Below are 61,850 nucleotides of genomic sequence, written 5' to 3'. Positions count from 1 at the left end.
ATTGTATCATATACTGGCACTCACAGCTTTCCAAGAACAAATCTGATATTTATACAGAAAATGTGTATAAAATTCATATAAACTGTATTTATTAGATGACAATATTTTAGGGTGACTACAATCCCATTACACAATTTATGACATCACATGCTTTTTATTTTCCTACATATGTAAAAGCAGGAAATGCATCACCTATGCCTTTACTGCCATTCATTCCAATTAGACTGGTTTTGGATTTCTCCCTGACCAAGATGGCTGCCATTTTGGTCCCATTATGGAACTTTGAGGATATATGACATACGCCCTCTAGTAATATAATAGGATCTCTATGGATAGAACCCACAAATAAGCAGATAAGATTGTTGGTTTAGATGTGTGCTTGAGTTCTTTATCTAGCTGGAAAATCACTTGCGACCAGGTTTTTTGGCTAAAATTATCTGTTGCTGGGTAGTTCAGAATGGCATTTAGTTTTAATCGACTAACTTACTTTCAGGGGATAAACTAGGTGGCAATATCCAAATATTGGTTGATTTGTTAGTCATCTATGGCTACCTGGTCTCAGACCATTTCTTATTGTTCTGTACGTAAATCTGAACAATCCGTGCAGATTGTCTACTAAAGTAAACTGGGTGAACTATATTTCTCTCTGTTTACTGTCAAAGTGAAACTCAATTTCTCATATCCTGTTGTCCGTCTTTGCTATTACTGTATCTTTTTACAGTGACGTTACATTGGAGGGAGGTATACGGGTCTTAAAGGAGAGAAACAAAGGATATGTGGATATCAAAAGACTACTATAATACCTAACAAGTTAGTTCACAAGATGTGCATATTAATTTGAAAAACAGAAGAGACAATCAGTGATTGGAAATAAATGGAGGAATACACATTCAACATGGAGCGATCGGGTTTTCGTTTTTGAAACAGGATTCATTCTCCCCCTTTGTTCCAGCTCTATAACTTTTGTCCATGTGGTCCCCCTTCCTTTTCCCCTAAATATACCAGAGAAGTCCATGCAGTCATTTAAATGTTATAAGCCTTGTGCAATCACAAATTGTCCCTTGAAGGGAGAACGCACAAATGGGGGGTGAAGAAAGACAAAAGACTTGGAGAGAGCGCCAAAAATAGAATAGATACTTTATTGTCCATTTTACAACAGAAGTTGATTGATTTTCTGTCACAATACCCAACCTTACACACGCACACCCACAAGGTCCGGGAAGCACAGCGTCAGCCACCGAGCAGTGCCGCCAGAGCAATTGTAGGGATTAAGTGCCTTGCTCAAGGACACAGCGGCAGAGAACAACCGTGAGGATAGAAGAGGGAGAGGCACTGCGCCGACGTCTACGCGTGCATGGTGGTTTTCAGATGGAAGGCATTGGTAAGAAGAGAGGGATGAAGGAGGGGTCAAGGGAAGGCAGGATTCACACGTGGATTTGGCGGCATTTCAGTATCTCGTCTTGCGCTTGCTGTCCGTCCCTGAAGAGGCCAGGTCAATAATAGAAATACACTGCAAGGGAGAAGATGAGAGACCATGTACAGAGCCTTCGGAATGTATTCAGACCCCTTCACCTCTTCCACATTTTGTTACGTTACAGCCTTATTCTAAAAGTGGATTCAATATTTTTTCTCAACAATCTACACACAATACAATCTATACACAACACAATACCCCATAATGTCAAATGTTTTGCAAGTGTATTAAAAATATTTTTAAAAATGCCTTATTTACATAAGTATTTAAAGACTTTATGAGAATTGAAATTGAGCTCGGGTGCATCCTGTTTCCTGTTTCTACATCTTGGAGTCCACCTGTGGTAAATTCAATTGAATGGACATGATATGGAAAGGCACACACCGGTCTATATAAGGTCCCACAGTTGACTGGATGTCAGAGCAAAAACCAAGCAATGAGATTGAAGGAATTGTCTGTAGAGCTGCAAGACAGGATTGTGTCGAGTTACAGATCTAGGGACAGATTTCGGCAGCATTGAAGGTCCACAAGGACACAGTGGCCTCCATCATTCTTAAATGGAAGAAGTTTGGAACCACCAAGACTCTTCCTAGAGCTGGCTACCTGGCCAAACTGAGCAATCGGGGGAGAAGGGCCTTGGACAGGGAGGTGACCAAGAACCCGATGGTCTCTCTGACAAGAGCTCCAAAGATCCTTTGTGGAGATGGGAGAACCTTCCAGAAGGACAACCATCTCTGCGACACTCTACCAATCAGGCCTTTATGGTAGAGTGGCCAGACGGAAGCCACTCCTCAGTAAAAGACACAGGACAGCCCGCTTGGAATTTGCCAAAAGGCACCTAAAGGACTCTCAGACCATGAGAAACAAGATTCTCTGGTCTGAGAAACCAAGATTGAACTCTTTGGCCTGAATGCCAAGGGTCCCAAAATGGAGGAAACCTAGCACCATCCCTACGGTGAAGCATGATGGTGGCATTATCTAACATCTCTGGAGAGACCTGAAAATAGCTGAGCAGCAACGCTCCCCATCCAACCTGACAGAGCTTGAGAGGATCTGCAGAGAAGAATGGAAGAAACTCCCCAAATACAGGTGTGCCAAGCTTGTAGCGTCATACCCAAGAAGACTTGAGGCTGTAATCGCTGCCAAAGTAAAGGTTCCGAATACTTATGTAAATGTGACAGTTTTTTAAATATGTTTGCAAAAATGTCTAAAAACCTGATTTTGCGTTTTCATTATGGGGTATTGTGTGTAGATTGATGAGGGGAAAAAAATATTTAATCCATTTTAGAATAAGGCTGTAACGTAACAAAATGTGGGGAAAGTAAAGGGGTCTGAATACTTTCCAAATGCACTATAAATATCACAGAATAAACAGTTGTTTTCAGACTACAGGCTATAGCGATACAAAAATAAATGTGCATGTGTTTCACAATTTCACAAACTCAAGTGAAGCAGACTTCGTCTGTAAGTGAAAATGTATACTGATCAAAAAATATAAACGCAACATAAAACAATGGCAATGATTTTAGTAAGTTACAATTGATATAAGGAAATCAGTCAATTGAAATAAATAAATTAGGCCCAAATCTATGGATTTCACGGGACTGGGCAGGGGCACAGCTGTGGGTGGGCCTGGGAGACAGGCCTAGCCAATCAGAATTAGTTTTTTCCCTACAAAAGGGCTTTATTACAGACATAAATACACCGTTTCATCAGCTGTCCGGGTGGCTGGTAAAGAAGCATGATGTGGAGGTCCTAGGCTGGTGTGGTTACATGTGGTCTGTGGTTGTGAGGTCGGTTGGATGAACTGACAAATTTGCTAAAACTACTAAAAACTTGAGACATCTGTGGCATTGTGTTGTTGCAAAACTGCAGATTTGAGTGGCATTTCATGCTGTTTAATCATCTTCTTGATATGCCACATGTCAAGTGGATGGATTATCTTGGCAAAGGAGAACTGCTCACTAACAGGGATGTAAACAAATTAGTACACAACATTTTATTTTTGTGTGTATGGGAAATTTCAGGGATCTTTTATCTCAGCTCATGAAACATGGGACCATCACTTTACATGTTGCGTTTATATTTTTATTCAGTATAGATATATATATGGTACTTACAGAAGACAACTCCAACACATATGACTCCTATGATTCCCATTATTATCATCATCTGAAAAAAAAAAGATATAAAACTTTCAAATATGAACACTTCTATATTATCTCTAACACATTTCTGTATCATGTTTAATCTGGAGAGGGCTGAATCTAAAATCCCTTCAATGTTACTTACTCTCTCATCATGACAGCTGTAACCTTGCTCTTTGCATATACACTACATGACCAAAAGTATGTGGACACTTGCTCATCGAACAACTCATTCCAAAATCATGGGCATTAATATAGAGTTGGTCCCCCCTTTGCTGCTATGACAGCCACCACTCTTCTGGGAAGGCTTTCCACTAGATGTTGGAACATTGCTGCGAGGACTTGCTTCCATTCAGCCACAAGAGCATTAGTGAGGTCGGGCACTGATGTTGTGCGATTAGGCCTGGCTCGCAGTTCCCGTTACAATTCATCCCAAAGGTGTTTGATGGGGTTGAGGTCAGGGCTCTGTGCAGGCCAGTCAAGTTCTTCCACACCGATCTCGACAAAACATTTCTGTATGGAGCAAACTGTTGGGTTTCCATGGCCAAAAGGTTGGAAGCACAGAATTGTCTAGAATGTAATTATATGCTTTAGCGTTAAGATTTCCCTTCACTTGAACTACGGGCCTAGTGAAAACTATGCTTGGCCATTGATACCCATTTGATGAAGCTCCTGCCGCTTCAGCACTCGCCGGTCCCGTTCTGTGAGCTTGTGTGGCCTACCACTCCGCAGCTGAGCCATTGTTGCTCCTAGACTTTTCCACTTCACAATAACAGCACTTACAGTTGAGCGGGGCAGCTCTAGCAGGGCAGAAATCTGACAAACTGACTTGTTGGAAAGGTGTCCTCCTACGATGGTGCCATGTTGAAAGTCACTGAGTTGTTCAGTAAGGCCAGTCTACTGTCAATGTTTGTCTATGGAGATTGCATGGCAGTGTGCTTGATTTTATACACCTGTCAGCAGCGGGTGTGGCTGAAATAGCCGAATCCACTAATTTGAAGTGGCATCCACATACTTTGTATATATAGTGTATATTGCTTGCTGTTGCTTATCTCCATCTCTCTCATGGTTATTTACAATGTACAGTAGATCAGCTACTGATCACAAACCGATCCAACTGTAGTGTGTCACATAGGCCGGGATTCAATCCAAGAGCAGCGGACTGGAAAGCCAACCTTTTTAAAGGCAGCTGATCATCTTCGCAGTGGCAGACCACGTGTAACAACACCTGCACAGGATCGGTACAGCCGAACATCACACCTGCAGGACAGGATGGCAACAACAACTGCCCGAGTTACACCAGGAACGCACAATCCCTCCATCAGTGCTCAGACTGTCCACAATAGGCTGAGAGAGGCTGAACTAAGGGCTTGTAGTCTGTTGTAAGGCAGGTCCTCACCAGACATCACCGGCAACAACATCACCTATGGGCACAAACCCACCATCGCTGGACCAGACAGGACTGGCAGAAAGTGCTCTTCACTGACGAGTTTCGGTTTTGTCTCACCAGGGGTGTTGCTGAGTTTAGAAACAAAAGCAGTATAATACTGCTGCAGCACGTCCCATGTGGATTATATGCCAAGAAAACGTAAGCATGACTATGACACTACTGCAAGCCAATCATCAAATCACATTCCCTTCTAAAGACCTTTTTACATCAGCAATGACCTAAACAGGTACACCGGTGTGATGTGGTTTATGCCTGTATGGCAAATAATAATTCAACTTCAGAGAGCGGTTAGCCGTGATGAATATTATATCAGAGCTGGCTCTGTAGAGCATAAGAGGAGAAAAATACAAATAAACTATTGGGGCGGAGACTGGATGACTGAGATTATACAAGGGGATAGTGAGCGAGAGGGCAAAAGAGAGAGAGAGAGAGGAAGCGAGGGTTAGTACATAACAGAGGAAGAGAGGAATAGAGGGAGCATTAGAGTGAGAGGGAGAAAGGGATGAGCTGTAGGGGTTACATCACGAGTCGAGCCACAGCTGAGTTTATAATCCTGCACCACACTGTAATCCAGATTGGGATTTCTAACCACTCCCCCTCCTCAATGGACACACGTGATTGGACAGGCGACGGGACAGCCATCTGTGCTCAAAAGCAGAAGGGGGTGGTTGGGGGTTGGTTGAGGGTTTATAAATTCATGCTGTGAGAAAGGTGGATTGAAGCATGGTTGATAGAAGGATCTACATTTTGTGTCTAGTAAGGGCTCTATTCAATCCGTATCGCCAAAGTTTAACGTTACAGTGTGATTGAAATTTCAAGGCAATGTTTCCATGTTAGTGGCTGCATTCACGATAAAAAAAACGTTGCATATGTCGCTCAACTGGAAATTCCCGTTACATTTCTATCGTGCAATCTGTAACACTTCAGCGATACAGAGTGAATAGAGCCCTAAGTGAGGTCACAGGAGGAAGGAGAAAACAAAGGCCTGAGATGGTAGTTGTAGGGGCAAAGGGTCACATAGACTGGCAGGATTTGCACTTTTGGGAATGTTCTGTTGGTTTCATATTCTGTTGGTTCCAGGTAAACTCAGTCAAGCGCAGCTAAAGTGAAGCATTTCAAATACTATGTGAACCTAGGTCTGATATGTTGGCGAGAGAGTGCTCTCTGTATAGGGAAATCATTTGTATAAAATGGCTGAGCACTGGAAATACCACAATACCTTATCATGATATACAGTTAGTGTGTGACTGCCATGCTATGGTAGCCTGCACTATGCTAGCCTAAGCATAAAACAGCAAACTCACTTTATAATTAAAGAGTGACCTATGTAAGAGTGACCTATGTGAAGGTTATTTCACAAATGACTCCTGCTTGTGTGAAGAGTTGCATGAGACCTGAAGACTTATGTTAGCCCCCTGAAATAATGCCTAGGCGTTAACTCAGAGGGCTAATACAGAAATGCGGCGCGCAGGAGAACCGGGTTTGACCCCAGTCGGTCACATACGCACACGCACAAACACGAACCTTGAGGTTTTTCCACCAGTACTTGTTCTTCAGCTTGGCAGCACTGCTCTCGAACTGTGAGGCCCCGGCTTGCAGCGCGTCGGCCCTATCGTCCAGCTCCGACAGTCTCTGATCCCTCTCCAACACCTTGTCCACGTTCACACGCATGATGTCCACAACCTATAGGAGACAGGAGTAGAAAGGAGTGGACAGTCGGCATCATGCTAGTTTGTCTATACCAGACCTCAACACTGTATTCTTGTTGATGAAGAAACCTACAGGTATGTGCCAAAATAAAGGAAACACCAACATAAAGTGTCTTAATAGGGCGTTGGGGCACCACGAGTCAGAACAGCTTCAATGCACCTTGGCATAGATTCTATATGTGTCTGGAACTCTATTGGAGGGATGTGACACCATTCTTCCACAAGAAACTCCACCATTTGGTGTTTTATTGATGGTGGTGGAAAACGCTGTCTCAGGCGCCGCTCCAGAATCTACCATAAGTGTTCAATTGGGTTGAGATCTGGTGACTGAGACGGCCGTGGCAGATGGTTTACACCATGTTCATGCTCATCAAACCATTAGTGACCAAGAGTTCCCTGTGGGGGGCATTGTCATCCTATGAGCGCATAGCCATGGCAGCCAAAATAATAGCCTGCCCAACATTTATTTATACATGAGCCTAAGCACGATGGGATGTTAATTGCTTAATTAACTCCTCAACCACACCGGTGGGGAAGAACCTTCTTTCAATATACTTTGTAGCCCTCATTTACTCAAGTGTTTCCATTATTTTGTCAGTTACCTGTAGAACGTCTGCAGTGGAGGATAGCATTGCCCCGAATGGTCAGGAAATCAATTCTGACAGAGCAGAAGTAATGTGAACTTTTAGCTGCTTAACGTCAGTGATGTACGGTAGACGGTAAGGACAGGACAGAGTCGACATTACCCAATGACCAGGTAATCAATCACGCCTGATCAGAACGGATGTTGTGAATCGTTGGTTGAACGCTACGGTATTTCAATAGCAACGTTTTTACCTCTGTGGGCCCTCTTCATCCTCATTATGGGGGATTACAAAGGATGTGTAAACCTAAACTTTAAAATGTTGATGTGACTCACACAGATGGCTAGAGACTGCGTCAGGTCGTCTCTGTGATCAATGTTTTCCGCCCCAATGTTTTCGGCCCCCTCTCACAGACTCGTCCCTCTTTTCTTAGATTATTCTTCCTTTTATGGACCACTCATCCTTTAATCCCTTCCTGCCTCCCATCACCTTGCCCATCTTCTCCACCTAGGACCCCCGCCCTCCCATCGTTCTTGACTGATTTTCTCAGGAAACAATTGTCATCTTAGTAAAGAGAGTACCCTTTATCATCTTTGTCATCTTAGTAAAGAGAGTACCCTTTATCATCTTTGTCATCTTAGTAAAGAGAGTACCCTTTATCCTTTCATTCTTTCATCTCTTCTTTCCCCTGGCTTCATCCTTTCCCCCTTCCCTCTATTCATACCCTTCATTATCGTCTCTTCCCACCTTCCACCTGGTCTTTATAATAGTTTGCTTCACATATACGCCTTCTGTACATCCCTGACAGATAAAGGTTGCTTACATGATCGTCTAAATAAATGAATCGCACTGACATATCGAAAGGGCAACACTTTTGAAAAACGGCCCTATTCTCCGAGTCTTACCTCGTCCACCTGTGCCTGTGTCTGCTGTAGCCGTCGGTTACTGGTGAGGTTGGGTGCTGCGGCCGAAGGCCCCCCCTCTCCCTCAGCGGCTCCCGAGGTTCCTGCATCTGGGGTCGACCTGCGTAGAGAGAGGCATTATGTTCCTAACAACAGCAACTGTGTACCTGTTTGACATTTTACTGCTAGTTAGGAACTAATATCATAACCTTTTTGCTGCAAGCACATAGATTTTGATTTTTATCTGATCTTGCTAAGCCATATAGTAAGTAGGCTATACTAGCATTAGCATCTAAGTGAAAAATAACTGAAGTGGGCCTCTTCAAACACTAACTATTAATAAGCAGTTTTTGTCAGTTGTTTTTATATATCTGCTATGGTATACAATTGTCCATATCGTGTTTAAACTATAAAAGCAAATCATCATCATCATGTCTGAGCAAACTCTGACCAAACAACCACTCTGGTTTTGATTTGGTACAGAGCCTGTATTAGACAGGCTTGATTTCCACTGGCAAAATGGAGAGGGATTAGTTGGGGGGGAAAGCCATGAAGGCTGCTCTTAACAAAGATGGATGCATCTTGTTTCAGATAAACAAGCCAGGCAGAGTGCGGTGGTAGGCAAGTGACCGAGTAGATACATTTTTTGTTTTAACTATCAAAATTATATTTAAAAAAAAACACAACACTTCAATAAAAGCCCATATGAAGTTGAGCACAGTGATTAATATTGACTGAGTCATTGATGGAGGCATTCTACCATTGATATGATGAGACTGACAATATATTGAGAGACATGTAAGTTTAACGTTTCATTGTAATAGGCCTGCTTTCTGTGATGTATTTGATTGTTTCGGGTAGACTATTGGAATACTAAAATAAATATACAACAGCAACTATTTTAATAGCGCTTTAGCTTAGCAGGACCTTAACCCATAATTCCATTTCGTTGACAACACCAAAACAAACACTTTCTCTAACGTCCTAAAATCATTGTTTAACACACCGTATCAGACACTATTTTAGAAATACACCGTATACATTTAGCTGGATTTAAAAACAGGATACAATTCAGTTTACTCACATGTCGATGGTAGCTGCTTTATAATAAATAATCCGCTTTCAAGGGAGAGAGGGAGGGCGGGCTCGCACAGTGAGAGAGAGCGAGAGAGAGCGAGAGAGAGAGAGAGAGAGAGAGAGAGAGAGAGAGAGAGAGAGAGAGAGAGAGGGCTATAGCTATGTTTGTGAAAGTAGTACTATCCACAGACAAGGGAACGATTGGTTCAGTACTCCGTAAGAATCCAGACGTCTTCTGTCACTTTGGTCCAATTTATTCCAAACTCTCTGCTGAAACAACTGCGATGCGCCGCCTGTGGATAATGTCGTTGAGCCTTTGACGCACGACTCGCAGTCGGCAGGCACACAGAGTGATGCAGCAGGTTCCCTTGTGTATGTGACCGTCCCAATCGATGGTTGTAAAAACACTTATATTTGAAGTCAAAACTCTAGAGCCAAAGTTTTGGAGCGATATAGTCGACTATTGAAAAATATAGCCAATGTGAATGATCACTTGCTTCTGAGAGAAGGTCTGAGAAAAGTGCGCTCTCTCAGAATGTATAATTCCATCAGAAAAACTACAGCTGCTCTGACTTGATTTTGTGAACCTCTAGGGAGAGCCTACTGCTTTGTTTCGGTTATCTCAGACCAATGATGCTTGAAAGTAACTCATGTCAGCTTCCAAGAGTAAATCCACTGCAAAGCAGAAATGGAACTAGCTCAACATAAAGTGAGTGTGCGTACATGGGAGTGAGTGCGCCTGTGTGCTGGTTGCTTCGAGCTTATGCATAAGCAAGAAATCCCGTTTAGGCAGCAGATCATTATGAAGTTGAGGTCATCTGTAGTGGTCACGTAGCAGAAAGCCTCTCCAGCAATGACTTCAATGTAGAATCATTCGTTTCTTGTTTGGCTTTTAGGAAAATCTAAATGGAAAGCGAATTATAAAATAATTAGGGAGTATGGGGGGGAAGGGGGTAATTCTGTCATGGAAATGAATAGAAACAAACAAACTCCAGGGACCACAGTCTCCTTCAAGACATTTTATTCTGTACACCACTTCCATTAATCCATTGACAGTTTGTTTCCAGAAACCTAGAGGTTGATCAGTAACACAGATACAGTGTACACACAGTCCCAGATCAAAATATATTGGTCTCACAGGAGTACATGTTATAGTTTGCCATCACTTAAATCATTCTAATTTTCCTTTACAATGCTGCTGTTTGACAAATTCATATTGGGGAAAAAAATCACCTGCGTTTCAAATAATGTTGAGACTGGACATGTCATGTTTAACTCTGACCACATACAATCGTGTTATTTCACGGCTGTTACTAATATTCACATTTCAACAGATGGATTTATTTACATTTCGATTTTTTTTTTTCAAAAGTTTACTTGCTGAGCTTCTGTACACAGTTGCATGAAGAGGTATGGTAGTCTATTGGTCGCTATAGTGATAGAATTCTTCAGACTGCTTTTGCTGTGTGGCTTGCTTCTTACTGTACATTCGTCTGTGTTTACGTTTTTTGCGGTAAAGATTAGAGAAATGACTAGGCAGACATTCATGTTTTTATCATATGAAAGTTATGTTTTGAATCCCCAGAGAGGTTGAACAAGTAAACTCTGAAACAATTCCTGCAATTGTTATAGACAGACATACACTACATGGCCAAAGGTGCAGTATGTGGATATCTCTGTTTATTATTATCATCACGTGTAGGCCTATAGATGTCTCCTTTTTTCACGCATTTCTGGAACTTTCGCTACCAGATTTGTGCCTTTTGTGCACTACTTGCAGATGCTACACTAAATGACCAAAAGTATGTGGACACCTGCTCGTCGAACATCTCATTCTGAAATCATGGCCAGTTACATGGAGTTGGCTCGCAGTCAGTGTTAAACTTCATCCCAGAGGTGTTCGATAGGGTTGAGGTCAGGGCCTTTTGCAGGCCAGTCAAGTTGTTCAACACCGATCTCGACAAACCATTTCTGTATGGACCTCGCTTTGTGCACAGTTGACCTGGGCAGCTCTAGCAGGGCAGAAATGTGACAAACTGACTTGTTGGAAAGGTGGCATCCTATGACGTAGCCACGTTGAAAGTCACTGAGCTCTTCAGTAAGGCCATTCTACTGCCAATGTTTGTTTATGGAGATTGAATTGCTGTGTGCTCGATTTTATACACCTGTCAGCAACATGTGTGGCCGAAATAGCCGAATCTACTCATTTGAAGGGGTGTCCACATACTTTTGTATATATATTGTATAGATGGTCTAGCCTACTGCTAAGGCATTCCCAAGAGTCAATGTGAATGTTTAAGATACACAGACAAATATTCATACCGCCAGAAGTAGTATATAACCCATCAATTATAACCCATGAATTAGATTCTGCACAAAGCAGTGTATCTCAGAAACTCACAATGTGTCATTTTAAACCCTGCACAAAATAATATCCACAGAGGTAACCTACATACATGCACACCAACAGGTATACTAGCTTTTTGTGTATCCATGAGAACACCCAAAGGCACTCTTAATACAATGGGACACCTTTTCAGCCATACTGTCTGAAATCTCTTTCTGAAATCTCTTACATGGCTTCGTCTTCAGTGTACACTTACATGTTATTTACATTCAGTAGGCTAACAGCTAGTGAAGATGTTATATTTGAGCATTTGTACACAGCGTCATAATTACTGTTCCACACAGATCATTTTGTGCAACTTTTAGATGTGGAGATTTACAAAACTCTACAAAGTAGGGGGGGGGGGGGGGTTACAAGACGCGTTCAGACATCAATAAACAAAGGAGCGGCCCGATTGAATCGTGTGGTTGAAATGTAAAGGTCATTTTCCATTGATCCGACATGAGTAGCGTTTACCGTGAAGGTGCGGTCTCCACGAACACAGAAACCTTTGAATGTCAATCGTGCGATAAGGGCCGATCTTCTGCGCTGATTGAATCGAGCCCTTAGATAGGATTGTTGTTTACGTTTTCCTCCTCCAACTGTAAACATTGAGCATGTTCAAGTGCAATGAAATGTTGCTACAACCACAGTACCACAGATCTCACAAAGCAAAAGCACACAAAACAAATGGTTTTAAAGCGCACCAAACGGCAGTCTGATTCACCGTTGGTTAATCAGAGAGCTTTTTTTCCCCCATTGCAGGTAAAGATGAATTCACTGCTGGCTGGGTATGTTTTCACTTGCATTGAGTGAGTGCTTTTATAGGACGCGTTTATGTGGGTTGTGATATCAACACTATCCACATGCAGTATGCTCCTATGTTTGGTTCTAGTTTGGGATTCCAGCAATGTGCATGACTGTACAAAGCTAATGGTCCCAATGGTTTTCTTTTAACTCTAAACTTTTGAGAATAATTATATCGATGGCTTTTGTGAATTGTCTTTGCAAAACGACACAATATTATGCTGGGCATTTCATCTAAAAAAAACACATATCAACTGTCATACTTTCATTGTTGCAATTGTAATAGAAAACAAATAGCAATAAAAATAAGTTATTTATTAATTTAAAAAAAAATACTGTAGCTATCTGAATTTCAATGAGGAATGAAAAAGGGCTGAAATAAATAAAGTGCATGAATATGTAACCAAGCAAAGTAAATAACAAAGTTGTGAACCACTGTTAATAACATGTTGTGTCCATACGAATGTTGTGAACCTCTCTGTTAACATGTTGTGTCCATACAAATGTTGTGAACCTCTGTTAATAACATGTTGTGTCCATACGAATGTTGTGAACCTCTCTGTTAATAACATGTGTCCATACGAATGTTGTGAACCTCTCTGTTAATAACATGTGTCCATACGAATGTTGTGAACCTCTCTGTTAATAACATGTGTCCATACGAATGTTGTGAACCTCTCGGATAATAACATGTGTACATATGAATGTTGTGAGATTGATTAAAAAGGCTTTACATCCTTGAATCTTTCTATATGCTTCTTGTATCCATTCTTTCAAAATGGGGAAAATGGAATGAGAAGGATATTAACTGCAAAGAAAATAGATTTTCATCGATGGCTATCAACAGCTAGGCCCTTTCCCTTTAGCAAACTGCAAATGTTCATTTTGTTCAGATGTGACAGACTGCTAGATAATGACTTATCCTGTGACAATTTTTCGCCAATAGTGCATTTTTTTGTTGTTGTTTGCCTTCAAAAATTCTGCTGATGTTTCAAATCTGTAACTGCAATGTAACATAAGGCCTTTATTCCACAAAAAACGTGTGCAAATTGTTTTCGGTTGAATCTTGATACATATAGCAAGATCAATGGGCAAACTTAACAAAAAGGTATATATTTTGATCGTTCATATCATAGAAATATCACAATGTTAAGAAATCCAATCGATTTCCTTTTCTAAATGCCATTTAGTCCTATCAGATTAGGTGTTGTAATAACCTGAACCACCAGAGGGCAGTGGTGATTTATGGCCCTGGAAAGAGTCTGCTGGCTTTACATCATTTATGGCAAAAAAAATGTAAACAACAGCACTATCCAGACTATGGTACATCTACAGGGCTTCATCAGTAAGGATTAGGACTTCCTCCATGGTAAGTGAGGGACCGTACCACTATTAACCTTGGTGTCACAGTAGGGTTCATCACTTTCAGAGTCTGCGGGTGGGGACACCTTACTCCTCTCCTTCTCTCCGTCATCAGAGTCCTCCATGGCCGCAGTAACGAGAGGGGGAGACTTCCTGAAAGGGAAACGGCGAGGCGGAGTCAATACAACTGCCAATGACCTTGAGACAAGACGACCCGAACAGTCCGTGCCCTTAGCCTGGTCCCAAAGCTGTTTGTGCCGTCTTGCCAGCCCCTATGGTCATTGGCGTTATAATGACCATAGGAGAAGGCAAGACGACACAAACAGATCTGGGACCAGGCTACCATACTCACAGACAGGTCAATGTAATGACATATGGATTCTATCACTATCAGTACAGTTGGGAGAATTAAAGAGTTAACCTGTACTGAAACATATGTGTAATAGACATATTTCACAAAATTAAGAATTGTATTTCGTAACATGGGTTATTGTTAGATGATTACGAATGAACCAGGTGCTTGGCATCACCCTGCGAGAGGATTCAGTTACAGCATAGATCTCATTCCTCTTGCTATCTTCCACCTCTTTCTGGTGTCTCCTCTTGCTATCTTCCACCTCTTTCTGGTGTCTCCTCTTGCTATCTTCCACCTCTTTCTGGTGTCTAATACCAGCCGTATCTCTAGGTATCTCTAGGGTAACTCTTTGACTGTTTGGATATCTCATACTGATATCTCATACTGATATCTCATACTGATATCTCATACAGGTATCTGATACAGGTATATCATACTGATATCTCATACTGATATCTCATACTGATATCTCATACAGGTATCTCATACAGGTATCTCATACAGGTATCTCATACTGATATCTCATACTGATATCTCATACTGATATGTCATACAGGTATCTCATACTGATATCTCATACTGATATCTCATACAGGTATCTCATACTGATATCTCATACCTAGGGTATCTTTTTGAGCGTTTAGAGTGTTCAGCACCATGCGGAGGTGTCCGATACCTGTCTCCACTCTGGGTGATGAGTCTCCTGCACGTCTCCATCTGCACGTCCAGGCCTCGCTTCATGGAACACATCTCCATGTACTCGTGCAGGTGTCGGTTCATGTCACTCTTAGCCGTGGTCAGCTCCAACTGCGGGAAACCAACGTAAGACATTCGCTCCGGTTTAAATTGTCACCAGAACATTTTTTTTTGAGTAATGAGGGCCAGGATCTTTGCAAGTGCAAAACCAAAGGCCGCAGTCTTTTGCATAAATCCTACTTTATTTTTCGGTGTTTGCTTTTTGGTTGATTGTATTTGTACTTAGCAATGAATTTAGCAATTTAGCGAATAAGAGGACGACTTCTGGAAAGGAGCTCTATTAAAAAAATAAAGAGACTATACTACCTTCAATTTGTTACTTCAATTTAACTTCTCATCTGCACAGGAACTCATCACAACAGTGACTCATGTAAGCGCTTCATCGCTCTCTGCAGGCTGTATAAATAGCCTTATCATGCCGCAAAGTCCTCATATTGTACAAATAGCAGCGGGAAAACTGGTACTTAGAGAAGGGCTTTGTTTGTGTGTGTGTGTGTGTGTGTGTGTGTGTGTGTGTGTGTGTGTGTGTGTGTGTGTGTGTGTGTGTGTGTGTGTGTGTGTGTGTGTGTGTGTGTGTGTGTGTGTCTCACCTCGATCTGGTCGATGGTCTCCTGATACTCCTTCTCTCTGGTCTGGAAGAGGGACTCTGTGTCCTGTATTACCTTCTCTATGGACTCCTCCTGCTGCTGTTGTTTTTGATTTTGTGTGTGTGTGTGTGTGTGTGTGTGTGTGTGTGTGTGTGTGTGTGTGTGTGTGTGTGTGTGTGTGTGTGTGTGTGTGTGTGTGTGTGTGTGTGTGTGTGTGTGTGTGTGTGTGTGTGTGTGTGTGTGTGTGTGTGTGTGAAAGAGAGAGCGAGAGAACATTGTTTTGTGCTAATTTTCCTAATATGAATAAGATGAAAAGAACTTCAATCAGTATATGGATATCTAAAACACTTCTCATCCACTGCCCTGCCTCTTTTTTCTGATATTGTCTACAGATTTTTTTTTCATTGTCACTATTATTTAAATTGTCCACTCATGACTAACCAGATTGTTATTGGGAATGAGAATGACTAACAGTACCGGGGTAAATCAAGATAATTGTGTGTGTGTGTGTGTGTGCTACCAGCTTATCTACATTACACTGTGATCCAGGGATCAGGACATGCCAATGTCACAGGCGTACATGCAATGTGTTAAGTAGGACACAGACACACAGATACGGCAGCCCAACCATAAGAATGATTAACAAGCAGGAAGTACAGTGGCTTTGGTTAAAGCATGCCCATTAACACAGTTCTGGGATCAGCGTAGCCTAGCCAGCTCCTAACATGAACCATTACATTGGTAAATACATAACTGATCTTAGATCAGCCAGTGTATAGTGGCTTACCTCCCCCTGTGTCTCCACTGCCCCCAGAGTGTATCCTGGGAAGTCCTCCCACAGCAGCAGAGTCTCCTCAGTCTCCTCCCAGGCCAGGCTGTCACAGTCGTCCTCAAACTCACACTCCCTCCTGCAAGACCAACAATAGTATGGCTTACCAGTTGTACATCTATTTATAGTTCACTGGCCGACTCTGGTCCACTCACATCTTACGAGCGACAGACTCTAGTCCTGGAGATCAGCAGTGTGTAGGATTTTTATCCAGCTCAAACTCTTAACAGTCCGGATTCAAATAGCCACGGTCTGAAATTTAGACCACAAGCTTTTGAAGTGTGCTTAGTGCAGAGTGGCTCTCCAGGTGTGACGTTGGAGACTTCAGCAAGACCTCGATTGCTGACCATAACCTACATAGTTAAAGAGCAGCCGGAGAACTCACAACTGGTTCAGCATCCTCTGCATTTCCTCGTTGATCTGATTGGCTGACGTGCTACACGACTCCTCATCCTTGCCCGCCTCGCTCTCAGAGATGCTGGTTGGTTCGTCCCCGTCGCCGCCTTTAACCGATTGGGCCGCCTGTTTCCGGGGCCGGCGGGTCAGAGTGGAAGGAGGTGTGGCCATCTGCTAGATAAAGGTGTAACAACTGTGTAATAGCAGTGCAATAAAGGTGTAATGAACATGGTTATTAAGGTGTAAAAACACAGGTGTGAGTTGACCTAGAAGATATGAGTGGACTTGCATCCAAAGATTCGGTCACGCGGTCATTATACTAATTACCTAGAATTAGCTTACCCTGGAAAAATCCTACACGTAACCATTACGGTGGTAAATGCTAAGTTGTACTTAAATCCGTCTAGGGGCTACTTAACAGATAGTATAGTTAGTAGTATAGCGGCTTATAAGCAGTCCTGACCTGGAAGATCTGGATCATCTCTTCACAGTTCCTCTGCTGGGCCACATCACACAGGCGAGCTGTGATGTCGATGCGTCTACAGATGTCCATGTCCACCTTCATGGCTTTCTCCTGGATCTTACTGTCCAGATCCGACAGGTTCTGATAAAGAGAGCGGAGAGCGAGTGACACTGGCAAAAGGAAATATGTGTTCCCAAAGACATTTCCGAAGCAAACTGTACCAATACCATAAAAGTATTTTTCTCGAGATTCTGTAACTCAAAAGCGAGTGGGACTACTTTTGAAGTATACAAATGTCAACAACTTTTGGGAGCTATTCCAACAGTGCTACGAGGGACTCACGTTGCTCATAAGGCCTTTGAAGAGGACCAGCTCAGCTTTCAGCTGTTTCACCCTGAGGGCCAGCTCATCCTGACACACCTCACTCTCCTGGAGGTCCTGTACACACACACACACACACACACACACACACACACACACACACACACACACACACACACACACACACACACACACACACACACACACACACACACACACACACACACACACACACACACACACACACACAGCCTAATTTGCATAGCACTTATGACATAACATATATGATTATGAGTATAAGTACACCAAATCAACAAAATGGGTGGTATATTGTATAGTTCATTTGTAGTTCTTTCTAGCTAAATTACAAAATACACTCTCTACTGCTGCTTTCCAATCAACCCAGCTGCTCTGAGGTGGAATCATAATGTTAGTGTGAAATATTAAAGGGATCGTGTGCAGTTCAAACAATAACAAAGCAGCCACCCGCCACATGTTTAGGTAAACAGCTTAGGGATGGGGCTGGAGAAATGTAACCAATATCAAATTCATAAACAGCGCTATGGACACAAGGACTGACCATCCATGAGCTCAAAATGATAGTTTGACCACGTTTTAAAGCTATACAGGGGTTGTTTACAATTACATTGTTTACAAACAATGGCGTTAAACACGCTTATGCACAGAACAAAAATATAAGACGCATCATGCAACAATTTCTAATATTTTGCTGAGTTACAGTTCACATAAGAAAATCTGTCAATTGAAATGAATTCATTAGGTCCTAATCTAATCTGGTTGGGCCTGGGAGGGCATAGGCCCACCCACTTGGGAGCCAGCCCAGCCAATCAGTATATGTTTTTCCCCAAAAAGGGCTTTATGACCGACAGAAATACTCCTCAACACCTCCATCGCTCTCCCCTCTCTGATGATCCCGCAGGTGAAGAAGCCCAGATGTGGAGGTCCTGGTCTGGTGGCTTATGGTAGAGAAATGGACATTAAATTCTCTGGCAACATATCTGCAGTCAGCATGCCAATTGCACGCTCCCTCAAAACTTGAGACATCGGTGGCATTGTGTTGTGTGACTAAACTGCACATAAGGTGCACCTGTGTAATGATCATGCTATTTAATCAACTTATTGATATGCCACACCTGTCAGGTGGATGGATTATCTTGATAAAGGATCAAATTCTTACTAACAAATTTGTGCCCAACATTTGAGAGAAATAAGCTTTTTGTGCATATGGAACATTTCTGGGATCTTTTATTTCAGCTCATGAAACCTGGGACCAACAGTTCACATGTTGCTTTCTATTTTTATTCAGTGTATTTTGGGTTCTGAGGGGGTTAAACAGTTGGACTAAGCTCACGGGGCATTTATAGGTTTTATTATTCGAGAATCAATGGCTTTATATCATGAATTTAAAAAAATGTACATAGCAGATTGCCCTTTGTCATTGACACAGCTAAGGGCTTACCTCCTCCAGCTCAGCCACTTTCTCCTGGAGGTCCACTCTGACTGTGTACTCTTCCTCCCATCTATTGAAACACACACACACCACACACACACACACACACACACCCTATTGTTGAGAATGGAGATTGATGAGGGAGTCATCACACACCATCATCACGGTCTCTTCTCTTTTAGGAACAGTATTGACGTCAGTATTCACTGTTATAACGACACTGCTTCCAGACAGCCAGTGTCAAAGACGCAAAGATACAGCTTCCACTTAGACACCCAATTTTAGCAGCTCAATCCCACAATTGCCATTATTGTCTACTAGGGTACTCCAGAACCTCAATTATTGCAACCATCTGTGACTGAGGGTAGATCACTTTGTCAAATGCCAAAAATAGTCAAATAATAACACTGGTTACAAATACCAGAGAGACAGGAATCAGACAGAGAGCCATGTACAACACTGTACTATAAGCTACAGTGTTGTGTTCATGCGGTTCAATAAAGTTTGACGGTGTTTGAATCCATGTTGTGTGCCTGATCTCTCTTACTCAGCTGTGTTACGCAACAGATGCAGAATGCATGTAGAGCACGCGGCTGCGACACTTACAGAAGGTGAGAAGTGGTCTAACCCAGGAGGGCGCATGTGCCATATTGCACATTGCCTATACGCACTGTTATCGGTCTGCTCAAGTGGGGATGCAGTGTATACAGTAGCCTGTTTTTAATGGTATACTTGGGCAGCCTATACTGCAAGTTGTACAAGCCATTAACAGTAAACACTTCATAAATTGAATGGAAAAATAGTTCTATTCCATCTTCCCACAGCCCCCTGGAAACTCATTAAAAACAAACACCAACTGTCTGATATTGCATTGTTATGAGAAAGTTGCTTTTAAATGAGATCCGAGGCAAATGATTGGAAATGTTTCCCTGTTAAGCCATTTGACCTTCTCCATAAAAGAGAATTAGAGGAGGGTGTTTCGACTGGCAAGTCACAGAGGCTTGTAAATCTGAGAGATGACGCTGCCTTGTCGCCATTAACATTCAGACAGTGGACTATAAGCTGTAGGGAAGGTTACTGGTGTCATTTAGTGATGTCCGCATCTTCTCACGGATGCTGCAGAGAGCGAGTGGCCGTACGGGATGGGTAGAGGGGGGGTGTGTGAGAGAGAGAGAGAGAGAGAGAGAGAGAGAGAGAGAGAGAGAGAGAGAGAGAGAGAGAGAGAGAGAGACAACGGAAAAGAGAGTTTGTGTGTGTGAGAGAGAGAAATAGTGGGAGCGGGAGGTGAGTGAAAAAGGGAAAGAGATGGAGTGTGAGAGAGAGAGAGAGAGAGAGAGACAACGGAAAAGAGAGTTTGTGTGTGAGAGAGAGAAATAGTGGGAGCGGGAGGTGAGTGAAAAAGAGAAAGAGATGGAGTGAGAGAGAGAGAGAGAGAGAGAGAGAGAGAGAGAGAGAGAGAGAGAGAGAGAGAGAGAGAGAGAGAGAGAGACAACGGAAAAGAGAGTTTGTGTGTGTGAGAGAGAAATAGTGGGAGCGGGAGGTGAGTGAAAAAGAGAAAGAGATGGAGTGTGTGAGAGAGAGAGAGAGAGAGAAATAGGGCACGTGAAAGAGAGAGAGAATAGTGTGGAGAGCCTCTGGTGACACCACTAGCGGTCACAGCTTTCAGCACAGTGCTGCAATGCAGGTGCTGAGACAAAACGCAGAGGGGCGGAGGAGGGGGAGAGAGCTGGGGGAAGGCCATGTAAGAGACAAAAACAAGTGTACTGCTGACTTCACTCCAGCCAATTCAGCCTTCTCTAGATAATCCTCCTATTGGATAAGAGATTGGCCAATGCTGTTCTTTTAAATGCTGTGCTCAACTATGTTTGAACTATGATCCCCTACAAGCCTATAGTGAAGCCTTGTGATGCCATATCATTTGGGGAGTACAGGGGCAATTTGAAGACAAAAGTAGAGCAGCTAAAACACTTCATCTTATGGAGGATGATGACGAGGATGATGATGGATGACGACGACAAAAACAACAGAACAGACGTCTCTTCGTTTCAACTCAGCTCGAAGCTACACAGTACTTTTGCAGCATGAGCATCAGCTGGACAACCCCAGAGCCTGTAATAAAGCTCTGCCTTTTATTACAAGATACGCATGCAGCACATCTAGACCTTGCATGGTGATGTAATGTTATTTTCTTGGGTTCTGGGGGTGTAATTTGGTATGAAGAAAGCAAAACCACTCAACGGTTGAATGGGCTCAAAATAGGCTACTGTTAGTTGAGATACATGTTAGTTGAGATACTCCACATTTGTAATAGGAGAACCAACTGTAAATATCTCTAACGCAACCATTTAGCTAGTTTTCTATTCCGACAAGATGTCTGCAGAACGACACTGAGGTGTTATGGACATGTAGCTATAAAAACAGGATCACTGATTAGTAGACCCGGATGTGTGACTAGAGCAGGGCTGGAACAAAAGCCTCCACACCCCTTCGCTCTCCAGGAGGAGGGTTGGCCAATCCTGGGCAAGGGGTATTGCCCTAATAATGATGGGCTAGAGACAATAAATGACATCACACATCAGTTCTACAAGTGACAATAACATCGTCTTAAAGACCCAGCTCTTTAACCATGATACTCCAGACCGCCTTCATCCATACCTGCATTTATACTCATCCCTCTCTCGTTTCACCTTGCCCAACACGTTGTACAGGGCCCGTATCTCAGGGGTGATGGTGTCGATTTGAACACCTACGCCGTCCGTTTGGGCACAAGGCACACCCATATCTGTTACGCGCGACTCCCTCCCAGTGCCAAACCTGCGGTCGTGGTTGTAGGACCAAACGGTGCCGGGAAGGAACCGGGGAGGCGGGTTAGTAGACATACCAGTCCCAGAACTGACATATTTCTCGTTAATGTTGGATATAGGGTTGGAAGTATCAGTAGGGGTTAATAAAGGACTGAGGCAAATATGTGGAGTGAGTTGGTTGGAATTGAGGTTGGAATTCGAGTCAGTCAGAGTCGAGTTCCTAAATACTGATTTGCTGTTGGACTCCAAGGAGGGAGTTGTAGGCCTGTTGAGTGATGGAGAGAGTAGACCACCAGGCAGGTATGCAGAGTTATTGACGTTCTGGAGTGGGATATGTCCGGGCCTAACTGCGATGGGCCCTACGAAACCAGTCTGGACTCCCATTTCCTTAGTCAATGGCTTTTTCCCGTGTCCTTCTGAATTGTCCTCATTGTTTTCCAAAGCCTGTTGAAGCTGCTTCTCCAAAGCTTTATTCCGACGCTCCAGTTCATGAACTTTAGCCAAAAAGCAACGGAAGCGCAAATTCAAGGTCTTGAGAACACTGATGTTGGAACCCAAGTCGTTACGCAGGGCCATCGCTGCGGGGGGCGGCGGTGCACGGTGCATGTTGTTCTGGTGCAAATAAGCGAGTCCTGAAGGTGGCAGCGAATTTATGTCCAGGCCAGATATGCCATCTTGTCCAAACCCGTTGTGCTCGCCCAAGATGAAGCCTGAGTCAGCTGCACCGTATGAGTCTAGGCCTGTCATGGAATAATCAGAATGACTCCCCATCTGGTTGTGCTGCTGTTGCTGAACCAGGAACGCGTTCTCTCCCAATAATGGATTCATGCTTGAGTATGAAAATCTGAAATGCTCAAAATCAGGCATCAAAACAGACTTCTTAATTTAGCTTGAAAGCTAACTGCTGATGCAAATAATAGCCAACTTGCTCTAAAACTATCCCTAAATAGCCTTAACCTATGACGACTTAGCTTATGCGTTCCACCAAAACATAATAAGAAAACAAATCAAATAATTTATAGGCTATAGGTAAATAGGTGCTATTAAACAAGTAGCCTATTCCAGGTCTTAAAATTAGACGCGCCAGTGATGGAAAGAGCCGCAGCAATCAAGCGGTGAAGGCTACGTAAGCTACCTGGCTGGCCGCAGTGCAACTACTAACTTTGGCGTAGGAGATAAGTCTCTTATGTGCTCCGACGTCCTCAAGTGACGCTGAGTGTGCCGTAAAACTCCTAAATTGTGAGCCATTTTCGATTGAAATAAAGAATTGAAACAAAATTATTGAAACAAATAATAATGCCATCGGTGTTAAACACACATTATGATATAAATAAAAATCTCGGGAAATTCACTCAAGCCAAGCAGTAGCCTATCCAAAGTGAGGATGTCTATTGCGCGTTTACTCCAGTCATGGCGGTAGTTAAAAACCGCAGTTCCCTGTTTATTTCTGCCTGACCCTCGTCTTGACTGCACGTTTACATCAGCAAAGATCGTGTGTAAAGTTCTCTGCTCACATTGTCTAAAAGCTATGGGCTACTACTGGTTTATTGGAATTTTTGGGCCGTGTTTTGTGCAAAAGTAAGCCTCTAGTTGAAATATATGCTACACATGTACATATACCCCCCAGTTATTCACTGTTAAAGTAATATAACAATTGCTCACTCACTGAACATCTAGATATACCCTTGAAACATGCTCAGATACCATTAGTTTGAAAAATAAAATAATCCCCTCATAGTTTTGATCCTTTAAAAACACATTCACAAAATGCATTTTTTTTTTGTCAAATCCCTTTCATTTTAAAATTACACAGAATACATGGAATTATTAATGAACATAAACATATGCAGTAGTAGTCAAAAGTTTGGACACACCCACTCATTCAAGGGTTTTCCCTTATTTTTTACATTGTAGAATAACAGTGAAGACATCAAAACGATGAAAAAACACATATGGAATCATGTAGTAAATAAAAAAAAGTGTTAAACAAATCAAAATATATGTTATATTTGAGATTCTTCAAAGTAGACACCTTTTACCATGATGGCAGCTTTGCGCACTCTTGGCATTCTCTCAACCAGCTTCATGAGGTAGTCACCTGGAATGCATTTCAATGAACAGGTGTGCCTTGTTAAAAGTTCATTTGTGGAATTTCTTTCCTTCTTAATGCATTTGAGCCAATCAGTTGTGTTTTGACAGGGTAGGGGTGCTACACAGAAGATTTGGTAAAAGACCAAGTCCATATTATGGCAAAAATAACTCAAATAATAAGAGAAATTACAGTCCATCATTACTTTAAGACATGAAGGTCAGTCAATCAAGAACCTTGATTGAAGTTTCTTCAAGTGCAGTTGCAAAAACCATCAAGCGCGATGATGAAACTGGCTCTCATGAGGACCGCCATGAGAATGGAAGACCCAGAGTTACCACTGCTGCAGAAGATAAATTCATTAGATTGCAGCCCAAATAAATGCTTCAGACTTCAAGTAACAGACACATCTCAAACATCAACTGTTCAGAGGAGACTGCGTGAGTCAGGCCTTTATGGTTGAATTCCTGCAAAGAAACCACTACTAAAGGACACCAATAAGAAGAAAAGACTTGATTGGGCCAAGAAACACGAGCAATGGACATTACACCAGTGGAAATCTGTCCTTCGGTCTGATGACTCCAAATTTGAGATTTTTGGTTCCAACAGCCTTGTCTTTGTGAGACACAGAGTAGGTGAACGGATGATCTCTGCATGTGTGTTTCCTACTGTGAACCATGGAGGAGGTGGTGTTGGGGTTCTTTATTGGTGACACTGTCAGTGATTTATTTAGAATTCAAGGCACACTTAACCAGCATGGCTACCACAGGATTCTGCAGCAATGTGCCATCCCATCTGGTTTGCGCTTAGTGGGACTATAATTTGTTTTTCAACAGGACAATATCCCAAAACACACCTCCAGGCTGTGGAAGGGCTATTTGACCAAGGAGGAGAGTGGTGGAGTGCTGCATCAGATGACCTGGCCTCTACAATCACCCAACCTCAACCCACTTGAGATGGTTTGGGATGAGTTGGACTGCAGAGTGAAGGAAAAGCAGCCAAGAAGTGCTCAGCATATGTGGGATCTCCTTCAAGACTGTTGGAAACGCATTCCTCATGAAGCTGGTTGAGAGAATGCCAAGAGTGTGCAAAGTTGTCATCAAGGCTAAGGAAGGCTACTTTGAATAATCTCAAATATAAAATATATTTAGATCTGTTCAAACACAAAGTTGTCATGTTCAAGGATATCATGTTCCATATGTGTGATATCATGTTCCATATGTGTGATTTTGAATAATCATGTTCAAATTTATAAAATATTTATTTATGTGTGATTTCTGTTCAAACACATATTTTATCATGTTACTATGTGTGATGTTCATATGATTCCATATGTGTGATATCATGTTCCATATGTGTGATATCATGTTCCATATGTGTGATTTCATGTTCCATATGTGTGATTTCATGTTCCATATGTGTGATATCATGTTCCATATGTGTGATATCATGTTCCATATGTGTGATATCATGTTCCATATGTGTGATATCATGTTTTTGATGTCTTCACTATTATTCTAGTGTATAAAACAGTAAAAATAAAGAAAAACCCTTGAAGGAGCAGCTGTGTCCAAACATTTGACTGGTACTGTGTGTATGTATGTACCGTATGCATTACAATGAAGCAAGCATGGCTTTGAATAGATGTTTTCTTTTGACTGGCTATACACCACCTTAAAACAACAGGCAGGTACATACAGCACAGAGGTCTATTTAGGTCATCCTTTTCAAAGGCTGATAGGAAGATGTAGAATGAATTTCGACTGAAATAAAACTGGAATGGAAATAACCAAAACGTCACTTTTCAGACGAGCCATTATCCCTAATAATGGTTGTAATTTCAATGCACAGTTCTCCAACAAGTGTAACGTTAGTGAATTACATGTATTGGTATTGGAAAGAGTTGAGAGGTTAGGGGAATTCCCCAAAAGACCCCAGAAAAATGAGAATTCCCTGGGGATAATCTAAGAGTTCTTGGAGTAGAAAGACATCCAATGCCAGGGACGTTGTTGCTGATCATCAAGCGCTGATGCTCCATTACGCGATTTCCTCTCGTTTGGTCGAGGACGGCTGAAAAATGGGAAAATAACATTTATTTTATTTGGCCATTTTGACAGATACATAAAAGTTGTGCATATATCCAAGGTTAAGTGTTGCATGTTGTACGTGCAGTCACTTGGATGAGTGGAGAGAAGAGCATGACTTGCTGACAGGGCACGCCTGCCGAATCTTGTGTAGATCTCACCCCAACATCTTTTCTAATGTCAATCTCTGGCCTGCCATCCACTGAAATGTCAGAAGGAAGGAAATATTCACTAAGATCATCTTCCAATAGTATTTTGAACGTGTACTGTGTGTGTACGGTATGTCCCCCACAGGAATCGACCTAGGCATTAAAATTAGACTTATGCATCCGAGTGTAACAGGAAGAGATATTCACAGTTGGAAATGGAGGATGTTGCACTATTCTCAATGGTGGTTGTCACTGTCCTGGTAGAATGGTGTATACTGACTTGTAAATTGAGGAAAATTGTGTTCTCTCAAAGGTGGTGGTGGTCTTTGTTCTCGTAAACCATACTTGAAGTTATGGATGTTGGTATCTTGTCAGTGGTTGTTTTGTTACATTGGTCCTGTCCTGAACAAGTGAAGGGGCAGAAACAATCAACATAAAGGGATAGTTTATGTATGCCTGCCTGCCATGCTTCTACATATTGTTTTTTCAAAATTGCTGAGAAATACTTAAATCCAAATTATATTGCCACAATATCACTACGTTTTTGGAAGATAACAACGTTTGTCTACCTGTTCGAACACAAAATCAATTAGGATTTCAGTAAAAACCTGGAAAACTACCCCTTTAAGTGGGTGCACTCATTTTCCACAGTGACAATGTCAATTTGACCGACCTGTGTTAGGGGAGTGGACTTAGGCAGTAAGACCTTGAATGGAGGAAAGTGCTTCTTCCTCCTCAACATGCAGGGCTGTGGGTACAGGAGCCATGACTTTTTCTTTGCTTTGACTTGTGGATGTGGCATTGGTAGGAGCAGCTGTGGTCGGGCTGGAAGAGGTTTTCCCAACATTATCTTCCTCCTCTATGAGACACAGAGAAAGAGCGCAAGATGGGGCATGTAAAACCCATTTAGTCTTCAAATTTAAAAGGCACAAACTTTTGCAATAAGACAAACCCATTCGTGTCATATTTACGATTTCCCCATCTGATAAATATGAGATTGCGAGGCCCATTCGAACACGCCATCGGACAGACAATTTATCTCGTGCTTATCCCCAAAACGCAACACCTTTGATTCAGATGAGAAAAACAAAGTGTTTATTTTTCAGGAAAACTTCTAATTGTTTACATTGGTGATGATTTAAACAAGAGTATTTTTCACAAGTTACATGTTTATTTTGAAAAATGAAAATGTGATATAGCATTTATTGCTTTGGAATTGCCACAAATGTGCATCTCTAGTGCCTCAGATGAATGGTAAATAAATACAGGTTTCAGCTCTTGCACGATGTCACCTTGATCACGGACCATATTTGTAAACTAGATCAGAGAAGCAAGGATGTAACGTAACATTTGGCAAAAGCTAAGATGTATGAATACTTTCCGAATGCACTGAAATACTTAAATCATCGTTAAGTCCCTGTCGTGGTAAAAAAAAGGTAGTGACAGTTATGAAAAACCCATAGAAAGTTCAATACATACATGAACAATAGTCTCTTCTTTGCCTGTTCTCGTTCCTTGTCTCGTGTTTAAAGAGCAATGATCTGTGTGTGATTTGAATGCACGGGAGCTATTGACTTGATCACTGACTATAGCTCCTGCCATCATGGAAGCCGTTTAAGGAACCAAAAACAATACGGAGTCAAGCATTTTTCTTTAGAATACAATGCACTACTGAACTGGTCTACTTTTTGCTTCCATCTGGAAAATGCTTTCAGTTAAAAAGATTCTTAAAGTTAAACCCACTTCTGAATAACTCTCAATCACTCCTCAGAAACGGTATACTTTCACTTTCCACTTAGGTGTTGACAGACAAGATAAATCCTTCTACACTTCTCTTGTCAACATCATTTTAAAACTCAGACTTGAGTAAATGGGAATATATTAGCATGCCATTCATGGTCCAAATGTTTTACAGCCTCTGTTGAGCTGTAATGAAACGTACCCTGAATAACAAGTTTGATTCACAGAAATAAAATGTAAACAGATCTAAATTCATGCGTAGATTTGAACAATTCATGCATTTACAAGATGTGCGCCTGAGGACTGAGACGACAAAAAAAAAATGTTTTTGTTCAGAAACAAATGACTTTTATTGTGAACGGTGGACAGGAATATTCTGCAGGCAAAAATCAGACTCAGTCTTCTGAACAGAACAGAGGTGTGACATATTATAAAACATTGCAATAGACTTTACTGGCTCCTTCTCTGGCGAGGACCGTTTGAATGTCAGTTCAGGAGAAGGAAGAGGCCATGGGGGGGGGGTTGGAAGTGTGTTGTGGAAACATTACTCTTTGAGTGCCATGTGCAGACACAAGTCAATGACGCGGTTGCTATAGCCATACTCATTGTCGTACCTATGGGAGAGGGAGCAAGAGGAAGGAGTCTTTATAATGTATATAAATACTCAAAATTATAATAATGATTGCGTGTGTGTGTGTGTGTGTGGGGGGGGTGTAGGTCTAGAAAGATAAATACCATGAGACCAGCTTGACAAAGTGGTCGTTGAGTGCAATGCCTGCCCCGGCGTCGAAGATTGAGGAACGTTTGTCGCCGTTGAAGTCTGTGGACACCACCTGAGGGGGGAGAGCAACAGGCTTTAGGCTCATTATGTGAAAAACTGAAGTGAAACACCAATTAACAATCACTCTACTGCTCCCTAGTGTTTGAACTCAGGTATTGTATCATATGACCTTGAGGCTCAGTGCATGAGTGTAAGGAAAGCTTGGGCCCTGTTGATCTACTCTTAAAATACATCCTTCCTTATTTCCTTCTTTATAGTCATCACTGACATGACAGCAACACAGAACCGTTACTCACAGCTACCAAATCATGCTAGATCAGATTTCTGAAAGTATGGAAGGAATGATGCATTTTATAGTATTCAAACAGGGTCATGGAATGGGAAAATATTTACTTGGTCCTCCGTGTATCCCAGAATTCCCTTCATGGGTCCTTTGGAGGCCTCCTTGATGACTCTCTTGATCTCTTCATAAGGGGCCTGAGGCAGACAGGAGAAAACATTAAAATGTAGAACAATGTAACCAAATGGAGACAAATGCCTGTTGCATGTTTTGTGGACAGTAAGGAAATGTGCAAAAACAAGGGTAGCTTGTCGGTGGGTTGGAAGCATGGGTAAGAGGAATTAGGTATTCAGAGTTGCTTTACTTGTGTATGACATTAATTTCAATAAAACACATCAAAAAGAGCAGAGATCGGTGAATGGGAGACTTACGGCCTTCTCAAGACGGACAGTCAGGTCAACCACGGACACATTGGGAGTGGGGACACGGAAGGCCATGCCGGTCAGCTTGCTGTGGGTCATGAAGTTCAGTTAAATCTACATTCTGGGATTGAATTTAAAAAGTAATGACAGCCCTGGTTTTGATATAGAGCCAAGGGATGGGGCTAGGGAAATGTAAAAAGCTTTGCAATATTCAGATGCGCCCTTAGTGAAGAGCACGATACAAATCCCATCCATTATCACCATGGTCGTAAAACCTCCATTACGAAGCCAGTGGCCCCGGATTGGTTCATACCCATTCAGCTCGGGGATAACCTTGCTCACGGCCTTGGCGGCGCCGGTGGAGGCGGGGATAATGTTCTGGCTGGCACCACGTCCATCTCTCCACAGCTTACCGGAGGGCCCGTCAACAGTCTTCTGTGTGGCTGTGACGGCGTGAACTGTGCTCTGTGGGAAGAAACAAGTGATATGGATGTTAGTCTATGTGATGTGTTGTTCATTAGGCACCAAACAGGAAGTTACTATCTGAACTAATAAGAAAACCTCATTTAAATGTTTTTTTCCAATGTGTACCCTAAGGAACACAACCCAGGGCTTGTGCAGAGCAGCAACGTGAATGTTGTAAACATTAGCGTGTACACTGACGTCTCCACCAGTGTTGACTCACTTTCTACCGCCACAGCCCAGTCCCTGTGGTAATTGTGCTGTTTGAATCCATTCTTACCATGAGACCCTCAATGATGCCGAAGTTGTCGTTGATAACCTTGGCGATGGGAGCCAGGCAGTTAGTTGTGCAGGAGGCGTTGCTGTGAGGACATGACATCATTATCAATAAGAAATCAACATGCGCCCACTCGGAAAAGACGCTACGCCACTTCAACGTCCACTGTTACGCCGACTACAAGATCAGCATATCTACATCAAGCCAACTCCTCCACCCGCCTTTGAACCACATTAAAATCGTGCCTCTCTGAAACAAACCTGGACGCAACACACCTTTCCCTTTCTGCTGGTGTATTCTTCCAGTCCAAACTCCAGAGTTTTGACGACAGGGTCTTTTCTACAGCTACACTCAGAGTCTAGAACTTCTCGCCACCGGTCCTCCTAGTCCTGTCTAAACCTTCCCATAACTCCCACTCCACCTCAGTTCTTTCAAATCGTCTTGTTTGTTTCGTCTTGCCGTTTCCTTTATTGCCTTTTAGAAAAGCGGCATATAAGAACCATTCTTAATAATATGACAGCGCCACAAACGTTTAGTAATTAAGCATTGTGCCATACAGCCATAAAGTAATAATTTAAAGAGCTGCAACCTGTATTAAAACCAATAGTTAACAACAAATCAGACTGGATTTCTTACCTCTAGAGGAGACATGCGGCTGCCATATAATGTCAATACAAGGTCTATGGAAATCCCGGGGACGTAAACTACGCGTGGAATGCGAGAACACACAATTTGACAAAATGGTGGAAAACAGTTCTGTTCCAAAAATCTGACAAACACCCTCTCTAGCAATATTGTCCCGATGTTTTCAGGCCACGTTTTGTACTCGCATTCTCAGTAAGACAGAGGGAGGGTTTATGACCTGCTGGAACAGAGTGAGTGTGTGTTTGAGTGATTGTTTGTACAAGTAACATGTCACTATGTGGCAGGACTGTTTGTACGTGTCACACGGCTCCTTTAAAAGAATGTTAGGGTGGAGGGGAGTGGCTTACCTGACAACCTTCAGGGAGTTATCATAATGATGGTGGTTGACTCCCATCACGAACATGGGGGCATCGGCGCTGGGGGCGGAGATGATGACCCTCTTGGCACCTCCCTGCAGGTGAGCCTATGGTGGGGTGAGAGGGCAAAGGGTACGTTTGTGTAACAACAAATACACAGCATCAAGGCTGCCTTGCTTGCTTCAGTCACATACAGCCGATGATATGCAAAAAAAAAATTGGTAGTCTGGAGGCGATTAAAACAATTTACAACATGAAAATATATACAGCACTGTGCTTACTCACTGCTCACCCACAATATTATAGCCATGAAGTATTAAAACATTTCTTTTCACAGAATTCAAGTATAGACCGTTGTCAATGTGACCTACTTCCTACTGCTAGTGAAGAGCGGTACTTACAGAGGCCTTGTCGATGGTGGTGAACACACCAGTAGACTCAACAACGTAGTCAGCACCAGCGTCACCCCACTTGATCTGGGAAGGGTCCCTCCTGAAGATGGCAAAAAGATGGAAGTCAGGATTATACCACAAAACCAGGGTTAGAATTACAGGGGTCCTATATACTCCCACAGCAATGCAGGGATGGGTTCACCTGTATAAGGAGTTGGTCCCCCTTTACTGCTATAACAGCCTCCGCTCTTCTGGGAAGGCTTTCCACTAGATGTTGAAACATTACTGCGGGGACTTGCTTCCATTCAGCCACAAAAGCATTAGCGAGGTCAGGCACTGATGTAGTGCGATTAGGCCTGGCTCGTAGTTGGCATTCCAATTCATCCCAAAGGTGTTCGATGGGGTCGAGGTCAGGGCTCTGTGCAGGCCAGTCAAGTTCTTCCACACCGATCTCGACAAGCATTTCTGTATGGGCCTCGCTTTGTGCACGGGGGCATTGTCATGCTGAAACAGGAACTTCCCCAAACTGTTGCCTCGAAGTTGGAAGCACAGAATTGTCTAGAATGTCATTGTATGCTGTAGCGTTAAGATTTCCCTTTACTGGAACTAAGGGGCCTAGCCCGAACCATGAAAAACAGCCCCAGACTATTATTCCTCCTCCAAACTCTACAGTTGGCACTATGCATTTGGACAAGTAGCATTCTCCTGGCAACAGCCAAACCCAGATTTGTCTGTCGGAATGCCAGATGTAGAAGTGTGATTCATTACTCCAGAGAACGCGTTTCCACTGCTCCAGATTTCAATGTCGGTGAGCTTTACACCACTCCAGCTGACGCTTGGCATTGCGCATGGTGATCTTAGGTGTGGGTGGCTGCTCGGCAATGGAAACCCATTTCATGAAGCTCCCAACAAACAGTTCTTGTGCTGATGTTGCCTCCAGAGGCAGTTTGGAACTCTGTAGTAAGTGTTGCAACCGAGGACAGATGATTTTTACGAGCTTCAGCACTCGGCGGTCCCGTTCTGTGAGCTTGTGTGGCCTACCACATCGCGGCTGAGCTGTTGTTGCTCCTAGAAGTTTCCACTTCGTAATAACAGCACTTACAGTTGACCGGGGCAGCTCTAGCACAGCAGAAACGTTATGAACTGACTTGTTGGAAAGGTGGCATCCTAGTACAGTGCCAGATCGAAAGTCACTGAGTTCTTCAGTAAGGCCATTCTACTGCCACTGTTTGTCTATAGAGATTTTTTTTAATGCACCTGTCAGCAATGGGCGTGGCTGAAATTGCCAAATCCACTAATTTGAAGGAGTATCCACATACCTTGTATACATGGTCTAGCCTACTGCTAAGGCATTCCCAAGAGTCAATGTGAATGTTTAAGATAGACAAATACTCATATTGCCAGAAGTAGTATATAACCCATCAATTTCATTCTGCACAAAACAGTGTCTCAGAAACGTTGTCATTTCAAACCATGCACAAAATAAGCCAATGAATGCAGCTGGAGCATTAGTAAATAAAAGGAAAAACACCTACTCATGGAAAACTGTGATGTGCAGGTTGCCAATGATCAGCTTGCCATTCTCTTGTCTCACTTCACTGTGCTTCCATACACCGTGAGTGGAGTCATACTTGAACATGTAGACCTATGGAACAACAACCTTTAGGGAAGTGTTGAATATGAGAACAGTAAACCTGTGCACCTGAGATTTTCTAGAGTTTAACCAAAAAATAAAAAATAAAAAACTGACCCACTCAAGGTCTGACTTTGGTAAAATATGTTTACATCTCTCCCTCAATTTCAGTAACCTATATTTTGGTATATTAAGCAGTAGGCTGTATAAAGTTCACCATGTAGTCCAGGTCAATGAAGGGGTCGTTGATTGCGACGACATTGACTTCACCGCTCTTGGCAGCGGCACGGGTCACCAGGCGCCCGATACGCCCAAATCTGAGAAGAGAAAATCAGTCTTAATTCATATATAAGCAAATCCATATCACACACTATACCAGCAGGTGGCAGTAGCCATGTGACACAGGTAGACACACCCACACCTACAAAATGAGTCCTGCACACAAGGGTCAACATATGGCTTAGCAAAGGAGTCAAAGTTCATCAGAAAGGAGTTAACAAGCATCAGAAAGAATTTCCTTTAACAAGTCATTTAATTCTGGTCAACAAATTTACATCATACTATACTTCACAAACCGTTTTGGAACTGCGAACAGTCAGCATGATCTTTTAGTCAGTCATTAGACATAATTTAGTTTCCATACTTAGGAGGAGTGAAATATCAATCTCCAGGTCGCAGCGTTTCGTCTTTCAAGTGGGCACAGTAAAACTGTTAGGTTGATTTTGGGAAAGGGTCTATCATAACAAACTCTAATCTTCCTGCAGTTTAGTGACAGCTGACTATTGGTCAAATAAAAGGTTAGAGGAATAGGATCGGTGTAAGAGTTCCTCCAAACGGTCTCGCTGTGACCTCTGAACTTCAGCTGAAAAGGTTAGCGGGATATTATTAGATGGGTAGAATAAAGGAATGTGACAGCTGAGGAGAGGAAAGATACAAGAGTGCTGCAAAGAGGAGTTGTGACAACCAAACCATAAATAAGAAGAGGATGGTAAGTGGCCAGACCAGGGAGGTGTTGAAACACACCATAGCAACAACAATTTAAAAAAAGTGCAACGAAAAATGAAAATAAGCATTCATTGGACAAGTTCAGGTAGTCCCTTCTCATTTCCGCCTGTATGCTTCTGTTTGGTTTCTAGTGGAAGCTGTACAACCCAGGCTTGTGAATTTAAGAGCAAGCACCTATGGCAGGGACCATCAACTAGACTCAGCCGCAGGCTTATTTTTTCTTGAGCGGGTGGTCAGGGGCCCGGAGGATAATTACTAATAACTGCAAGAAGCCCAAAAGAAAATATAATATTGAAGTAAAACTTGCTTACATTTGTATACGATCACATACTTTATATCTCTCTATTACGCGTGGTAATACTTTGGAACAGATTTCCTAAAGTAAAATCACTTGGAGCTGATTTTCTGGTGTTTTTACAGTCTTTTTATGTCCAACAACAAACATGCATACGTTCATATATATTTTTGAAAACTTGGAGCGACACACACAAAAAGTCACCCGCAGGCCGGCCGCCAGTTGGGGAACCCTGGACTATGGCATGTACAGTACAGAAGTACAATGCAGTCCAGGGTCTATCCTGTGACCCGATCCTGTCAACAGAGAGTTCCTATGTTCTCTTTAAGACAATACAATTTCAAATACTCTAAATTTGCCCAGTGACAGAAGCAGACACACCCCCAACTAAAACAAAAAAAAATAAAAAAGTCATATGTCAGGCTTATGAACTTGAGAGCAAGCACCTATGGAATGTACAGTACAGAAGTGCTTGTCACTTGATCCTGTCAGCAGCCGGTTAAGTTTTAAAATCGATAATTTAAAAGATAAAATATGCAACTTACCCATTGATTCCAATCTTCACCATTCTGCCTGATCTGGTCTAGTTCGCTGAAGGTAAAACAAAAATAATAGCTCATTAACTTGTGTTACAAAGCCCAGCACAGTATGAACATGAGGCAAAATTTGAATAAGCAACTAAAATCATCTATGCACAACAATACATTAAGCATCACTGATTAACCGTCACTATAGAAAGAGTCTAGCAGTGTTAGATACAAATCTATTTTGTGGCATCTATAGAATCCCAAGAATTGCACAATGCATAACTGACATTAGAATCATTTCAAAGAGCCCAAAATTGTTGCTCATCTAAAATACTCAACTATTCATGCCACGTAGGCTAATTTATTCTCTCTCATCTACACACATTGTAGCCTGCATCTATACACATTTTAGTCATACAAGACATCTATTCAAAACGCCAGGTTGGACTCATCCTGCCAAAGTGTAAATTGCCACAAAAAAACAAAACAACGCATAATTATACTATTAAATGTCAAGTTGGCTATGACGCCATAAAGAGGTTAATAACGTTGAAAAGTACCGTTTGTGAGTTGCTCTGTCCACAATGTCGGCAAGGTGCGCTCGCAATTTATGTTCCCATATGGTCCATGGACACGCCCCCACGTGAACACAAAGTCATGTGCACACGCCCCTTCAGAATGTCAAGCCACAGATGGATGGGGAGCCAAGGTCGTTGTCGCAATCGACACGAACATAAATTACAGAACAGGAAATTCATTTGAATAACACCCACCACTATTGATGTGATCATCTTGGCTACATTGCGTGTGGAATTAACTGGATGCATCTTGGCCCAAAAAAATGGAAGATTTGTATTTGGATTGATTTGATAGTTAGATAATAATTGTATTAACCAGCTGTTTAACATGATCTTTATTTAAAGGCTATAATCTTTGGGAAAACATTTGAATAATATTTTTTTTCCAGGTCATTGGGTCTGCTTGGCTGCAAGACAGTATGTTGCAATGAAAAACAGTCGAAAGAACATGAGATGAAACCCAATGTTTCTTCGAGTGATAACAGTGTACAGGTCCATCAATTGGCCTTTTCCCAAGGTAAGACCACAGCTGCCCTTGGACTTGTCTAAAGTCAAGCCGGCTCATATTCAGAGTATGACACTTTGAGCAGTGCTTGACTTGGACAGGAACTCACCGGAGCTGACTACCACCACCTCAAATGTTCTCCTGCTTGAGTTCCTGTTCCTCCTATAGAATATGATCTCAAAAGTATTGTGGAGCTCCTGCACCTAAATGCAAACAGTACCAGAACTCAAAATGAGTACCGGGAACCTATTTCAGTCCAAGTCAACACTGACTTTGAGACATGATGGGGCATGTGATGTTCTGGTACCCATGGCTATGTGATATCCTGCATGTGTTGTAGGATGCCTGATTCCGCAAGATACATTTAAACGTTATGCTATATTCCGAGAATTTGGATGTAAAGGCAACTAAAGTGTAGATACTGAATGTTATAGGTTCTTTATTACTTATCATGAACCGAAGCATCAATGTTCTCGGGACCAAAATAAACCCGGAGAGAGAGTGAGAGAGAGAGTGAGAGAGTGTGTGAGTGAGAGAGAGAGAGAGGACAGGGTGTGTGAGTCCATGTAAGAAAAAAAAACAAAAGTCACTGGAGGTTGACATTTACAAGATCCTCTATAACCCCCTTCCCCGCCCCCAAGACAGGTGTGGATAGTGAGAGGATTTGTTAGTGCAAAACTTGAGCCCAGAAGGCTACTACTACCACGACAGTAGGCTACTATGCATGCAGAATTTTAGTCTAATTTATTGCCTACGCACAAACAAAAATGATCTACGCAATTGCCATCACACCGCACACTGCACCGTCCCATCTGGACAAGAGGAATACCTATATAAGAATGTTGTTCAACATTCAACACCATAGTACCCTCCAAGCTCATCATTAAGCTTGAGGCCCTGGGTCTCAATCCCACCTTGGGCAATTGGGTCCTGGACTTCCTGACGGGCCGGCCCCTGGTGGTGAAGATAGGAAACAACATCTCCACTTCGCTGATCCTCAACACTGGGGTCCCACAAGGGTGCGTGCTCAGCCCCCTCATGTACTCCTTGTTCACCCATGACTGTGTGGCCATGCACGCCTCCAACTCAATCATCAAGTTTGCAGACGACACAACGGTAGTAGGCTTGATTAAGTTTTAATTTCCTCAGCGTACACATCACAGACAAACTGAAATGGACCACCCACACAGACAGTGTGGTGAAGAAGGCGCAACAATGCCTCTACAACCTCAGGAGGCTGAAGGAATTTGGCTTGTCACCTAAAACCCTCACAAACATTTACAGATGCACAATTGAGAGCATCCTGTCGGGCTGTATCACCGCCTGGTATGGAAACTACACCGCCCACAACCGCAAGGCTCTCCAGAGGGTGGTGCAATCTGTACAACGCATCACCAGGGCAAACTACCTGCCCTCCAGGACACCTACAGCACCCGATGTCACAGGAAGGCCAAAAAGATAATCAAGGACAACAACCACCCGAGCCACTGCCTGTTCACCCCTTTACCATCCAGAAGGCGAGGGTCAGTACAGGTGCATCAAAGCTGGGACCGAGAGACTGAAAAACAGCTTCTATCTCAAGGCCATCAGACTGTTAAACAGCCATCCCTAACACAGAGAGGTTGCTGCCTACATTCAGACTTGAAATCATTGGCCACTTTAATAAATGGATCACTAGTCACTTTAATAATGCCACTTCAATATTTACATATATTGCATTTCTCATCTCATATGTATATACTGTTTACTGCATCCTGCCTATGCTGCTCTGTCATTGCTCATCCATATATTTATATGTATGTATTCTTATTTCATTCCTTTACTTAGATTTGTGTGTATTAGGTAGTTGTTGTGGAATTGTTAGATTACATGTTAGATATTGCTGCACTGTCAGAACTAGAAGCACAAGCATTTTGCTACACTCGCAATAACATCTGCTAATCATGTGTACGTGACCAATATATATATATATTTTTTAAGGTGGTGAAAGCGAGAGGCAGGCTGTGGGATCGAGGATAGCAGGTGTCACTTGAATGGTGAGTCTCTTGAGACTGTGCCTCGTTCCCTTGTTCCTCCAACGCTTCCTCCTGTTCTACTGTCCGTTAGGAATACATGTTTAGAATTCCCCTGCTGGTGATCTCTGACACTCTCTTCATCTCTTTCTCAAGCTCCCCCAAACTTTAGCCTTGCCGCGGAAGATAGCAGAGCCATAAAACGGGGCAGGGTGAGCTCCTTACTGTGCCCAGGCTGCAAGGCTCCTAAATAGAACAATAATATTACTAATACATCTAACTGATACAGTGATTTTTATCACATAAAGTATCTAAAACCCACTTAAAAATCGACACAAAAAGGAAATGCAAATGTACTGTAGCATACAAAAACAGATATAAGAGATCAGGAAGGGAGTTGAGGCAGTTTGTCTTTGGGAGCATCTTAAGCCCGATGAGCAGAGGGAGGGAGCATCTCAGCCCCCTGTGACTGTCTGTAACTTTGAGTGGCCTGAGTGACCAGGCCTCCCATTGGTCAATCCCTTTACAGCCTGCCCAGAAAATCCACTCACCTCTCCCACTAGCCACGGTTTCCCAGCAGCAGGTCAGAGTCTCCTGGCATACTATCCCCTGAGCTGCTCTTATAAAGTTGAGTGCGCATTCAAATGTATGTTTGGCATTGTTGTTCCGATCCTTGGCATTGGGTTGTGTTTGCACTGCCGCCTGTATACAGTTCGTTGTCATCTTAAAGCGGTTGTTGTTCTGCTGGGCGATTGTTAGTGTTTTTTATCATTCCATTCCAGCTGTACTTCCATTTTATATTCATTATGTATGTTGTATTCGTTACATTCATGCATGTATTCCTACTTCTGAGTCAGGAGGATGTTTTTTTTTTATTACAGTCTTATCATCCAGCAGAGGAATCTACGGTGGATCCAGAGTTGCTGCTGGAGGTTGGCCCAGGGCCAGGTAAAGATCCTGGGGCCAGGGCCGGCTGTGCTCCTCTCCCTGAGGGCTTTGGCACCACTGCTGATGCAGGGAAAGACGCCACAGTAGGAATCTGCCTGGCCGCAGCGGTGGCCACCATGGGCCTGCCATGGTTTCGGTCCAAGTCGTAACATGTCTCAATTAAAGCCGGAGGCAAATGTTTACATAGTGATTTGGATAGAAGCAATCTGGCTGAAGTCCTTGTGACATGTACAGCAACGCCTTCCAACTCTATTCCCGTCGGGTGAGATGTTGGCTCTCGCTCCAGCACCACTCTTCATGCCGTAACTCAAGACACTTCCGTTCAATATACATTTACAACTGAGGTATTTAGCAGATGCTCTTATGCAGAGCGGCTTACAGTCCACTTTTCAAGGGAAAACAACCACATATCTTAATCATTGCAAGTAGACGCTTCTTTGATAAAACCCACTTTTCCGTTTTACGATACACGCCATCTTTAGGATGATATTTAAGATCAGCGTGTCTTGACTAGGCTGAACTTGGGAGAGTTTGGCGTGTGACATTTGATAAATTGACGAGTGACAATATGAAATTGGCTGCATAATCAGAGTCCCTGCAGATATTGCCACTGAATGGAGATGAATTGAAATGACCGGACACACAGTAGCTTGTTCATCTTTCACCCTACGTTTCAAACCCTTAAGACGAGTAGAGGTGATCTGTCTCGGTGTAGATCGTCTTGGTCTATATGCTACAGATGTCTGACATGAAATTAGGCTTCTCCTCTAAATTGAGACATCTTCTTTCAGAGCACAGACGTCACATAGGGCCCAGGCGAAGGAAAGGTCAGCCTAAAGGTCAGCCCGGGGAAGGCCTATATCTTTCTCTTCTTATAGTGTAAATATGTGTGACATTTTGGCAAGGAGGTACCGAGATGCCGGCTGTGGGACCGAGGATAGACGAGGTGACAGTGTATTTTCCCATGGTCTGTTCTGCTAAGTTTGCTTTCCTAATTCCAGAGTAACTCTGTTTGATGTCAATCAGTTATATACTCCAAAAATAGAAAAGGACATTTCCTGATGAAAATGTGTGCGCTTGCTCATCTATAGTGAGTATTGGCTACAAGTTATAGCCAATAGGAAGGGGGATTGTTGGGTTGTTTTGGGGTGGGTGTCACACATAGTAAAGGCAGGGTGGTGAACGTGGGAAGAGAGAGTTCATCGACCTGGAGTAGTTTGCTTGCGAGGGAAAAGGATGCTCAGTTCAGAGTTGAGGAGTTTTTCATGTACTTCCAGTGTAACCAACCCCGGGGTAGCTTTGATTTCAGGGAATACATGGTTGAAACGTACCTCTCTGCAATTCCGTTCTGTCTCGAGAAGACGTTACAGTGTCATGGAGCTTTTATGCTCATTTAAAACGGTTACAGTAAATGGTATCAAAAAGCTTTTACGATCAATTTAAGATGACTCTACATTTCAACGTAGGTTTGGTGTTTGTAGCGTAAACGGTTCAAGAGCAGTGGGGAATCCAAAAGGTACTATAGCCTATGGAGCTTCATGCAAATGTGAAATAGTTCTAGGTAAAAAAAATATATAAATATGCTTTAAAGATGGTTTGGTCTTTTGTGGCTTAAATGCTTGAAGACTAGTTCTGGGCGGCAGGTATCCTGGCAGGTAGGAGCATTGGACCAGTAACCAAAAGGCTGCTGGATCGAATCCCCGAGTCGACAAGGTAAAAACGGTCCTTCTGCCCCTGAACAAGGCAGTTCAACCCCAACAACAACGGCTCCCCGGATGACGTGGATGTTAAGGCAGCTCCCTGCAGCTCTCTGATTCAGAGGGGTTGGGTTAAATGTGGAAGCCACGTTTCAGTTGAATGCATTCTGTTATACAACTGACTAGGTATCCCCTTTCCCCAATCAAATGTTTTGACCATGTAACCTATGGCCATTGAAATGCATTGGAATTTACACAAGTATGGTTGTAGTGTGAAACAAATAAACAGTATCAATACATTGTTTTTTTAAAAGTTACTTGACCAGTGCCAGTCTTGACATTAGTAGAAAACACATTTCCCGAAGAAAATGTGTGATGCTCGCTTGTCTTTAAGTATTTGTAATGGTAGTGACTGCAGGGGATGTGTTTTTGTACAATAGATATGATTGCCACCATACTGAACGACATTGCAAACAGCTTGGGCTGACTGACTATTGGAGTCAGGACAGAGCTCTCCCTGGTAAGTTTTACTGTCCTCTTCGGCACATGCATCCAACACCCTGTTCGCGTTCTCTTACTTTCAGATGAAATGAAAACATTCAGACAGGTTAAGGACGAGCTAGACACGTCTTGAACCTTTTGACATAGCAAGAGTAGACATACACGTGCCATATATGTAGACATAATGCTTATATAGGCTGTCTAGTTGGTTGCGTAACACACAGGGCGAAGGAACGGTCAGCCTTAAAATACAGAAGACAACCTTCTCAATGGTCTGCTACGCTACTGCACTGCAACCAATCCGGGATGGCCTATACATCTCTCTTTGTACAGTTTAAAAGGGTAAGACATTAGGCAAGGCGACCCCGAGAGGCAGGCTGTGGGATCGAGGATAGGGGGGGGGGGGCAAAGACTGGGATGGAAGCGTGAGACTGGAATGCGATGTGATATGAATCAGACTTTGTGAACAGCATCTTATTGGCTCCTGTATTAGAGCGAGGGCTTCTGGGTAGAAGACTGCCATGATGTAATGTGTGGAGGTGTCACCATTCCCCCTCCCCTTATAATTGATTTGATACCTGGTGGTGAGTTATGCAGAGTCTTACCATTACAATGTGCAGTCTTACCATTACAATGTGCAGTCTTACCATTACAATGTGCAGTCTTACCATTACAATGTGCAGTCTTACCATTACAATGTGCAGTCAAATACATACAGCACATTGTGTCAGCTTCTTTAACCACAAGACCTACAACCCAGTATTTCCCCAAAGTTGTTTTGCTAATGTTCTAAGATTCAGAATAAGTTGGTTGATACAAACCAGTTTTATACTAAATAGACGACACATGATACTACGGTTAAAATTCTGGAAAGTTGTTGAAAAGTTTTATCACTTAACATGTTCGAGGCTAAAACACTTGTTTATGCCTCGTGTTTGTGTCTTCAGGTTGCCCTTGTGTCCCTTCTTTTGTCCTCCGGGAGCCAGCTGTCCTGCATTTAGTTGTGATTACAGGAACTGTTTCAGGAGGCGGGCATCCTGACAACATGGCCAGGCCATCAGAGCTTGTGTTGAACAGGGGTGGTGGTGACGCTGCAGATGTTTTCCTCAAGGACACTGGTGTGCCGGTCTTCCCAGCTGATCCTCATGATGTTGGAGGCCATCTTTGGTGCGGAGACTCCAGGGCTTTAGGATTCCTGCTGTATGTGGTCCGTATAGTAGGGTAGGGAGCACTAGTGGTTTGTAGACCAGGATTCTGGTTCTGGCTTGGAATGTAGTGATCCTCGGAGACTCTTTTCCTCCGTAGGCTCCAGTGGCACAGCTTAGGTTGGCGGTGGTGTATTTCTGCGTCAATGTCAGCTTTTGGAGGAGAGAAGGCTGCCATGTTTGGGAACGTGGATTGAGCAGCAGACACTGTGGAAGTCTGCAGACACCACCTGAAGGATGAGTGAGTTTGTATCTTTACTCCTCCCTTGTGTCGGAGCTTAGACATGGCAGTGTGTATTTGAGGCCCAGGACATGCGTAGGAAAAACTTGGGCCCTTTCCGATTGCGCTTACAAAACGTATCCTTACTTCCTCCCTTTCTTGAAGAATTCTCTGATCTGACATGTGAAAGAAATGCAGAGGAAAGCTTACACACCAATCCAGTTGTCATGGTGATTTCAAGAAACTAATGAGTGGTACATTTCCCAAAATCACCAGGTTTTCAACTTCATGCCTTACGTCACACTGGCTTTTATCCTCAAGTCCATTTGGTGAAACTTACAACTGGTAGAGAAGTGTCTTTATGCAGATTTTAGAATATTTGCAGGAAAATCTTTAATTTGATGGAAACCTAGCTATAGAGAAGCATTGGAGAACACTGGACTTTCAGTTGATTTAGTAAATTGACACCAACCCTAGTTGCCACTAACAAAAGCATAGGATATACAGATTGGGAGACTTACTTGCCTGGCTACCTAGACTGATTGCGCGACCAGCCAAATATTTGGATCAGAGCACCTCCCGACCCATCAAATTGGTCCAGAATGGGTAAAGCAGCAGTTAGAAAACGTGCCATTGGCATTACTCTGTTAGCGATGATCCCGTCACTGATGACTGTTGTACAACACCCCTCGTACTCCTCACCACAATGTCAGTCTGACTAATGTCGCAAACAGAGCTTACGTCTTCACAAGACTGATTGTCAGGGCAACCAGGCAAGGGGCACACGGAAGCCATACCAGTCAAGCTTGCCGCAGGTCCTAGTTCCCTTTAGATCCACACTATTTCAAGCAAAATGGGGCTTAAATGTAAACATTAAAAGAACCCGTCCAATACTGTGGTTCATCTTAACTCATAGCAATTGGGTGTGTCGACTACGTTAGACCAGCTCCATACGACGGCTTAAGAATTGATTCCACTAGTGAAAAGCAGTATACAAATCCTATCCATCACTGGTGATAAAAAATGTTTGTTCATTGAATGGTTCCTACCACAGCCTGTTCTGGCTGGCACAATCTCTCCAGTTTATCGGAGGGAACGTTTGTGTTCTGTGACAGGATGAAGTGTGTGGTAGAGACATTTGTCCACGCAGTGTGGTGTTTAACACTGTTACATTAGTTCCATTGCAAAAATGGCCCAGGACATGAGTAGGAAAAACTTGGGCCCTTTCCAAACAGTTGAGTGCCATAATGAACATGTGCTCTGGAAGAATGAGATGATCGTTTAATAACAGGACTTTTATTGTGAAGGAGTGCAAATTAAGCCAGTGTAGTAAACAGAAATATTCTGCAGGCAAAAATACTCAATCCTCACTGAACAGAACAGAGGTGTGACTTGTAAAAATGTTCCCATTGAGTCGAGTTCACTACAGGCTCTCTGGCAGCGGACTGGTGGGGTGTCCGTTCAGGAGAAGGAAGAGGTCGTGAGTGGTTGGAAGTGTGGTGTGGAAACTTTACTCCTTGGAGGCCATGTGCAGACACAGGTCAACAACACGGTTGCTGTAGCCAAACTCATTGTCGTACCTATTGAAGACAGAAGTTTGAAAATTCACAAAAACCTACAATCACAGGAGAGCTAAGAGCATACTAATGTTAATTAATGTGGCCATCAAGTTCAAACATTGTTTTGTATTCTCCAAAATGTGTTGAGTTTATTTAATAAGCCCTTTTGTTAATTGAATGTTCGTTTCCTGGTTTAGATCCTGGCAAGGTCTCAATTTGTTGATGGAAACTAACAAGTCAAAGGCAAGTTTCAGTGTTCCTCAAAGCACATATACTGCCCCTGGTAATATTTATAACAGTTGCAACATTCACTGCAATGCAAATGATGCACAGCTTTACATGTCGATGAAACGTTGGGAGTCGGTGGACACCTGGTGTGAGCACAATGTGTAGGTTCCTGCGTACATACCATGAGACCAGCTTGACAAAGTGGTCGTTGAGGGCAATGCCTGCGCCGGCGTCAAAGATTGAGGAGCGGCAGTCGCCGTTGAAGTCTGTGGACACCACCTGAGGGGGCGCAACAAGTCTTAGTGGAAAACGATTAACCGTCGCTAGCGCTCGCTAGAGTTGCCACTTAAGACATTTCAGCCTATGACCTTGAGGCCCATGGCATAGGAGTAGGGAAAGGCTGCCTTATGTCCCAATCACTCCTTTCCCCTGAAGTGTGCTCTACGTCCATGCATTTGATGTGTTCCAGAACTAGCACTACTTGTTCAAATTGTCACCTAATCAAGCGCCTCTTTAAATCAGCTGTGGAATACACCAAATATGTGGCCTGGCTGGGGGTACTCTAGACCAAGGTTTCCCCAAACGTTTTGTTTGTCAACCTAACACGACACAGCTGATTCAAATAAAGCGTGATGAATTGGTTATGAGAGTCAGCTGTGTAGTGCTAGGGCAAAAAACAAGGTGTACCCAGGGGGGGGGGGGCTCAGGACAGATCAGGAAACCCTGATCTAGATTAATCTGATGACTTTAAATTCATGGGAAGTAGTGTACAAGTGCACACTTCAAGAAAAGGACAGATTGGGACACAAGGTTGTAATGGGGAAATATTTACCTGGTCTTCTGTGTATCCCAGAATTCCCTTCATGGGTCCTTCAGCAGCAGCCTTGATGACCTTCTTGATCTCGTCATAAGGCGCCTAAAGCAGAAGAGCAAACATGTAAAAAAAAAAAAAAAAAAAATTGAGATAAAAATGTATGAAGTGGCCATTGCTGTAATGCTGGTGACTTGCACCAAAATCCCAGTTGAACCTCTACGAGACATTAGCAAAAGTATAAAAACATTGTTGGGAGACTTACGGCCTTCTCAAGACGGACAGTCAGGTCAACCACGGACACATTGGGAGTGGGGACACGGAAGGCCATGCCGGTTAGCTTGCTGTGGGTCAGAAAGACACACAAATGGTTCAGGATCCACACCATTACGAGCACAAGTGGGCCTCCTAATTTATTCAAAAAACAAAACCATAGTAAAAAGCACTAAGGCTATATAAATCTCAGTAGTTAACTATGATATCAAACCTCCATTAAAAAAAAAACGATTGCCCCGGATTGGTTCATACCCATTCAGCTCGGGGATAACCTTGCTCACGGCCTTGGCGGCGCCGGTGGAGGCGGGGATAATGTTCTGGCTGGCACCACGTCCATCTCTCCACAGCTTACCGGAGGGCCCGTCAACAGTCTTCTGTGTGGCTGTGACGGCGTGAACTGTGCTCTGTGGGGGGGGGGGGTACATTAGTCCATGCATGGTTCAAGGAGCACCACTAAGATTAAAGGACACATTCAAAAAAGTCAACACTGAATGAAGATCCATTCTTACCATGAGACCCTCAATGATGCCGAAGTTGTCGTTGATAACCTTGGCGACGGGAGCCAGGCAGTTAGTTGTGCAGGAGGCGTTGCTGTGAGGACATAGAAAGTGTTAACATGACACTAAATATTTAATGATTAAACATTGTGCCACCAACTCATAAAATAATCAGCTGACATTACACTTCGAATTGAAATGGTATTACTCAGGACTGGCGAAGGAGTGAGAATACAGCACCACCGCGTACGTGTTTGTTTCAGCCATTCTTTGTACAAGTCATAATTTGGCCGCAGGGAATGGCCAACGCTCCTTAAAAAGGTAACGCAACAGGAGGCTCACCTGACAACCTTCAGGGAGTTGTCATACTTCTCGTGGTTGACGCCCATCACGAACATGGGTGCGTCGGCGCTGGGGGCGGAGATGATGACCCTCTTGGCACCTCCCTGCAGATGAGCCTGTGGTGGGTGGTTGGGATGAGGGCAAAGGTTAAGTTTGTGGCAATGCTAAGCTACTGAATGAACTAAGCCAGCCAACCTTTAGCACATAGCAGAAAAATACATATGAAATTAAAAAAGGGAGTTAAAGAAAAAAAAGGGGGTCGTAATTGAAAGTGGGGTCACACTGCATAACATGCCTACCAGAATAAGGAACGCACACCAAATCACTAACGACCTAAACATGTGACCATGGCTTTCCTACTGCTAGTGAACGGAGGTACTTACAGAGGCCTTCTCGATGGTGGTGAACACACCAGTCGACTCGACGACGTAGTCCGCGCCAGCCTCGCCCCACTTGATGGCGGTGGGGTCCCTCCTGAAGAACGCAACGAGATGAAGTTGGGGTTAAACAACAAAGCTAGCGTTCTAATTACAGAAGTAGAAGGTTTCAATGTGTGTGAAACCCATAGGAATAATATACCTGTTCTATCCTACTAGAGCACTTGGTCAATGGGGCAGTTTCCCAGAACCAGAGAGGAATCTATTTTTTTTAGTCCACCACTAAGCTTAACATGGGTGCACAAAAGCTTCCAAATGTGTCATTTGAACCAATGTACCTAAAGAATAAGTCAAGGAAAACCAACTCACTCATGGAAAACTGTGATGTGCAGATTGCCAATGATCAACTTTCCACCTTCCTGCTTCACTTCGCTGTCCTTCCAAACACCGTGGGTGGAGTCATACTTGAACATGTAGACCTATGGAACAGGGGCAGGACTTTAAAGCCAGTAAGTGATGGTACAGTAAACACGAGCAGCTAAAACTGGTTTATGTGTACTGCATTTCTTAACGCAGTATGACGTTCACCATGTAGTCCAGGTCAATGAAGGGGTCATTGATGGCGACGACCTCAACCTTGCCGCCCTTGGCAGCGGCACGGGTCACCAGACGCCCAATACGCCCAAATCTGAGAGGAGAAAGAGTCTTAAAGTTAATCCTCATGTATCATATTACCACACCGGCATGCGGCAGGAGCCCTAAACTGACATGTCTGATGACAGCTCTGCAACACCTGCCAACCTTGACATTTGGAGCCCAGAGCCTTTGTTTATGCCCAATATGGTTGGGTTGGTGCAGCGTGACCAGAAATGAGAAGTGCGGGGTTGAGGACAAATTGGAAAAGCAGGTTAAAGAGTCATCTGTTTAAGCTTGGTTGGCCTGTGCAGTTAGGGACATTATCCTCAAAATCATAGCTTTTTTTAATACACTGAACAAAATGCAACATGTAAAGTGTTGGTCCCATGTTTCATGTGCTGAAATATGACAGCAGTAATGCTCCATAGGCACAAAAAGCTTTTGTAAAACGGTGCACAAATGTGTTTACATCACTCTGAGCATTTTAGCCTTTGTCAAGCTAATCCATCCACTTGACAGGTGTGGCATAATAAGCAGATGATTAAACAGCATGATCATTACACAGGGGCACCTTGTGCTGGGGACACTAAAAGGCAACTCTAAAATGTTCCACAGATGTCACAAGCCGAGGGAGCATGCAATTGTTATAACTGCAGGAATGCCCACCAGAGCTGTTGGCAGAGAATTTCTACCATAAGCTACCGCCAACGTAATTTTCAAGAATTTGGCAGTACGTCCAATCAGCCTTAACCACGTCAACACAGGACCTCTACATCCGGTTTCTTCACCTGTGGGATAGTCTGAGGGGAGGGTGGGGTGCTGAGGAGTCAGTTTTAAAGCCTTTTTGTGGGGGATAACTGATTGGCTAGGCCTAGCTCCCCAATGGGTGGGCTTGGCTTCCAAGTGGGTGGGTTTATGCCCTCCCAGGCAAACCCATGGCTGCGTCGCTGACCAGTCAGGTGAAATCCATAGATTAGTACCCAATTTATTGATTTTAGTGAACTAATTTCCTTATGACCTGTAACTCCGCAAAAATATTGAAATAGTTGGGTTCATATTTTTGTTCAGTATAGCTTAATGTACATCTTGCCATCAGTTGTGTAGATGGTTTCAGCATAAATTGGGTGAATAGTTAAGAGCAATCCACATGGGACTGCTCCCTTACAGTGAAATTAACGAAGTCTGATGGTTAGGGTTTTAACTGATAGGACCACATTGGTCAAATACTGTGAATGTTGGAGACTTAAGTTGCAGTCAGTGGCTGAGAAAAGCCTAGACACCACTGAAATACAAAGTAAACTGGATTACGGTCAAGAATAGTTTTAAATCCCAATTTAAAAACAGAACAGTCCCATTCCTGGGCAGCTGAAATAACTTTTATTTACATAACATCAGCAGCCAATTACTGCACAGATTTTGTCTTGTGATGTATACAGAACAATGAAGTTGAGGGGATGATAAAATCCCTGTGACAGAGGAGTCAGTGTCACTCATAAGGATCACCACAATGTTTAACGCATTTGGACTTTGCCCCAGTGACACAATCAGATTCAGCTGGGGGGGTGTAAGGGTGTCCTGTTCACAGGGGTCAATGTATTGACCACCAAAGGAGTCAAAGTGCATCAGGACTAAAAACAAGTAGTCCATTTGGCAACAGTACGAGCCAGTCAAATTGGCATTGTGGAGCAAATTCCTTGCCATCCTTTACCATTAACAAGCAATTTGTTCTAGTCAATGAAGTTTTGTATGACTTTGCAACACCTTTTTATGAGTTATGACATAGGCTTCGAGGGAACTGAACAGTCACGAGGATCGATTGCGCTCACTGTTAAGAGTTTAGTTTCTTTACTGTATATAGGTCAATCAGCACATTAGTGTCCCAGATAAAAAAAATGGGCATCATTACAGATTGATTATGGGAAAGGGCTTATAGCAATCGTATCTTCTTTCTATTGGTCAAATAAAGGTTCAAAGGATAAGATTGGTCAAAGAACAACAAAAAAAGGGTACTTTAGCTGACCAGGTTAGCAGGATATTAATAGATGGATAGAATAAAGGAATGTGACAGCTGAGAAGATACGAGAGAGAGAGAGAGCGCTGTAGAGGCGCTGTGACAGCCAAACTATAAATAAGTAGAGAATGGACATGATAAGTGTCCAGACCAGGCTTGTGAACTGGTAGTTATAGTATGGCATGAGCTTTCCTCCAACTTGGTTCCAAAGTACACAAACTGTCAAGGGATTTGTGCAACGCAAGCCTGGGTTGCTTCTGTGACATTTTGAACTCTAGTTCTGATAGAAAACCAGTCATTTCTTTAAAAGGTATTGACAAAAAGCAGGTTACCCATTGATCCCAATCTTCACCATTTTGCCTGATATGGTATAGTCCTCTGAAAGTAAAACATAAATTAAAACCAACAAGTAGGAGTTGAATGTACATTGATGTCAGCATTTCACAAACTTGTTTTTTGTTCTAGTAGTAGACAGACAATTCAAATGATCAACTCAACATGCTTTGATTAAGCCATTTGAAATCAGCTGTGTAGAGTTCCGGAAAAAACAAAACGTGCACTACTTTGGGTCCCCAGGACTGAGTTTGACACACACACACACACACACACACACACACACACACACACACACACACACACACACACACACACACACACACACACACACACACACACACACACACACACACACACACACACACACACACACACACACACACACACACACACACACACACACACACACACACACACACACACACACACAACACACAAAAATTAATGGCCATTAAATCTGTGCCATATATCAGCAGTGTTTTGTTAATGTACACAGTTGACATAAGTCATGGAAAACGTTGAGAAAATGTACTAAGTCCGCAAGCACAGAAAACACATAGGTTAGCCCAAAGTCAAAAGACAGCTATTCAAAACGCCATGTACGCCTACACTGCACAGTGCGTAAATTACATACAATTAAAGGCATACTTGAAACTGTCAATTAAAGTTGGTTTTGGAAAGCATAAAAGAGCAAATAAAGTTTTTAAAGTACCGTTCTTGTATAGCCTCTGTCTGTCCACTTGTTCGAAAGGGGAAGCGGGGACGAGTAAAGGTGCGCTCGCATTTTATCTTCCCATTGAGTCCGTGGACACGCCTCCGCGTGCGCACGCCCGGTCAGAATGTCAAGGTCGTAGTGGTTTGTCAATCTGCAGTAAATACGGAACAAACAACCTGCAGCGTTCATTTGGACGGTGTGGACAGTCGTGCCTTGTACCCTCCATTATTATTGTTTTTGGTTAGATTGGCAGCATTGCAACTGGGCGCATCTTGGCAAAAAATATATGTTCTCATCTTGGTAAAAAATATATGTTCTCATTAGCAGGCCAATTTGATATTGCATTAATATTGTAACGACCCTGGGTTTATAAGCGCGGATATCGACTCTGCAGTTCGAGCATGCTTTTCGCGGCACAGTCGATAGCGCGCTGGGGCTACAAGGTCGAGAGTTCGAGACCTGCTCCCTGCCTGTTTCACTACAATATACCTACTAATAAATGAAACAGGTGAGGCTAGATGGATTGGTAAACTAATTTGACACTTGTTAACACACATGGAAATACAGGTAGACTCAGCCAAATGATGTTACCATGAGCAGCACTACAGATATTGGGTGCTTTCCCCTGCCTAGGCATTGCTGATGCCTGCCAGATCTTACAACGACTGGATCACAGGAGGTTGGTGGCGCCTTGATTGGGGAGGACAGGCTCGTGGTAATGACTGGATCGGAATTGGTGGAATGGTATCAAATTCATCAAACACATGGTTTTCATTTGTTTGATGCCATTCCATTACCCCGTTCCAGCCATTATTATGACCTGTCCATCCCTCTGCTGCCTCCTGTGGCCTGGACAGGTATTTTATGTATCAGCTAACCACATCATATGTTATAGCAATCTGTCAGTCTGACACAGTCCATGTCTGACGTGACAAGCAACCATTGGTTGATGCATGCAATGTCTGAGCAGGGGAAACAGCCATTGAGATGAGCGAAATGCAAGACTTCGCTCTCACACAGTTACACACAGTATCCACTTGACAGGTGTGGCATAACAAGAAGCTGATTAAAATGGCATGACCATTACACAGGTGCACCTTGTGCTGGGGACAATAAAAGGCAGTTTTGTCATACAACACAACGCCACAGACGTCTCATGTTGTGAGGGAGTGTGCAATTGGCATGCTGACTGCAGGAATGTCCACCAGAGCTGTTGGCAGAGAATGTTAATTTCTCTACCATAAGCCACCTCCAACATAGTTTTAGAGAATTTGGCTGTACGTCCAACTGGGCTCACAGCCCAGGACCTCCTCATCAGGCTTCTTCACCTGTGGGATCGTCTGAGACCAGCCACCAAGACAGCTGATGAAACAGTGGGTTTGCACAACTGAAGAATTGATGCACAAACTGTCAGAAACTTCTCAGGGAAGCTCATCTGCATGTTCATTGTCCTCACCAGGATCTTGACCTGACTGCAGTTCGGCATTGTAACTGACTTCAGTGGGCAAATGCTCCACCTTCGATGGCCACTGGTACGCTGAAGAAGCATGCTCTTCACAGATTAATCCTGGTTTCAACTGTATCAAGCAGCATGCTAGCAGATACCCATAGACCTCCAGTCATTGTGCTAGCATTGGCTCACAAAACTACCTCTAACTTCCATCATACTGGACACAGAGACATAAAAATGGTATCCACAAGTTTATCTGACGCTGGGGAAGTACATAAAGGGCATCATGGACTAAATCCGGAAGTATCCATTTAAGGTCACGCTTCTCTATGCCACATTACCCTGTGTCCCCACGCTTCTCTATGCCAGATCCCTCACATGTACACGTCTCTCCGGAGGCCTCACGGGCTCCATCCCACTTCTGACACCAACACAGCAAATTTTGGGGGTAGTGTGGCGATTCTCACTATTTGAGCTACGTCACAATTCCCACCAAGTGGGTTAACTGTATTCGTGCAATGTGTAGGGTTTCACACCAGCGACCCAGGTTCACTTCCCTTCCCCGCTGTTCGCTACACTGGTGTCAGAAGTGGGATATCCCTACTAGCTTAAATAACAAAAGGACAGAGAGAGAATTACAGTTAATGCCAACAGGCGTTTTAATGTTACATAGCGGGGTAACGGGAGCTGCATAAAACAACAAACCTAGCCTGAACTACAGTAGCTAGCCATAACTCACAGTCCAGTGGGAGGTATTCCCTCAGAGAGATAATAATGAGAGAACGAAATGGGGCTCTTCCCCTAGCTATTGCCGCGCTCAAAACAACTGGGAACTCGAAAATCTCTGACTTCTGACTTCAGTGCGTTCAAAACAACTGGGAACTGGAAAAAACTAGCTCCGACAGAGAAGAATCGACTTGAACGGTCATCCAACCCGACTTTCCAACCTGAAGATCACTGATGTCATGATTTGACCTCGTATTTATTCAAGTTCCCAGTTGTTCTGAGTACGGAATATATCCCTACAGAACCTGCGCCCCTGTAACCAATGTGAAATGGCTAGCTAGTTAGCGGTGGTACGCGCTAATAGCGTTTCAATCTGTGACATCACTCGCTCTGAGACCTTGCCCTGCAAGGGCCGTGGCTTTTGTGGAGCGATGGGTAACGGTGCTTCGATGGTGGCTGTTATTGATGAATGCAGAGGGTCCCTGGTTCAAGGCGAGGAGAGGGACGGAAGCTACACTGTTACACCTCCCCCTTTCCGATGACTATGACAACCCCATAAACAATTAAAGTGATTGCTGCTGCCAGTCCAGGGCAGCATCTGCCCAACCTTAACATAGCCTATTAAAGACATTGATAAGATTTCATAAAACATTTATATTTCCATATCACAGAAAATATCCATGGTAAAGTTGTGCCTGCCCTTCGGGTGTCGCCTTACCAAAATGTCACCCTCTTTGACATGATAAATCTATATAAATAGAGAGATATAGGCCATCCCAGGGTGCAGTGTATATGTATTCAGTAGCTTGGCAGATTATGAGAAGGTCATCTGCCATATTTTTAGGTTGACCTTTACTTTGCCTATGTGATTGAACTACTGCAAGGGTTCAAATGTGGGGTGCTGGAGAGCTACCACAGGCCTATTGCTTGTCATTTCAACTCATCTCCATTCAGTGAGTGACCATATTTGCAGAGACATTGATGTTCATTGTGCCTGCAGCCAAATTTCATATTGATACTCATCAATTTGTCAATTACAACACTCTCCCACTCTCCCAACACTCACATTCTCCCAAGTTCAGTCTAGTCAAGACATGTTTATGTTGGAAGCTCAAATAACATCCTAAAAATGGAACACATCAAGAGCCAGAAAGGACTGTGCCAATTTCATTTTCCATGTGGGTTTTATCGAATGTATGAGACCATGATAGACTGGTGCTGGAGCAAAGACCAGCGTTTGACCCTGAAGGAATGGCGTTGGAAGGCTTTGGTGCAATGGATACCCCAAGGCACATGCGTCAAACTCATTCCACGGAAGGCCGAGTGTCTGCAGGTTTTCCCTCCTCCCTTGTACTTGATTGATGAAATAAGGTGACCAATTGGTAAGGAACTCCCCTCACCTGGTTTCCTGGGTCTTAATTGTAAGGAAAAAAATCCAGAAACCTGCAGACACGTTGGCTTCCATGGAATGAGTTTGACCACCCCTACCCTAGGGAATTCAGCAAAATAGCTTGCATCAAAACCACTATCTAAACATTTGCCTTTGCCTTCACTTGATACTGACCACGACTTGGCATTAACCATGACGGGCCCATGGTTTACATATTTGAGCAACCCACCGGAGTTGAAAGAGCTGTTGTGCACATTGCACAGAGTATCCGCAAATGGTCTGTTCTTAGGCTTATCTTTCTAACATTCCAGGCATCATTATTTTATTCATATAAAAACACAGTTCTATGGTCAAATAAAATAGCGATACCGTTGCAGGAAAATCAGCGTTCACAGGGACAGTTTAGGAATAAGGGTTTTGATTCTGCACGTCAGATACAGAACCCCCCGCAACAGGCCTCTGAATGTTTCTTGGCGTTCGTACCCAATATTCTTGTAAAAAAAAAAATTTTCCAAATAATCTCTACCCATGAATACATTTCACATACAGGTAAACTGCCAAAATAAAGGAAACACCAATTTAAAAGTGTCTTAACAGGGGATTGGGCCCCCCCCACGAGCCAGAACAGCTTCAATGCACCTTGGCATAGACTCTACAATTATCTGGAACTATTGCAGGGATGCGACACCATTCTTCCACAATAAATTAAATAATTGGATGTTTTGTTGATGTTGGTGGAAAATGTTGCCTCAGGCTCTGTTCCAGAATGTCCTATACGTATTCAATTGGGTTGAGATCTGGTCTCAGACAGCCATGGCATATGGTTCACATTGTTTTCATGCTCATCAAACTATTCAGTGGCCACTTGTGCCCTGTGGATGGGGGCATTGTTATCCTATGGGGCATAACCACTGCAGGCAAATTAATGGGCAAGTGGGCCTGCCCAACATTTTTATACATGATCATAAGCATGATGGGATGTTAACTGCTCAGGATTTGCTCAGGACCACCATGTGCGGAAGTACCCGCTTTCAATATACTGTACTTTGTACCCCTCATTATTCAAGTGTTTCCTTTGTTTTGGCAGTTACCTGTATATATACACTACCGTTCAAAAGTTTGTGGTCACTTAGAAATGTCTGTGTTTTTGAAAGAAAAGCACGTTTTTTTGTACATTAAAATAACATCAAATTGATCAGAAATACAGTGTAGACATTGTTAATGACTATTGTAGCTGGAAAAGGCTGATTTGTAATGGAATATCTACAGTTGAAGTCGGAAATGTACATACACCTTAGCCAAATACATTTAAACTCAGTTTTTCACAATTCCTAACATTTAATCCTAGTAAAAATTCCCTGTGTTAGGACAGTTAGGATCACCACTTTATTTTAAGAATGTGACATGTCAGAATAATAGCAGAGAGAATGATTTATTATTTCATCACATTCCCAGTGGGTCAGAAGTTTACATACACTCAATTAGTATTTGGTAGCATTGCCTTTAAATTGTTTAACTTGGGTCAAACATTTCAGGTAGCCTTCCACAAGCTTCCCACAATAAGTTGGGTGAATTTTGGCCCATTCCTCCTGACAGAGCTGGTGTAACGGAGTCAGGTTTGTAGGCCTCCTTGCTTGAACACGCTTTTTCAGTTATGCCCACAAATGATCAACAGGATTGAGGTCAGGGGTTTGGTCACTCCAATACCTTGACTTTCTTGTCCTGTTGTCCAGTCTCAACGTTAACAGTGAAGAGGCGACTTTGGGATGCTGGCATTCTAGGCAGAGTTGCAAAGAAAAATCCATTTCTCAGACTGGCCAATAAAAATTAAAAGATTAAGATGGGCAACAGAACACAGGCACTGGACAGAGGAACTCTGCCTAGAAGGCCAGCAACCTGGAGTCGCCTCTTCACTAAAGACATTGAGACTGGTGTTTTGCGGGTACTATTTGAAGAAGCTGCCAGTTGAGTACTTGTGAGGCGTCTGTTTCTCAAACTAGACACTCTAATGTACTTGTCCTCTTGCTCAGTTGTGCACCGGGTCCTCCCACTCCTCTTTCTATTCTGGTTAAAGCCAGTTTGCGCTCTTCTGTGAAGGGAGTAGTACACAGCGTTGTATGAGATCTTCAGTTTCTTGGCAATTTCTCACATGGAATAGCCTTAACTTCTCAGAACCAGAATAGACTGACGAGTTTCAGAAGAAAGTCCTTTGTTTCTGGCCATTTTGAGCCTGTAATTGAATCCACAAATGCTGATGCCCAGATACTCAACAAGTCTAAAGGCCAGTTTTATTGCTTCAATCAGCACAACAGTTTTCAGCTGTGCTAACATAATTGCAAAAGGGTTTAATGATCCATTAGCATTTTAAAATGATAAACTTGGATTATCTAACACAACGTGCCATTGGAACACTGGAGTGATGGTTGCTGATAATGGGCCTCTGTACACCTATGTAGATATTACATTTAAAAAATCTGCCGTTTCCAGCTACAATAGTAATTTACAACATTAACAATCTCTACACGGTATTTCTGATCAATTTGATGTTATTTTGATGGACAAAACATGTGCTTTTCTTTAAAAAACAAGGACATTTCTATGTGACCCCAACATTTTGAACAGTAGTGTACATTTGTTATATAACCAATCCATCAGTATCAAATTGGAGATTGTCTGGTATTTTAAAGCCCAGGATATCCTATGGTCTATAACAAAGCAGTGATGAGAGCAGCTAGACACCTTGTGGCCAGATTGAACACTGCACTGTAGATTTAATACTTAGGGAATGGGCCTGCAGAGTACAATGTTGGATTTATGAAGTTATTTGATGTAGAAGAAAATAACATCTCAGAGTGATGCACTGTTGGGGAACTTCAGATTGATAATCTGTCAATACTATCCATGCAAACAAAGATGCCTTTCTCTTTCTCAATAGACATCTCATACAGTGGACTGAAAATGATCACAAGTAGTAAATAAACAGGAATACACCTACAAAGCTCATGATGACAGTAGAACAACTTCTAGAAATAAGAAACAGCATTTTTTTTGTGTTTTTTTGTGTGCTTTATTCCTTAAGAAAATAGATAACTCCAAAAAACAGCACTCAAGGTTTTGAAGTACAGTATTCAATTAGCCAGAATTACAAAAGGTCATAGCATCAAAATACCTTTCCATTAGTTTAACGTTTTACCTAAATGAAATAATATTCCGTCAAACCATACTGAGCAACGTAGCCAGTCATTCTGGATACTTGGTACTTTTAAGCACATTTAAATGGTTCTTCTTACAGTACTGATCAATAAGGCTCTTCGTAAAGCACAGTCGGTCAAAGAAAGGCCTCTTCCTAATAGAAATATACAGGACGTTGTTGAATTATTTGAGATGGGGCCTATCAAAATGTCTATATATCAGAAAATACATAAAAAAAAAAAAGCTTTAGCATCTAGATTCGGTTATCAATTCATTTTCCAGTTCACTAATTGCAGCTCTTTTGGGCAAACAACCAGCAATTCAGGTGATTGCTGTTTAAATGAATGTCAGAGGGAAATTCTGTGCAGTTTGCTTCCGACAGCATTCTGAACTAGCACATCTAGATCTGTACATTCTCCTTTCCAGTCAAATCGACAATATAGCTACATCAACGACTCCGCTTAATCAATCCACTTTCTTTTCTGTCCCCCAAAAGTCTGATATGGAAATAACTAGTGAGAATATAGAGAATAGTTGGAGAAGAAAAGAGTTGATACATGTGATCGGTGTGCATCAGGGCTGAGTAGTGTTCCGTATAAAAGCCTCCAGTACGAGCCGCTGTTACAGTCTGTCATGAAGCAACTGAGTGGCTGAGAACCATATAGAGCCACTGGCTGTAAAAAAGAAGGGTATATGTCCCTGTAGTACTCTGCATAAATAAGCATTAAAGCAACAATCAAAATGTTAAACAATTAAAAAAAAATATATATATAGTCATGATTAGGGAACATCAATTAGGCTAACAGCTGTAGCTACACCTCTGTCAAATGTCCATCTTCTTTCTGTTTGTCAAAGAGAGGTATACAGGATAGCAGACCAGAAGTACCAATAGACACTGAACGGAAAAACACACACTGAAAAGGGGGAGGGGTTACTCGGACATGGTCCAATAGGAAATGCACATTTTGGTTTTGTGTTTTCAACCCAACTTGTGATGGTGTGACCTATTAAATATGACCCCGCAGAGTCTATGTTAGTGTTTATGGATGTTTATGGAGGGCTTGCCATGTTTCAATACAAACACTGAACCCTCCTTTGTAAACTCTACATCTAGCGTTATGATTGTTGGAATTGGATGATTGATTCTGCCTGCAGAGCTTTCCAGATAGGGTCTGTGAGGAAAACCAGTGGCGCATTTTATGAAGTGTGAGGGAAATTCCCGTCTGACCAAAAGAGGACCCACCCAGACCAGACCCTTACTGTGAGTTGCCTAGCAGAAAACATATCATCTGCAAACCATTGAGGGATGGCAACTGATTTCAGTAAGTCAATTTAAATTAATTTGTAAAAAAATTAATGATAAAAACAGATGAAACTAAACATAAAGATGTAGAGCGAGGGTACCACTAGCCTACACAATAACACAAGGTGTTTTTGAATACGAGGTGTTATTTACATGTATGGGAAGCAGCAAGACTATAGAGCCTATAAAGACCAAAGCGTTTATGATTATGTAAACTACTGAGACTATAGACACACGAGACAATAGATAATGTAGACTATACATACAGTGGGGCAAAAAAGTATTTAGTCAGCCACCAATTGTGCAAGTTCTCCCACTTAAAAATATGAGAGAGGCCTGTAATTTGCCTCATAGGTACACTTCAACTATAACAGACAAAATGAGAAGAAAAAAAATGCAGAAAATCACATTGTAGGATTTTTGATGAATTTATTTGCAAATTATGGTGGAAAATAACTATTTGGTCAATAACAAAAGTTTATCTCAATACTTTGTTATATACCCTTTGTTGGCAATGACAGAGGTCAAACGTTTTCTGTAAGTCTTCACAAGGTTTTCACACACTGTTGCTGGTATTTTGCTCCATTCCTCCATGCAGATCTCCTCTAGAGCAGTGATGTTTTGGGGCTGTTGCTGGGCAACACAGACTTTCAACTCCATCCAAAGATTTTCTATGGGGTTGAGATCTGGAGAATGGCTAGGCCACTCCAGGACCTTGAAATGCTTCTTACGAAGCCACTCCTTTGTTGCCCGGGCGGTGTGTTTGGGATCATTGTCATGCTGAAAGACCCAGCCACGTTTCATCCTCAATGCCCTTGCTGATGGAGGGAGGTTTTCACTCAAAATCTCACGATACATGGCCCCATTCATTCTTTCCTTTACACGGATCAGTCGTCCTGCTCCCTTTGCAGAAAAACAGCCCCAAAGCATGATGTTTCCACCCCATGCTTCACAGTAGGTATGGTGTTCTTTGGATGCAACTCAGCATTCTTTGTCCTGAGTTTTTACCAAAAAGTTATATTTTGGTTTCATCTGACCATATGACATTCTCCCAATCTTCTTCTGGGTCTTCCAAATGCTCTCTAGCAAACTTCAGACGGGCCTGGACATGTACTGGCTTAAGCAGGGGACACATCTGGCACTGCAGGATTTGAGTCCCTGGCGGCGTAGTGTGTTACTTTGGTCCCAGCTCTCTGCAGGTCATTCACTAGGTCCCCCCGTGTGGTTCTGGGATTTTTTCTCACCGTTCTTGTGATCATTTTGACCCCACGGGGTGAGATCGTGCGTGGAGCCCCAGATCGAGGGAGATTATCAGTGGTCTTGTATGTCTTCCATTTCCTAATAATTGCAGTCCCTGGTTGTAATATCACATCCGGCCGTGATTGGCACAGCGTCGTCCGAGTGCACAGAACTTGAAATTGTATTAATAATTCAATTAGGTACATTTGGGCAGTCTTGATACAACATTTTGAACAGAAATGCAATGGTTCTTTGGATCAGTATAAAACGTTGCACACACACTGCTGCCATCTAGTGGCCAGAATCTAAATTGCGCTGGGGCTGGAATAATATATTATGGCCTTACTCTTGCATTTCAAAGATGATGGTACAAAGAAAATACCTCAAAATGCATGGTTTTTCCTTTGTATTTGTCACGTTCTGACCTTAGTTCCTTTGTTTTGTCTTTTGTTTTAGTATGGTCAGGGCCTGAGTTGGGTGGGTTGTCTATGTTAGTTTTCTATGATTTGCTATTTCTGTGTTTGGCCTGGTATGGTTCTCAATCAGAGGCAGCTGTCAATCATTGTCCCTGATCAAGAACCATATTTAGGGAGCCTGGTTTCTATTGTGTTTTGTGGGTGGTTATTTTCTGTCTTTGTGTGTCTGCACCAGACAGTACTGTTTCGGTTGTTTTCTTCGTTGTTTTGCTATTCAGTTTACATTAAAAAAGATGAACACTTACCACACTGCACTTTCGTCCTCACCTTCTTCCCAAGACAGCCGTTACAGTATTATCGTTTACCAGATCTAATGTGTTATATTCTTCAACATTCATTTCACATTTCCACAAACTTCAAAGTGTTTCCTTTCAAATGGTATCACGAGTATGTATAGCCTCGATTCAGGTCCTGAGCTACAGGCAGTTAGATTTGGGTATGTCATTTTAGGCGAAAACTGAAAAAAAAGTTGCGGATCCTTAGAAATTTGAATAATAAACTGATTGATAGAAATGTGGGTGTTCAGCTGTTTGGAATTTGGATGATTGAAATGTGGATATTAATCTGACTGTACAGATTGAATGAGAGCTGTCAAGGGACTAGCTCCAGTGTGAAAGAGGATTACAGAGTGCGTGAAAGAATGGATACCCCAACCAGTTCTGTGTGAGCTGAGTTTTTAGATCTATAACGTTATCTAGGGGTTCTGTCCACCACCGCCCATCGATCTACAGGTAGTGAGCACTGACAGCAGAAGCCATTGAAAGATATGTGTACCTCTCGGGTTGCTTGCATTGTGATTGTTGCTGCGGTGTGGAGGTGAAAACCTAAAGATTTATACCGTTATAAAGGAATTCTGTATGGAGAAAGTACTATTTCCGAATGTGCTGTTAAATAGAACTCTAGTGAATTTCTAAACCCCTGTATGAATAGAACACTGGTGTAGAAGAGGAATTTGTGATGTAGCACAAATGTATAATGGGTTACGAGAGATAAAGTAACATAATATTTGTATAACGGGATACTAGAGATCTGATGAAGTAACAATAGAACTAATAATAACACACAACTTGCACTCCCACACGTAGATGTAAAAAGTATTCTGTTCAGAGTGCTCCCTTTATGGATAACTTGATGAATATGAGGTTAAAGCATTGTATGGGACTTAATTTACCCCTAACCAATAAAACTATACACGTTTAATGAGATTTCCTACACCCCGGTAATACATTTTGAAATAAGCCCATACTCTGTTACCTAGAACCAATGATTTTCAGTATTCACCTACTCACCTGTTTAAAGTGCTAGGTAGAGACTTCTTATGGACAGAGCGTGCCATCTACAGGGCACTGATAGACAGTGCAACTCAGTTGACACGTATGGATCTCTCCAAAGCGTTACATATTAATCTTAAAGTAATAAACGCAATCAATATTGAAGCTGAAAGTGAATATCCAACAGAAAATTGAAATAAATATATAGTAACTTTTGAAGATTAAAATAATGCTTTCCAATATGGAGAAAGTTATTACGTTTGTTTTGTTTTAAGCCTTGCAATAGGGGCAAAAGCAGAATGTTGTTTTCAGAGTGATCCGTGTGTTTAAAC

The 61,850-nt window shown here is 42.7% G+C and overlaps 4 protein-coding genes across 6 annotated transcripts; all 4 read right to left on the bottom strand.

The window, feature by feature from the left end:
- Positions 1-1,111: 1,111 nt before the first annotated feature.
- LOC124013433 (vesicle-associated membrane protein 2-like) lies at positions 1,112-9,986 on the bottom strand. Its single transcript, XM_046327778.1, has 5 exons — positions 9,351-9,986; positions 8,270-8,387; positions 6,596-6,754; positions 3,595-3,646; positions 1,112-1,510 (listed from the first exon to the last, which is right to left on the bottom strand). Coding segments are annotated over exons 1-5 (348 nt in total). The 5' UTR covers positions 9,353-9,986; the 3' UTR covers positions 1,112-1,493.
- A 3,264-nt stretch (positions 9,987-13,250) lies between these two features.
- On the bottom strand, positions 13,251-23,023 carry LOC124012885 (non-homologous end joining factor IFFO1-like). Of its 3 annotated transcripts, none has more exons than XM_046326905.1 (9): positions 21,732-23,023; positions 19,086-19,146; positions 17,627-17,722; positions 17,285-17,425; positions 16,811-16,995; positions 16,384-16,504; positions 15,600-15,695; positions 14,873-15,060; positions 13,251-14,051 (listed from the first exon to the last, which is right to left on the bottom strand). In XM_046326905.1, the coding sequence occupies exons 1-9, from the start codon at positions 22,745-22,747 to the stop codon at positions 13,889-13,891; spliced, it is 2,067 nt and encodes a 688-aa protein (XP_046182861.1). In that variant the 5' UTR covers positions 22,748-23,023; the 3' UTR covers positions 13,251-13,888. The 3 variants fall into 3 exon arrangements, with proteins under 3 accessions (XP_046182861.1, XP_046182863.1, XP_046182862.1); XM_046326907.1 differs by having other exon boundaries at positions 14,930-15,060; XM_046326906.1 differs by having other exon boundaries at positions 16,811-16,992.
- Positions 23,024-28,267: 5,244 nt separating this feature from the next.
- LOC124012802 (glyceraldehyde-3-phosphate dehydrogenase-like) lies at positions 28,268-35,675 on the bottom strand. Its single transcript, XM_046326768.1, has 12 exons — positions 35,578-35,675; positions 35,036-35,081; positions 33,408-33,507; positions 33,093-33,202; positions 31,567-31,657; positions 31,157-31,272; positions 30,168-30,249; positions 29,739-29,890; positions 29,435-29,513; positions 29,117-29,200; positions 28,678-28,775; positions 28,268-28,556 (listed from the first exon to the last, which is right to left on the bottom strand). The coding sequence occupies exons 2-12, from the start codon at positions 35,056-35,058 to the stop codon at positions 28,487-28,489; spliced, it is 1,005 nt and encodes a 334-aa protein (XP_046182724.1). The 5' UTR covers positions 35,059-35,081; positions 35,578-35,675; the 3' UTR covers positions 28,268-28,486.
- An 8,288-nt stretch (positions 35,676-43,963) lies between these two features.
- Positions 43,964-50,579, bottom strand: LOC124012801 (glyceraldehyde-3-phosphate dehydrogenase-like). Its single transcript, XM_046326767.1, has 12 exons — positions 50,469-50,579; positions 49,753-49,798; positions 47,362-47,461; positions 47,143-47,252; positions 46,780-46,870; positions 46,397-46,512; positions 46,067-46,148; positions 45,810-45,961; positions 45,547-45,625; positions 45,303-45,386; positions 44,652-44,749; positions 43,964-44,263 (listed from the first exon to the last, which is right to left on the bottom strand). The coding sequence occupies exons 2-12, from the start codon at positions 49,773-49,775 to the stop codon at positions 44,194-44,196; spliced, it is 1,005 nt and encodes a 334-aa protein (XP_046182723.1). The 5' UTR covers positions 49,776-49,798; positions 50,469-50,579; the 3' UTR covers positions 43,964-44,193.
- Positions 50,580-61,850: the final 11,271 nt, after the last annotated feature.

Source organism: Oncorhynchus gorbuscha, linkage group LG24 (genome assembly GCF_021184085.1).
Source record: "Oncorhynchus gorbuscha isolate QuinsamMale2020 ecotype Even-year linkage group LG24, OgorEven_v1.0, whole genome shotgun sequence".
NCBI lineage: Eukaryota > Metazoa > Chordata > Actinopteri > Salmoniformes > Salmonidae > Oncorhynchus > Oncorhynchus gorbuscha.
The sequence above is the reverse complement of the archived record's forward strand: the minus strand, read 5'-3'. Positions and strand labels throughout refer to the sequence as shown.

Excerpts from the sequence above, each read along its gene's own strand:
- LOC124013433 (XM_046327778.1), bottom strand. Across the intron at positions 6,755-8,269 it reads CACAGGCACAGGTGGACGAG|GTTGTGGACATCATGCGTGT; the intron begins GTAAGACTCGGA and ends TGTCTCCTATAG. Across the intron at positions 3,647-6,595 it reads ACTGGTGGAAAAACCTCAAG|ATGATGATAATAATGGGAAT; the intron begins GTTCGTGTTTGT and ends TTTTTTTTTCAG.
- LOC124012885 (XM_046326905.1), bottom strand. The coding sequence starts at position 22,747 with ATGCCTGATTTTGAGCATTTCAGATTTTCATACTCAAGCATGAATCCA. Across the intron at positions 15,061-15,599 it reads AGACCATCGACCAGATCGAG|TTGGAGCTGACCACGGCTAA; the intron begins GTGAGACACACA and ends GGTTTCCCGCAG. Across the intron at positions 14,052-14,872 it reads CGCTCAAAAAGATACCCTAG|GAAGTCTCCCCCTCTCGTTA; the intron begins GTATGAGATATC and ends TTTCCCTTTCAG.
- LOC124012802 (XM_046326768.1), bottom strand. The coding sequence starts at position 35,058 with ATGGTGAAGATTGGAATCAATGG. Across the intron at positions 33,508-35,035 it reads GTGAAGATTGGAATCAATGG|ATTTGGGCGTATCGGGCGCC; the intron begins GTAAGTTGCATA and ends TTCTCTTCTCAG. Across the intron at positions 29,891-30,167 it reads GCATCATTGAGGGTCTCATG|AGCACAGTTCACGCCGTCAC; the intron begins GTAAGAATGGAT and ends TTCTTCCCACAG.
- LOC124012801 (XM_046326767.1), bottom strand. The coding sequence starts at position 49,775 with ATGGTGAAGATTGGGATCAATGG. Across the intron at positions 47,253-47,361 it reads TCATTGACCTGGACTACATG|GTCTACATGTTCAAGTATGA; the intron begins GTGAACGTCATA and ends CCTGTTCCATAG. Across the intron at positions 44,264-44,651 it reads TTTGTCAAGCTGGTCTCATG|GTACGACAATGAGTTTGGCT; the intron begins GTATGTACGCAG and ends TGTCTTCAATAG.